This window comes from Grammomys surdaster, unplaced genomic scaffold (genome assembly GCF_004785775.1).
Source record: "Grammomys surdaster isolate TR1022 unplaced genomic scaffold, NIH_TR_1.0 126313, whole genome shotgun sequence".
NCBI classification, from domain to species: domain Eukaryota; kingdom Metazoa; phylum Chordata; class Mammalia; order Rodentia; family Muridae; genus Grammomys; species Grammomys surdaster.
This window is the reverse complement of record NW_021621113.1, coordinates 1,833,738-1,904,457: the sequence shown is the minus strand read 5'-3', so window position 1 is coordinate 1,904,457 and position 70,720 is coordinate 1,833,738. Positions and strand designations below refer to the sequence as shown.

General features: G+C 48.9%; 2 protein-coding genes across 5 annotated transcripts in view; both read right to left on the bottom strand.

Moving 5' to 3' along the window:
- A3galt2 (alpha 1,3-galactosyltransferase 2) overlaps window positions 1–3,474 on the bottom strand; it is an 8,529-nt gene extending 5,055 nt beyond the window's left edge. Inside the window, exon 1 of the mRNA XM_028759889.1 lies at window positions 3,455–3,474. Coding sequence (XP_028615722.1) covers window positions 3,455–3,474 — 20 coding nt within the window. The remainder of the gene's footprint in view (window positions 1–3,454) is intronic.
- Window positions 3,475–11,490: 8,016 nt separating this feature from the next.
- Window positions 11,491–59,262, bottom strand: Phc2 (polyhomeotic homolog 2). 4 transcript variants are annotated; one of them, XM_028759831.1, is made up of 14 exons: window positions 59,077–59,262; window positions 55,944–56,102; window positions 54,998–55,075; window positions 54,361–54,525; window positions 52,744–52,830; window positions 51,535–51,835; window positions 40,391–40,779; window positions 39,976–40,141; window positions 20,882–21,084; window positions 19,330–19,459; window positions 18,565–18,679; window positions 17,254–17,395; window positions 16,178–16,454; window positions 11,491–12,902 (listed from the first exon to the last, which is right to left on the bottom strand). In XM_028759831.1, the coding sequence occupies exons 1-14, from the start codon at window positions 59,245–59,247 to the stop codon at window positions 12,748–12,750; spliced, it is 2,538 nt and encodes an 845-aa protein (XP_028615664.1). In that variant the 5' UTR covers window positions 59,248–59,262; the 3' UTR covers window positions 11,491–12,747. The 4 variants fall into 4 exon arrangements, with proteins under 4 accessions (XP_028615664.1, XP_028615666.1, XP_028615665.1 ...); XM_028759833.1 differs by lacking the exons at window positions 39,976–40,141; window positions 40,391–40,779; window positions 51,535–51,835; ... (3 more) ...; window positions 55,944–56,102; window positions 59,077–59,262 and adding an exon at window positions 35,380–35,511; XM_028759832.1 differs by lacking the exons at window positions 39,976–40,141; window positions 40,391–40,779; window positions 51,535–51,835; ... (3 more) ...; window positions 55,944–56,102; window positions 59,077–59,262 and adding an exon at window positions 26,898–26,989.
- Between the last annotated feature and the right edge of the window lie 11,458 nt (window positions 59,263–70,720).

The following is a 70,720-nucleotide window of genomic DNA, read 5'->3' as shown; positions in this document are numbered from 1 at the left end:
CCCATTAAGGGGAGGTTTTCAGTGTGTGTGGGGTGATGGGGTGGTATTGAGGTCATTTCACTTGGAAAAAAACAAACAGAAGTATTCAGATTGTACTCTGTACCTGGACATGGTGGCTGGGCGGGAGGGGCCAGGGTTGCTGGGCTGTGAGGCAGAGCATTAGTGGCTGTGTCAGGAGGAATTCATGGAGGATTAATAGGCAGGGTGTGGCCACTGAGGGCAGAGGGATCTGGATCTGGAATCTAAGAGTATCTGATCTGAGGGTCAAACTGGATCTTTCTGATTAGGGTAAAGCCTGGAGCTCAACAGAGAGTTCTGAGATTCATCAGGAGCACAAGAGAGTTATGGGAGTGAACACAGAAGTGCAGGAGGCCAGCCCAGGCATTGAGTGCTAGGTATGTGCGTGCCAGGTGAGGGGACAGAAGCTGATGTAGGTGGGAGGTGGTATAATAGGGTGTGGAGGGTTGTCCTTAGCTGGACTGTAAAGAGTAAAGACAGAGGAAGCTGAAGACACCAAAGGTTTGCAGTTGATGGAGACACAGCTTCCTTTGACAGTTGCCCAGAAGGTATTTACAGAGTGGGGTCTCAAGTCTGGAATGGGCCTCGTTTGAGCTGCTCATAGACACCTGGAAAAGGCTCCAGTGTCTAGCCAAAGGGACTGGCTAAATGCACCTGTTGTGAAGACATGGGGAAGCTGCTTTCCACGGGAACCAGAAATGAAAAGGGTAGGATGTAGAAACGACATGCATCATGACCGTTACTGAGCAAGAATAAAAGTACGGCCCAGAAAACGGGGGCAAAAGGAGCCACTTAAGGACATGTTCAAATCATTATAGGAGGGGTTTTCTGCATCTCCTCAGTTGCCTGCAATGGTCTTACATTGTTGCCTATGTTACGTGTACGTGTTCTTGTGTATACAGATTCATGCATGTGGAAATAAGCATGTGTGTATACAGATCAACCAGAGGTCAACCTCAGGCATCCTTCTAAAAATCTGTCTCCCCCCGACCCCCTCTCCTTTTTCAGTGCTGGGAATTGAGCTTAGGGTCTCATGTGTGCGACCTCAGCCACGGTCCCAGCTTCCATTTTGTTTTTAAAGACAGGGTCTTTCTATAGCTGGGAACTTGTCATGTAGGCTAGAACTTGTCATGAGACTGAGCAAAGTCTCAGGGCCACACCTGTCCCCAGCTCTTCCATGCTGGGGTAACAAGTGTGTACCGCAACATTTGGCTTTTTTTTTTTAATGTAGGTTCTGAGATCAAATTCAGATCTTCAGAAGCTGTGTTGATTTTTAAATGAAGGATTTGAGAGTTAGCCCTCTGGGTAATGGCACGGACAGTCTCCGGGGGAGGGGGCTCTTCTAGTATGTCCATGTACTGAGTCACAGCATCCAGAAGAGCTGCATTATCATCTACTGGGGGATGCTAGGACATCGAAGGCCCCTAGGACCAAATGTGATCCGTACACTGAGACGGCACACTTTACAGTAGCCACGTTACAAAAGAGAAGCAAGTGAAAATGATTTTTACCTTTTTACTTATGCCAACATATCTAAAATGTCCTCTGAATATGCAATCACTGTGAAAATTAATACATTTCCTTATCTAGTTTTTCTAAGTCTAAATCCTAAATCTAATTTCTATTTTTGACTTAACACAGCGTGCTTTGTGTGTGTGTGTGGGGGTTCAGCACCCATGTGGTACTACTTGATGTTCTATACAGATTATAGGGGGACCCATGGACTGGTGGCTGTGGTTGTTGGAAAGCTCCAGGGACGGAGGCAGGACCTATAAAAACTGCTTTTGACTCAGTGCCCGATTGTCTTTGTTGATACACAATAAGGCCCTTCCCCTTCTAACTAGTGTATAACTTCTGTACTGTACCTGGGATCCTATAGTTCCAGTTTTCTGGCTGAGGCAAAGGCCGCCAGAATCTTGTATCCTCTAGATTGCTGTGTCTGCCCAGGTGTTGCCCACACACGTTAGACTCACAGCATCTAAACCACCAGTTTGTGTGTCTGTCCCACCCCTTCTCTCCTTTGAGTTCCTGGGATCCCTGAACCATGTTCTCCTGTTAACAACAGCTGTCTCCAGGTTCGCTTGTTTATACAGGAAGCTCCTCTCAGGCTCACCTGCAAATCCTCTCTCTCTGCCTTGCTGTTTTACATCTGGATTTGTGTAACAATCTCCCAGTCAGGCTGCTGGGTTTCTCCCTTCAGCTCCAACAATTAGGTTTCCTGGGTTTGCCAAAACTCCCTGGGATTGTCACTCCTGTCTTTGCCCAAGCACTTCTCCCAGCTTCTGTCACTCATTTCCCAGATCCTTTGACATATGGTCCCCTTTTCTACATCTCTATCTTCACCAAATGTCTCCTTTAGCCCTTGCCTAACCTGTGTCTGTCTGCCCCAGGAGCTCTTCATTATCCTAGTAGACTCGGTAGTCTTGGTTCCAAGTCCCAGAACCTGTTGGTGGCATTAATAAACATTTACCAGAATTGAATGAAGTCATGAATTGTAGATTTAACTTCACACTCTTTCCCTACCCCACTTCAGCGTCTTTGCTTAAAATCCCATTTGCACCGGTAGTTAAGTACCTGGAGAGGAACTTGGATTGCTACCATTCTGTCAGTGAGGAGACTGGGTCTCATGTGCTCAGGGAAGTGGCTGGTATGTGCTGGGACTGAGCCTTGATCTATCCAGTGTGACCCCAGATTCCTCTCACAAAGGTCCCTGTATCCTGAGGTCTCGTGCCTGGCTACTGTGGTTTCTGTGAGAAGCCTGACCCTTCCCACTCTGCCTGAAGCCCACTCTGAACCCTGGTAGCAGGCTAGAGTGGCCCTGCAGCAGGCACAGGGAAGGGCTGGCATGGACTTCTCTTTGTCCCTGGAGAGTGTCACACATTCTTAGCCAGTCCTCTCCCTTGTCCTCTCTCACACCAGAGTAGGGAAACCAATGCTTATCTTGGAAACGGGGCCTTAGTGGGAGCATTCAGGTAGAGCTGGGTTGGAGTGGCCCAAGCTGGATCAAAGGAGGAAAGCTGGGACCCAGATAGGCATGGGGTGACTGTACTGACCTACCACTCTGCTCCTCCAGGGCACCAGTTTAGAGCTTTACTCCAGAAGGATCTGTGTGACCTACTCTTCCACACTTCTTGGTCAGATTTTGCCAAAGGACCTGTGGTCTCCCGCTCATTGTAGAAGATAGCTCAGAGCTCAATAATCCCCATTCCTTTGCCCCTTTCCCTGCTTTCGAGAGCTCTCAGATACAGGGGCACAGCAACCTTGGACCCTGGCTTTCTGCCTCACCCAGGGGACAAAGGAAGAGATCTCCTTAGCTTCCTTCTGCCTTGCTCCCTCTTTCCTCCCCTCCTCTTTTGCTCCTGGAGCTACACTTCCCTCAGGCACTCTACCTCCTGATTGAACCCCTCTTGATTCAATCAGTACCGAACCCACTCACCTGAGTCGCTCGAGAGCCATTGGGAGAAGCCAGTTGTGATAACCTGCCATACAGTTGCATTTTTTTAAAAAAATTTTTCCAGCCCAGGGAGTTGGAAGAAATGACCTACTCATAAAGAAAATTACAAGGTATAGGGGACAAACCAGTTCCTTCTTGCCTCCTGGACTCAGGGACCACACCCTAAGGCAATCTGGGATGGATCACCAATAAACTCAGAAACTGGAGGTGAGGCTTACAGAAAAGAACTAATGGGTGGAGCTGGCAAGACTCTTCCGGCCAATCAGCTACAGAAGAGTGGACAAGAAAGCCTAGACGGACCCACGGGAACCATATGGACTTTTCTTCCTCCTCACTTTGGGTGCTGGCGCTCCTCCTCAGGGCTTGTTTCTAGGAAGGGTTAGGGTCATGGAACTGCATCCCCACCCACAGGCTACTTGTTAGTCTCAGGCTCTGAACCCAGTGACATCACATCTAGACGACACCCACATCGTTGCCAAGGCAACTGCCATACATTCCCAAAATCCACCTGGCTACCACCTCCCACCTTTACCTGGGAAAGGCTATGTCACTGCCCATATAAATAGGCAGAACCCCCTGACCTCTCCTCCTTCTTTCTCTTCTTCTCCCCCCCACCTTTGCCCTATCTCCTGAATAAATCCCATTTGGAACTGTTTGGTCTGGTGTGGTCTATGTGGGGTGCACATGCCTGTCACCAGGTTTCAGTCACATAAGATCATAACTCTGAAGCTCACACTGGTAGTATGTTGGAAAGCTGAATCTTTTTGGAGAGCCCAGAAGTCAGCTTAGTGGTATAATAGGCATTGTTATGTCGGATAGGGAAATGACTGACAGTATTGAAATGCTGTACATAAGGGGGACTATTCACGTGTGTGTGTGTGTGCGTGTGTGTGATTTATGTATGAAGTGTTCTACCTGTATGTATACCTGTATTCCAGAAGAGGGCATATAGATGGTTGTGAGCCACCATGTGGTTGCTGGGAATTGAACTCAGGACCTCTGGAAGATCAGACAGTGCTTTTAATCTCTGAGCCATCTCTCTAGCCTGTCTTTATGTTTAAAATGTGTATATTTATATTTCCAAGGTTGGAAATTTTTAATTAAAATTTTTTTAATTAAAAATTTTTTAATTAAAATTTTTATGAGACAGGGTTTCTCTGTGTAACTACCCTGGCTGTCCTGGAACTCAACTTTGTAGGCCAGGCTGGCCTTCTAACTCAGAGACCTGGTAGCCTCTGCCTCCAAGTGTTGGGATTGAAGGTGTGTGCTGCCATACCTGTTGGTATCCAGAGCCAGCTTGGCAAACCAGCTCCAAACTCAGGAAATGTCACACATAGGTGACATCTGTTGCCATGACAACCCTACATACCTTCTTGGAGACCACTCCTCATACTCACCTGGGAACCACCTATGTCACAGCCTAGATAAAAGGGAACCTTTCCCCACCTTCGACCCTTTTTTCCCTAGTTTCTCTCTCTCCTCTTTGTCCCTGTTCTTCCCTAATAAAACCTCTGCCATGAGGAACTGCTTTGGCCTGCTGTGGTCTATCCAGAGGAGAGCCGCCATTCCAACATAACACTGGTGCGGAAACAGCTGGGAGCAGGCCAAGGGAGACAGTAGCCACATGCTCTACCCTACTGCTGCCCGGACACAGAACCACTGCTACCTGCTGGCTGCTGCAGGATTCACAGCCTTCTAACTAACTAACTTCTAACTGCTGCTGCTGCCACTGTGGGACATACGAACTTCTACCATGTGAGCTGTGCTGCCCCAGTCCACCCTGTGGGGCTAGTTTCTGCCAAGTGGGTTGCTCAGTCGTTCAGGTCCACACCAGACATTCAGTTCCACCTTTTCCTGCTACCAGAACACTAAAATCCTCACACGGACACCAACTTATTGGAAGGTCAGTCAACCGGGAGGACTCTAATTTCCTAGGTACAGCCTGGCCAGCCTTTCTTTTGGAATAAGGGGTTGGTATTTCACAGCCACGGTCCTTATGACTAGCCTCCCAGCTGACATACAGGATAGGACATCGATTCTTAGGTGACCACATACCTCGAAAGCGGCTTTTGCACCCCCCTTCCCCCGAGCTCTTGCAGCTGTTTAAGAAATCCCTAGGTCTAGGGTAGAGAAGCTTTTCTAGCAAGTCCGGGACTTACTGTGTATAGCCTCTAGGCGGCCTTCATGAGGACTTATGCCTCTAGCCTGGCTGGAATTTTTGGTGATTGAATTATTCTACATGTGCTGATATGAATAATCCAGTAACTCCCCAATGGGTGCTTCGATGCCTTCGACTGTATCTCCAGGCACCCCACTGGCATGTCTCCCAGAAAATCTCTAATCTCTGAAGTTACCATCAAAGCTAGTTCACCTTTGTAATAAGGTCTAGATTCAGTGCCCGTTAGATAATGGCCCCAAATACCCACATAATGGCACACTAGATCCAATTATTTTAAGGGATCTTAATACATACTGCCTGCACTCTGCTAAATGGAAAGAGGTTCCATATATTCAAGCATTCATCTACCTTTGCTCTAATCCCTCTGTGTTCCTCTTGTTCCCCAACCCAACTTCTCTTAGCCATAAAACCCACACTGGCATTTTAGCCAGAGATAGACTTATATCCTCTTCCTGGATGGCTTAAGAAAGGCATCCTTAAAGCCAGTAAATTTTGAAAAACTCCAAGAGGTTGTCCAGGACAAACAAGAAAACCCATCTCAGTTTTTAGAACGCCTTACAAAGGCTTTATTACAGTATGCCAAATCTGGACCCTGGAAACCCAGGTGAGCAACTTCTGATGACCTGCTGCTTCTCCCAGAGCTACTCCGACATAAAAGCCAAACTTAGAAGGCTGGAGAGGGGACCCTTAACTCCACAGGCAGAAGTCTTAGCGCTACCTTCAAGGTGTACCATGAGAGAGATGAGAAACACGGAAACAAAAATACATGCTGGCAAAGGCTGTCCAACGAGCCCAAGCCACTGTCCCAGACTCCTGGTCTTGTTTTGCTTTATTTTTTGTTTTTTGAGACAGGGTTTCTCTGTGTAGCCCTAGCTGTCCTGGAACTCACTCTGTAGACCAGGCTGGCCTCAAACTCAGAAATCTGCCTGTTTCTGCCTCCCAAGTACTGGGATTAAAGGCGTGCGCCACCACTGCCTCACATTCCTGGTCTTCTAAGACTCAAGAGACCATCAGGTTCCTGCTACAAATGTGGTCAACAAGGTCATGGGGTGAGAACTTGCCCTAACTTCCACACGCCAAGGGGGCCATGTCCTAGATGCCATCAAGGGGGACACTGGGCTGTCGATTGCCCTCATGTTTACAGAATAGAGGGCCATCGCTCCCAGATAATCCTCCAGCTAATCTCCTAGGCTTGGCTACGGCTGACTGAGGAGGTCCAAGCTCCCTTGACCCGACCACTGCCATCACTAGTAGGGAGCCTGGGGTAGCCATCGTGGTATGTGGGCGGCCCAGTTCCTTCCTCATGGACAATAGGGCCACTTACTCAGTTCTAACAGAGTTTTGGGGACCCACTTCCCACTCTTGTTTTCCTATTCTCGGGGTAGGAGTACAACCTTACCTTCCTCACCAGACCCCACCACTTAATTGCATTTTTAGGGTTGCACCTCTCACCCATTCTTCTTTGGTAGTGCCAACATGTCCTGTCCCCTTATTGGGAAGGGATCTTCTAGCTAGGTTGGGAGCCTCTACTTCCTTTGCTCCCCACATTCACCTAAACCCAAGCTCGCCAGCAGTTCCTCTGCTGCTTCTTCTAGCCAGTCAACCTACTAACACTAACATGTTGTTTCCTTTACCAGTTTCTCAGGTAGACCCCAAGTCTGGGACATCCAGAACCCCTCTGTAGCTCAGCACCATTCTCCTGTTGTCATCCAATGACTGGATTCTACCAGCTACATAACTCAAGCTCAAACCCACCCCACCCCCTTCCAGAGACTCAGGGGACTTAAGCCTATCATTTCTGACCTCTTAAGAAAAAAACTGCTCCGCCCCACCTTTTCCCCCTTTAACACCCCTGTACAAGCAGTTAAGAAACCTAATGGTACCTATCATCTGGTTCAAGACCTCAGATGCATTAATTCTGCAGTGGTCTCCCTCCATCCTGTTGTGGCTAACACAGACTTCTTTCTACTATCCCTTAAGGGACTTCCCATTTTTCAGTCCTAGATCTCAAGGATGCATTTTTCTCTATTCCTCTAGACACCCAGTCACAGGACATATTACCCTTTACCTGGACAGGTCCTGACATCCACTTTTTTACCCAACTTTCCCAGACTGTTCTACCTCAGGGATCCCAGGACAGCCCACACCTATTTGGCCAAACCCTGGCTTCTGACTTAATTTAATCTTAATCTAAGATTATACTTTATGTAGACGATGTCCTTCTCTGTAGCCCTTCTCTAGAAATTAGCCAAGCTGACACCGCTGCTCTTCTAAATTTCCTTTCCAGTCGAGTCTACAGGGTCTCACCTTCTAAAGTTCAACTGTCCATTCCTCAGGTCACCTATTTGGCACTAACATTTACTTCAACCCACAAGGCTATTACCTTAGATAGAATCTGATTCAGCCTCTGTCTCTTCTACAAAGTAAGAGATTTTATCATTCCTAGAAATAGTTTTTTACGTTCCTGGATTCCTTCCTTTTTCCTCCTTTCTCACCCCTTATATGAAGCAGCATTAGGCCCCAGCCATTAACCTCTTCTCAAACCTGTTACGAAGCCCTTTCAAAGGCTCCAACAGGCTCTTCTTATGGCTCCAGCCTTACATATTCCTGACCTGACTCATCCTTTTTCCCTCTACATAACTGAAAAAGAGGGATTTGCCTTTGGAGTCTTAGGTCACCAACTGGGACCATCTTTTGCACCTGTAGCATACTTGTCAAAAAAACTAGATCTAACCATCCAGGGATGGGCACCTTGTATTCATACCTTAGCAGCTGCTGAACTCCTTATTCCAGAGTAAAAAAAAACCCGACCTTTGGGTCGCCTATAACTGTCTTCTCTTCTCATAACTTGTCACAGCTCATAACTTACACAGGCTTACAGACTCTACCTCCCTCCAGGGTTCTTTCTCTTCATGTAGCACTAATAGAAGACCCCACACTCACCTTCCAATGCCCGTCTCTTAATAGTTCCAATATTTGTATCTTTAGTATTCTTTGACCAAATACTAACCACTTCCTATCTCACTCCTGCACTGAAACTTTAGAGTAACTATTACCTCTTTGACATTACCCCTCCTAAATGGCACTAACTTGTCATTTCCCCTTTTGCTTCAGACCTTGACCTCAGGGTACCAACTCCTTAATGTCACCAGAACGGATTGCTTTAAAAATTGCTGGCTATGCCTACCCATTGGAACTAACTCACAAGTGCCGCTTACAGCCTTTCCAGTGATACTGCCAAGTAACCTTACCTCAACTTTTGTCAGCTGCCCTGACTCCAATGTTGCCATGACTCCATACCTTTCCTCTATCCCTCTCTTCGGCATGGCAAACTGTTTTAAGATCTCTGGGACATATTTTGTAGGGATGCTAAGCTCCCTAGAATGCAATAGAACCACAACCCTTGATATATCATCTCTGCCACAATGCCCTGCAGTGAAAACACATCAATTCTTTGTGGCACTCAGGTATATCATGGCCTACCTGCCAGCTGGTCAGGAGTTTGCACGCTAGTACTCCTTTTCCCTCAACTAGGAGTAATCCAGGGAAACGAGCCCCTGCCAATCCCAGTTGTAGAGATGATAGCTGCCCAACGTAACAGGGTAGTTCAGGTTGTGCCACTCTTGGTCGCTGCAGGAATAGCCATAGGTGCTGGTACTGGAATTGCAGGGAAAATGACTTCCATGGCCCAATATGATAAATTCACTTTCGGGTTTAAAGCAATTTTCAAGAAATGTCTGAAACCATGCTTACAACCCAGAAACAGATCGATTCTTTGGCAGCTGTGGTGCTTCAGAGCCGATGGGGGCTAGATGTTCTGACAGCTAAAGATGGCCTTTGCCTGTTCCTTCAAGAGTGCTGTTTCTACATCAACCAATCTGGGATAATGAGAAATAAAATCCACGAGCTACAATCAGACATTCAGAATTTCAGGGAACTTGAGGCCTACAGTTCTGGGATTTTCGAAAACCCCATATGGAAGTGGATATTCCCTTCCATAACGCCTTGCCTAGTTATCGTCCTGGCGTTATTCGCTCCCTGCCTTATTAATCTTGTTTCTATGTTCTTTCAACAACAAATGCAAAAAATTTCTAACCAAACTATTAATCAGTTCCTGTTACAGGATTACCAGCCACTGTCCAGAGGGGACCCCAACAGTGAAAGTCAGCTATACCCCAAAACTGATGACGAACCCAGACAGCAGGAAGCAGTCTAGGAGACAGACACCACTATTCCCTTTTCACCATTGGCTTCCCCCTCCCCTATTTTTTCCCTTCTCTTTATAATAAGAAAAAGGGAAGTATGTTGGTATCTAGAGCCAGCTTGGCAAACCAGCTCCAAACTCAGGAATGTCACACATAGGTGACATCTGTTGCCATGACAACCCTACACACCTTCTTGGAGACCACTCCTCACACTCACCCGGGAACCGCCTATGTCACAGCCTAAATAAAAGGGAACCTTTCCCCACCTTCGACCCTTTTTTCCCTTGTCTTTTCTCTCTCTCCTCTTTGTCCCTGTTCTTCCCTAATAAAACCTCTGCCACCGGGAACTGCTTTGGCCTGCCGCCACTCCAACACAATACCCAGCAAAAACAAAAACAAAAACAAAACAAAAAAACGTAAACTGTGGGCCATAACCAAACATTTGTGACAGTCTACGTAAAGTGTAAATACCAGGAACAGATATATATATATATTTAACAACACAGCCTTCAAAATCACAGTAGCAGCCAGGAGTAGGCTCACACTTGTAATTCTTAGCACCAAGATCAGCTGTGACTACACAAAACCAACCATGTTGGGTGGGCCCTTTCATCTGACATAAATTCACCAGAGTAGCCTTGGCTTCCTCTCCATCACACACTTGAAAGCAAACATGAGTGCGGCCTGTTTTTTTTTTTTTTCCTTCCCCAACAAAGGAAAACAGAGGTCCCGGTGGCAATACTGACCAAAGCCATCTAGGCTGCCTAAGTACAAAGGCCACAGTGAGGTAGGACGCTCTCTTGACTAGGGAGATCTCCTTGGGACCACCCCAGGCTACTTCCAAGTTTCCTTGGCTTTACAGCTTCTAAGACACCAGACTTTTGAGGTCTTGTTCTCACAGGGGGCTACTAAGTATCTCCCCCAGTGTGCAATCCCATTTTATTAGGTCCTAGGGTTAGGAGTGTTGATTCTCAAATTACCATGTCCAACCTCCCTGGTTCTGGTGGGTTCTGAGGCACCTTAAGCCCAGCTGACGGCAGCTTAGTGGCAGGCTGTTCCTTAGGCTATGTAAGCCCTGGGTTGTCATCTTCATTCAAGAGGCAGCCAGCCAGTCCCAGCTACCACCTGGCTGCTTTCAGCTGTCTGTCCAGCTTCAGTCTTATCTGCCCTCACTGTGCCTTTACAGTTTACCACATCTGCCATCTTTCCTCTCTGAAGGGCTTAGGTGTCTCTTCCCCTGTGCATTTCTCTACTGCATGATTAGCATACAATGCTTGGTCAGTGCCCAAGGGAACCAAAGCTGTTCCCAGGTCCCTCTATCTTGTGAACAAGGAGCAGCTCCGTGCAGACACTCCTCCTGGAGGCAGAGGTCTGAGATGCAGCTCAAGTGATCCAGAGAATGTGGCCCTGGTGGGATGGCAAGAGAGGAGGCTCAGAGCTGAAGAGTCCTGCAGTATGACTTTGAGGGATGTTGATTTGGGGTCAGGACAATGAAATGATCCAGTTCTAGCCAGGTGCAAAAAATACACTGGTAAGTTAACACAGCCATCCTTCCCCAACCCAGGGCTCATCTTTTTCCTCACCAGTGAACAAAAATTCAGGCACATCATCCCTGGGAGAAAGCCACAGAAGAGGCAGATTTTACAGATTTATTTTTTAAAAACAAAAGAAATGGTTAAAAAAGTCCTTCATTTCCAACCCTGCCTGGAGGTATGGGGAAGGGGGCATAGTAAGCTGAGAAAGTGCCCTCCCTCTTGGGAGGAGCTGACTTCCCAGAGTTGGTAAGGACAGAGGCAGGCCCTGGCCCTTCCTGCCTTGCCCCTCCTTAGGTAGCTGGTACTGCCATATAAGTTTTACAAGCCAAGTATGGGAGTGGGAAGCTGAAGGCTGCATCTACAGAGCCTCCAGCCAGCCTTCAGTTATACTCCCTCCCATGGGTGTGTGGTAAGGAAGGGTGGGCAGGCAGGTAAGCCACAGGAGGCACAGCCTTTGGGCCACATGGTCTAAGCTCCTGTAGCTTCCTTGTTGATTGCCAACCAGCAGGACACACTGCAAGTCTGTTGTGAGAAGACCTTCCTAGAAACCTGCTATCTGGAGGGGACCTCTAATCTCCAACTCTTGGGGTCTGCCCTTTCTATTCCCCAGCCCCAGGCTGAGCAGAGTCCAGGACAAAGCACTAAGTGGCTGTTTGCTACAAAACACCTGGAGATGCCAGAGGGCACTCATGGCCTGTCAGCCAGTCCAGGCTCCCAGTCACACAGTCATACACACAGCGTTAAGGCGTCTGTGCCAGCAGGCGTGGCCAAACTGGGCCCAGCTTCTCTCTCCACCTGCAGAGGGTACAGGGGCAGAACCCCTGGGTGCTGTGGGAACAGGCTGAAGTGGGAGAAGCTGGCAACGGAAGGTTAACCAGGCCTGGGGAAGGGGAGGGGGGGAGAGGGGAGAGGGGAGAGGGGAGAGGGGAGAGAAGGCAAGGGCTTTCAAGACCTCTGTCCAGGCCTGCTGGCTGCCCTTGGGAGTAACCCAACGGAGGTTGGGGAGCCCTGACCATAAACCCCCTGGAAAATGGGGGATGGAGAAAGGAGAAGAGGCAGGGGCTAGAACATTGGAACTTTGGAGGAAGCCAGTGCTATCAGTATTTACAAGCGCAAAGCCCCATCTTCTGTACCACCTACCTCTACCCCTTCCACAGAAATGGCCCCTGAGAGCCACTGAAGAGGTACTCAGACCTCTTCCCAGCTGCACCCCTAGGAAGAGCCCCTTCCCTCCAAACTGGCCCTTTTCTGGGCTCCTCAGGAATGTCTGTGTGGCTCTGCTCCATCAGGAGGCGGTGCATGCCTGGGGCTAGAACCCTAGCTGCCTGGTGGTGCAGTGGGCAGGCAGCAGCGACTCTAGGAGTCCTTGAGCATGCTGATGCGTGCGTAGATCTTCAGGGCAGGCCCCAGCTTGATGTTCATGGCGCTCATTAGATGGTCCTCCTTGAGCAGCAGTAAGGCTTGCCCGTCAATCTCCTGGGCACGGAACTCCTCTGCGATCTCTTGGCAACCTGAGGACCATGGACAAACACGAGCAATTAGAGACAAGCCCTGGCTCAGAAAGGCCTCAGTATGGTCCTCAGGGCAGTTCTGCTCTTCTTGTCTGGCAGCCTGAGAGGCTAACCACTCAGCCAGGGAGTCGTGATGCAGGCCTTCTTGAGCACACCCTTGTTCAGACCTCCACTAACTGTCCCAGGTGTCGAGTTGCTACAGAGGGCAAGCATGTGGCCCCTTAAGCTTCCAGGGACAACAGCAGCTTGCTTACCCTTTCAGGTAACTTAGGAGCAAACTGACCACCACAGCAGAATGCTCCATCAGCCCCCTAGACAGACACTGGTGGATAGCAAGAGAGGCCTCTTGGACGCCAGCCTTAAAGCCACAGAGGCTGCTGTCCTGGCTGGCTTCCTCAGCTTCCTTCCCTGCTGACCTACAGCAAATGCTGACCCACACAGCTGAGAGAACGAATGGGTCATTACTGCCTAAAGCTAAGGTTTTTTTTTTTTTTTTTTTTGGTTTTTCGAGACAGAGTTTCTCTGTGTAGCCCTGGCTGGCCTGGAACTCACTCTGTAGACCAGGCTGGCCTCGAACTCAGAAATCCTCCTGCCTCTGCCTCCCAAGTGCTGGGATTAAAGGCGTGCACCACCACCGCCCGGCCTAAAGCTAAGTTTTGAAGTGATCTGTGTCACAGAAATATATTAATAATACAGATTCTGTACCTTAGAGAGAAGTGGGACAGTAAAAAAAATTGAATTAGTAGGGATAGCGTTATACTGGGGCCAGGAGTAGCTAGGACAGGCAGAGTAACAATGACTACCTAAGGTGATCTGGGGCCCTGAGTCTCCTAGTCCAGAAGGACATTGTTGGAAAAAGGGGGGTTGCCAGTGATGGAAGGGCTGGGATTCAACTGCATCCTGTCAGGAAGCAGCAGGTGTGGCAGCTCTGAGCTGGGAACCAAAAGTGTAAAGTTCCCAGTGAGCTGAGCGGCCTAAAGACATTTTCAGGCAGAAGGCCAAGGGTGTTGCCTGGCTTCTAGTTGGAGGGAAGAGGAAGGGAAGAGGAAAGAGAGTGGTTCTGGACATCATGACCAGTATTTGCTGATTCAGGATGCCCTTGGCCCTTCAGATGGCCAATGGAGCTGGGTATTAGAAAACAGTCTCCAGTGTGGTGGTGCACGCCTTTAAACCCAGCTCTTGAGGCTGAGGCTGAGGCTGAGGCAGAGGCAGGTGGATCTCTGTGAGTCTGAGGCCAGCCTGGTCTACAGAGAGAGTTCCACAACAGTCAGGGTTACAGAGTGAGACCCTGTATCAAAATACCAACCAACCAATCAACAAACTAACAGAAAAACCGTAAAGCAGTTTCTAGGCTAGGAGAAGGCTGGAGGCTGATGGTGTAACTTATGTTTCCTTTAAGCCTTTGCTGTGGTGGCTCTCTCCTGAAATACAAACACTCGGTGACTCAGGCAGGAGGCTCTGAGGAATTCAAGCCTAGCCTGAGCTACATAAAAGATCTTGTCTTAAATAACCTCAGTCTTCTGAAGACCCTGGAGGAAAAGGCTCCCCACGGTGTTCATAGGCCAGCCTCATAGATTCTGATCAATTGTAGAACTCCCAAGAATCCTAAGAGCTCCAGAGTAAGTCCAGCATTATAGAAAGGCTTCTCTGAAAGATAATTTGGGGTGTATCTTTTGTTTGATGGAGTAAACCCCAACAAGACTCAGACTATAAAGCTCTTAAGAAAATTATATTGTCAGAAATACTTCCAGGTGGGACTGAAAAGCTCAGAGGTAACACAAAATGAAAGCAAAAGTCACAATAAGCACTGTAATTGAAGTTGCACTGAACATTCAGGCTGCCGTTCACAGAAATGGCAGGTTACTCTGAGCACAAGCACAAATGGGTAACACTAGATCCAGGCTTTGAATTCTCAGAAAGAAATGGCAAAAAGGGCTACCCAGGGCGGGTGTAGGTCAGAGCTGCTTCAATGCCCCTTTCTTCCCTCAGTTACCTATAAGACACTGGGGGTGTGGTGGGGAGGAAACAAACTGTCTTAGTTCTCAGATCTCTAGAGTAGGGAACCACACCTGTGCAGTAGGGCCAGAGCTCTTTATGCCTAGACTTGACTCAAGGAAATGCCTCCTGAAGGGTATTTTCTTGGTTAGTGACTGATGGTGGGTGGGGTTACCCCGGGCTGGTGATCCTGGGTTCTGTAAAAAATCTGGTTGAGCAAGCTATGAGGAGCAAGGCAGCGAACAGCACCCCTCCATGGCCTCTACGTAAGCTCCTGTGTCCAGGTTTCTGCCCTGTTTGAGTTTCTGTGCTGACTTTCTTCAGTGATGGATTACATGTGGAAATGTAAGCTAAACAAACTCTTCCTTCCCCCTCCCCCACCCATCTTGCTTTTGGTCTTAGTGTCATATCACAGCAACAGAAACCTTAACTAAGACAGCCTAGGGGTTCCCCCAAAGGACAGAGCTTATTTTTGTGACCAATGAGACATTGTAGGAATGGCAGAATGTGGTTTCTGAGGCTAGGCCCAAGAGGGCATAATGGCCTTTTCTGATTCTCTTTAGCTGTGGGGAAAACCTGCTGTCGTGCTTGCTACACAAGGCTCAGACAGGGGCCTCCGGCCAGGCTGCCTCAGCCGCGGCTGACACAAAGTTGCCTCTCATAAGGGACCCTGAGGCAGGGCTGCAGAGGCTTCCTCAGTCTCTACCACAAGTAACAGAGCTGTGATGCGTGTGGAGTCCAGGGATGGACAAGACACACTAGGCTACGTCAGAGTGCGAGACCTGGACCCAGTGCTGTCTGACCTCCAAGTCTATGCTCCTAACTTCTGTACCACACTCTGCCCTGCGACAGGTTTGTAGCCACCGTCACTGCTGACCTGGCAGTGGATGCATGAGGCTGGCAGAAAGGTAAGAAGCTTCAGGGTTCCCCTGGAAGAGTCTGCAGTGCTAGATCATTTGCCTTTCCAAGTGTGAGTCTTGATAGCAGCCTCAGAACTATCTGCCCTCCACACCCCAAGGGCACACAGTGCCCCTGTGCCACACATTTTTGTCCTCGCTCTTGCTCAAGCTGCTCCCTCCCACAGGCTGTCCCTCAATCTGCCAAAGCCTGCTTCAGTTCTGCCCTTAATGTCTGTGCTAGGCTAGAACAGATGCTTTCACATGCAGGAGCCTTACAGCTCTACTGCTATACCCTGGGTCCTGCTTCCTCCTGGAGGGAGGCGAGGTCTCCCACTCCCTCTCCATTAGCCCATCAGGGAAAAGAGTTTCCAGGGAACTTACCTGGCAGAGAGCGGATGAACTCGTAGACATCTTCCACATTCCATTTTGTGGGCTCATTTGGTAGATAGTGGTGTCCCATGCCCACCAGGTCCCTCATGTGCATGTCAGGGAGATCCAGATCCCTCTGGCCTTGTCGCCGTCGGGAGGTGGACGAGCTGGCTGAGATGGGTGACAAGGGTTCCTCATAGCTTGAGTTATCTGAGCACCGGCTGGAGTCTTCCTGACTGTGTGCCAGCTGCAAGGCAGCAGTAACTGAAAGGGGTACAGTGCCTGAGGGCTGCGAGCAGAGAGAAACACCGTTCTTCAGGATTGGGGCACAGAGCACTCTGGTGTCAAGGGGCAGAGGCAGGCAGAGCTCCCTCTCCTGCTTGGTTCACTATTCCTGGAGGGGCGGCTTCTGTGCTTCCTGCTCAGAACCCTCAGTCCTTCAGCACTGTTCTATGTACTGTACTGTACCACAGTGGTCTGCTTTACGTCTGCTCTCTATGTGGTGTTCAATGTTACTTGGACTAGCAAAAGGGACTTCTTGGCATGCGTATATTCTGAACTGCAGCTTTTAGAAGATTCTTAACAAGGTGCAAGACAAAAGTTATTGCCACCCATGGCACGGCAAGACAGACATCAGGATGAAGACTGCTAAGCTAGGGTGTGGGCTCTTTTAAGACCGTGTCCTTGGATCATTAGTGCCTAACAGAGTGCCTGGCATGGAACCACTGGGAAAATATTTAAAAGCTGAATACCCATGGTCCTGAGAGAGACCTCCAGTTTTCACAGGGGCAAAAAGGTAATGAGGGAAACAGTAGAGGCTGCTGCCATCTTTCCCAGCCCAACATGGAGGTAACAGAATAGCCTGTCTTCACAGGGCCAGCAGGATGAGACCCAAGAAGATTGGATGGGAACCCCAAGAGGGGGTAGTTCTAGGAAAAGACTACTGGACAGGGTAAGGTCTAAAGGAGGGAGCCTGCTCAGGGCCCAGGAGGCTGGCTGTGAGACCTGTAAGGTGAGAGCAGAACGCTAGAAGGAGCATCTGGCTGACACTGGGAGCATCTGTGAAAACAGGCTCTGCGGTGTTTTACCTGCTTCTTGGTGTCCTTGCTAAGTGTGGGCAGACTGGCCTTGCTGGCCCGGCGGCGGCTGTGGGTTGTGGTCCCTGCCTTCTGCAGCTTGCTTCGGTCTGAGTGAAAGAGTCCCACTCGTTTGGTGCATCCCACATTGTACCTGTCAGACAGGAGGGAGTCAGAGCAGGGGCCCTTGGTGGCATAAACAGCCACTATCTAGTCTGTCTACTGGTACAAATCCTGACTCTAGGACACTGCTGATAGGACTCTGATGGGCAGGCACTTGAGCTCTGAGCCCTTCCTGAGAGGCAGGGTGTGACAGCAGCTGCCTTCTAAAACTAAGTCTCATGAGGACATAAAGGACTCCCAGTGACATGCTAATTCAACTCCCCAGAGCAGGGATGCCCTGTGGATGCCACACACTATGATGCTAGGAAACTAATGTTTTCTGCCCTGCTGTAGCTCAGCCTGATAAGGTCCCCTCAGCACAGCCTGAGCACCATGGCCGAGGACGGGAACTCTGGCGGATCACACACAACACCCCTGCATGAAACCTACAGAGTTCATTTCAGGTTCTGGGCTTTCAAGGTGGAGCTGTTCTTACAAAGAGCGCAGGGCACGTGTGAGCCTAAACCCCCTAGGACTGACTTATCAGCTTAGGTCACCTGAGTTGTGCACAAGCACTCCTATATGCCTCAGTTTCCCAGCCTGTAGAGAGGACACAATAATAGACAACGCTGATGGCAGTGATGGCTGTTAACAGAGATGCTTTGAGATAGTCAACTGACTAGCAGGGCCCTGGCACAAAGTCTCTCTGTCTGTCTGTCTGCCTGCCTGTTCCTTGTTTTGAGTTGAGACAAAGTCTCCTCAGGTAGCCCCTACTATATAGTGGAGGCTAACCTCATTCTTAAATCAATCCTGCCTCAGTATTTCCAGTTCTGGGATTATAGATCTACAGCATTGTGCCCACCCTTGGAGTAGCTTCTCAATAAACGATAGTGGTTTTTATCATCATCAATTTTCCAGGCTGGATAAAAGCTTCCCATGGCTCTGGGCTACACTGTATCTGTGGATGGCTTTATCCTAAGGGCATGGCAGCCCTTGGGGCACACAGCTAAGGGGCTGCTGCTTCCTGTGCTTCCTCTCATAACACTCCATTCTCCACCTAGTGCACCTGAACACGGTGCCTTAACTAGGCAGGCCAGGGAAGGGAGGATGGATGAGCTTTACCTACAGCACCCAAGGTAGACGATTATGGAAGGAGGACACTAGGTACAACCTCAGGGACAGGACAGGGACGGGGCACGGCAGTGGGGCTCAGCCACTCACCTCTTCGCACAAGCCATGGAACAGAAGCGCTTGGAACGCTTGAACTTGTAGGCAAAGTCCACCCGTCCACAGAGCTCACACTTGAGTTTGAGGGGAGCACCCTCCTCTTTGGATTCTGTAAAGTATGGAAATGGCTGAGTGTGGGGGACACTGAGACAGGCTCTAGACAGGCACAGGTACTCCCTATCCTGCCTTCACGTCTGGGATGTGGCACCCAGTGGCATCCACTCAAAAAATGACAGACTTTGCCTCTACTTTTACAAGGCTAGATCTTCCACTGGAGTTGTCCAGTGTGTTTGTTTGATGATGGATCCTGCACATTGAGCCAGGGCACAGGAGACATAGGCAGAGTCAGCATCCTTCTCTATGGCCACGAAAGAAGCAGAAAGCTCACACAAGCTAAATGTAGTTCTTGCTTGACCATGGCCTTAGATTCATCCCACCTCAGAGTCAGGCTCTTGAGCCAGCAATGGAGTGGGGGTACCCCTGACTGGTGCTACCTTACTCTCACTTCTAGAACCTGGCAATGGCCACTATAGGGAGTCAAACTCTGAAGCAATGCAGTTGCCAGAGAGGGAGGGAATGAAGACTCTCATTTCTCCTGTTCCTGGTTCTAAAGGGACAGAGGTTGAAGAGGTGCTGGTGAAATGTCCAGTGGGAAGGAATATGCTGGTCAGGCTTCTTCCAGATACTGAGAAAGGGGAAGTGTAAGGCCTGGGCTTGTGCCTGTCCCGGGAGAGCCGATCCCCTGCCTGTGGCTTGTACCTTGTAGGTAGGGCTCCTCCATCTCTGAGTCGGTGGTGGTGGTGTGGTCCTGCTGTGGGAGCTTCTCAGGCAGAAACCCCTGTGCATACTTCTTCTTGAGATTCCCCACCAGCAGGGACGAACGTCCCACCTAGAGGACAGGTGACATGGAGGCCGCCAGGGTTAGATCCTAGACTCCTTGCTTTCTATGCAGTCTCATTATATTACAGGTACAAAGTAGCTAGGCAGATTATCAGCCCCAGCCCTCCAAGCCTCCTGCATGCCACCATCCGAGGATGCTCCACTCAAGGCTCTGTTCTACTGTTTGGTTCCCAAAGCAAGACACAGTGGGCACCAGAGTACAGAGACAGCTCGAGAAGTCAGAGGTATTCTCTGCCCCGGTGTGTCCCAGGGTAGAGGTCAGACTTCCCTCATCAGGAGCCAAGGTCTGTATTCTGAGGTCACCGGGAGGGCAGAGCTGAGTGTGTAAGAGACTCAGCACTGTTGTGATTTCCTACTGTTCTCTCCCTGACCACAGCCAAGCCAGAGGAACAGGCAGCCACATGGGCGAGCAGGACACACTGACCCCAGCCACGGACGACATGTCCTGTGGCCGGCAACACCCAAGGCTGGCTTTGCCTTTTTGGCCAGCTCACAGGGTAGAGGTATGGCTCTAGGATAGTGTGAGCTACAGTTCTATCTGTCTTCACTCTGCAGGCTCAGAGGTTTCCAGTGTTTCTCCACAAGTAGGAAAAGGACCAGACTGGAGTGGAGAGGGGGCAGGGACCAGAGCTAGCTCCTTATACAGTAAGCTGCTCCTGGGAGATCATCCATTGGCCTGAGCCAACCTCCAGAAAGAGAGGTCCCAAATGGGCCTGTCCATTGGTGGTTCAGAAAGAGGCTCATCCACTGCAGGAATCAAACTCAGTCTTCTGGTGACTTACAAAATCTCCCATGACTCTAAAGCATGCACAATAGGCAGATGGTCCCACAGGAGGATGGTGGTTTCAATACACACAATCCTCCTGCGCTGAGCCCTGTCTGAAGGTCCCTCCATCTCACTCACTACCTTTTTAAGGCTCTGCTCCCAGAAAGCACATCTCAGACTGCACTCCCATGCCACCATCTTGATTTCTAACACATCAGATCTCTGTACCAACAGGTTCCTTTTGCTAACTGGCCAAAATTTTGCTGTTCATGTTTTGGCATTAAAAACTCAATAAAGTATAATTGTCCAAAGCCCACTGTCTTTCATCAAATATCCCTAGAGGAACTAAGTCCCTCTACGTAAGAGGTCACAGGTCACCAGTCAGGGGTACAGCTGAACCTGTGTGCATAAACTTGTAGCCAAGGGGGCTTGTCAATTAGCCTTGATCACCAAGTCATTTCAGACTCTGAAGAAACTCAATCCTAGAGAGAAATTATTCCAACATTTGGAGGATGGGGGAATTAACAGGGGAAGAACAAACTTCACATTTTCAGAAATTTTACATGGAATTGTAAAAATATTCTAGTAAACATCCAAAATATATTTTAAAAAAAAAACAAAGAGGGGAAAAGAAGTAGTCCGTACCGGGAAAGGCTCCGCCCCCTCCTGGATCACAAACCCTTCGATAACATGCGTCAGGATTTGGGGTTTCACAATGGCCTGTGGTGGTTTATTCTCACCATTCTGGGGGGCAGTGCCGGCGATGCTGGAGGCAGAGTTTCCGTTCCCTGAGGTCATGCCGGGGCTGCTGAGGTCGGTCAGTGCATGAACAATGCCCTGCCCTGTCTCTGTGAGAGAGAGAGAGAGAGAGAGAGAGAGAGAGAGAGAGAGAGAGATTGAGATTGAGAGAGATTGAGATTGATTTCAATCAGAACAGAGGCCAGCTTGGAGATAGACAACCAGTATCCACAGTGCACATCTAAGCCACAGTGCCAACCAGGCAGTCCTTACCTCTGACAACCTACTTACAAGTGTTACAGTGCTAATGGTTACACTGCCCAGTGTGAATACTATCAGTTTTGCAATAATTTGGCTCTGCACCCAGCAGCACTTCTTAAATATTCTATTTAAGACAGATCTAACCAGGCTGAAGAGGCCAGAATTCTGCCCCTGAGGAGGTAAAATTTCAGCCAGTACTGGGTTAGACAGAACAACACTTAAGTTTACAGAGAATGTCAAATAGTGACCAAGATATTTAAAGCTAAACCAAGAAGCTCCACTAAACATAGGCATGGTATAACAGAGCAGCTTGGTAGACAGAGGTTAAAGGAACCTTCTGAGATTCCTTGGAGGGTCAGATTTTAACAGCATTCTGAAACTGATGCCGAGGAGGCTGAAACCCCAGCGACGTTATCCTTTGTAGGCTACTGCACTGAGTTACAGGGTTATTTTCGTTCTCCAATGCTGATGCTGTTGGCACTGCCACCATTTCTCTCTGCTGACCCCTGCTTTTAATCATACGTCCTGATCAGAGTGTAGTATACACTCCATCCTGCCTTCAGCAAACCCCACCCCCTCCATCTCTCTGTGGACAGCCTTCCTAACTTCTCCTCTGGAAAACTCAACACAATGCCCCCGAGAGTGGGACAGGGCACTGCCCATGCCCATCAGGTCCCCTTCTGCCAGCATCTGAAGCGGTGCTGCTTCAAAGGTGCAAGGCTTCACCGCCCCATTTTTAGAGCCCTCTCCCCAGTCCCTTTCCCAAGGCTATTTACTGTCACCACCACGTGCTCAGTGAGCTGAGGTGCCTTTAACCTGGAACTTCCTAAAAGAGAAAAGTGGAAAAGCCATTTCTTTACTGCAATAAGCCGATTAATATTAAGCATAAGCCAGTGGTGTAAAATAGTAAAAGTAACTGCAGTTAACTGTTGTTACTTAGGTAATTTTTGTATACTTCATATGAAGATGCTATTTCATAATAAGAACCCAAAACATTCCCAGGAAATGGAGAATCAAGCACAGAAGGAAATAAAAACAGAAGCATTTTAGTAATGATTTCTAACTGGGCTCCAGCTTCACTTTCTTTCAGCACTCCTGATTCAAATCACCAGGACCAACCTTTCTAAATGACAGAGGCTAGGCTAAGGCATGCCTTTGGTCCCCGTTCCTACAGACCGCATAGCTGAGCAGAAGCTGCCCAGGAGAGGTGACTGGTAAAGGGTTTTTAAAAACCAATTCCTGGGACTGGTGAGACAGCTCTGTGGATATCAGTGTCTTACAGCCTTATGACTCGAGTCTGATGCCTAGATCCTACTGTGGAAAGAGAACACAACCCTGAAAGTTGTCCTCTGACCTCCACACCAGTACTTTAATGTGTTTATGTGCGTGCACACACACACAAATAATTTTTTTAAGTCTTAAATTAGTGTTTGACCTAAAGCCACATCAGCAAGTTAAAAAACACTCTTTCAGTGTTTGTGTTAATGTGAAATACATTTTATTAGGTTTGGCTTTTCTTTAGAAAACTAGAGACAGCTCCATTTTTCTTTCCTTTTTCTTTTCTTTTTTGTTTTAGATTTTTGAGATAAAGTTTTCATAGTCAGCTCTGACTGTCCTTGAACTCACTCTACAGACCAGGCTGGCCTCAAACTGTGGATTCTCTACTTCCTGAGTGCTCGGATTAAAGGTGCGCACTACCACCTCCAAATGGAAATTCTCTTGTTTAGAATTTAGTCTTTTTAATCAGTAAAAGTATTTAGAAATGGGAAAAAAACCCAAAATTTTATGTTGTAGCAAATCTCCAACCCCAATAAGCCCATGCAAAGAACACACAACTCAGTTATAATATTTATAAGCTGCACCCCTAGACTGGCAAATAGACCACTACACTACTCTATTTCCCAGCTATGAGATCTCTTGTTACTTGCGTCTCCTCCAGGCCGTCTGGTTCTGCTCCATCTTCTGTCCACCTTCTCCTTCTCCTTCTTCTCCGTCTTCCTCTGTCTCTTCCATCTCCTCATCTCTCCCTTCTCCTTCCTCTCTTCCCCCTCTCTAAAACCTCCAGGCCCCACCTTTCCCTTCCCCTGCCCAATCACAGGCTCTAGCCTTTATCTGACCAGTTAAAATGGGGAGAAGGTTCACATGAAATCACCTGAGCACATGATCCACTCCTCCCTCTTACGGAAGCAGAATTAGCACCAAAATACAAACAGCAGCAGGGCAGTCCACAACATCTCCCCTATTGTCTGATTAAAAGGCTCTTTCTCTCAGATATAGATTGAGCACAACCATCACAATTATGCACTTTATAGAGTATACAATACACTTAACGCCCAGTCCATCCATTCTGTCCATTAGATAAAGCACTCTACCATCTATCCTAACTTAAAAGGCTTACAGTTCTACACCTGAGTTATGTTCTGGTTTTAGAATGTATGCCATCTGAAAACCATCCTCTCAAATCTCTATCATCTCTCTTAATGCTAAACAGCTTGGGTTGGCTATGAGACTACAACCAGTTTTCAACCCCGTCAGAAATCTGAAAATGACTTAAATATTACCTGAGAATATAGGAAGCACAAAACATAGCTTCCAAAACTTAACCAATTTGTAGAGATAGCTGACTACCCGAACAGTTTTTCATTCCTCAGAACATTAGAGCATCAGCCTTCTGGCCCAGGATCATCTGACAGGTCTTTGTACCACAGAATTCTGAAGGATGGCTTACCCTGTCTTGGCAGAGCTATCAGTCAACTATTCCACATAGTGTGCCTTTTCCTGGACAGTATTTTGTCTGCAGATGAACTGAGGCAATTCTTGCCTAGTGGCTGTCTTGCCACAACTGGAGCAACGCCACTGATACTCAATTTCTTCTTTGAATCCAAAAAAGGGGTGCTGTCTGGAGCAAACATGTCTCTAGTCAAATGATCTTTAATAATGAAATGGCCTAAATGTCATATTCTGTGGACTTCTGAGACCTTTGAAGACTATGCATTTCTGAACTGTTTAAGCCTTGACTACACTCAGCCACTTCTAATTGAAATATCTTGAACACAGCCTTTTATAATTAACTCAGAACCATGAGTTTGCTATCTGGCCCTTAACTTGTATTGCTTAATCATCTAAAGACAGTTTGTAATAGCAGTTATAGAAGGACTGGGTCTAAGCTTTGTATAAATGTGTTATGTAAGTACAATGACTGTCTAAAACAATATTAATCTCAATCTCTGTATCAATATAAGAAACTCATACCAATGAAAACCTTAAATCTGTATCAAAACAAACTCTGTACCAATGTAAGAAATTATAACTAACTCTGCATCAATTATAAAGATGTCTACCAATGTAAGAATTTACAACCTAGAAATAGCTAGGATGGAGCTAATCACATTCAATCAAACTAAATTTTTCTTTTAAATTTTAAAGTCTGTGTTTATTCAATTTTTCCCTGCTTTTATGTTCTAACATTTTAAATATACAAAGAAATATAGATTTTACTTAAAATGATGGACAAACATTGTTCAAATGTAAGAGCTGAACGCTCCATTTAATGATGGCTGTCTCCTCCTAATCACAGTCCAGTGGGACAGTTCCTGTGGATTTGAACACCCTGTGGACCACAAAAAGCACAGGAGCAGCTCCCATCTCTTCCAACACTAAAACAACATTCTCCACAGTGCTCCCTGTCCAGTGACTTTTACCATTTGTCTGTCTGAATGCTTCCAGCAACAGGAGAACTAACTCTAAGGCAGTCTGCTGCTGCCTTGAGGAGTACAAATTCTTCCAAATCTGTGTTTCTGTTAATTTTTGCCCAGTAACCCTGGCTATGTTCCTTAAGTTCAGAGACAGAATCTAATATGACGTGTACACTGAACAGACACAGGCTTAGACAGGGTTTAGGGACTGTCTCCATCAGTGAGTGGATTATGTCATGCCCTGGCCCTCTCAGCCTGTTCCATGGGCTATAAAATAAAAATGTTAGGACCTACCTTAATATGTGTGCATCTCAGAGAGCTCACTCATAAGCTATTTTGGTTCATTATTTGTCTCCCCATCTAGAGAAAAAGGTCTCCCGGAGTTGCTCAGGCCAGCCTTAAACTTGAGATCCTTCTGTCTTGGCTCTGCTGGCCTCGTTCCCAGTCTCTCAGTGTTGGGATCACAGCTGTGCACCTGGTTACTGTTTGCTTCTGAACAGCCACTTTCTGGCCTGAGAGCACAGGCTGAAGGAACAGAGTGGTTTACAAGCTGCTGCTGCTGCTTGTCACAGGATTAAACCTGAAGGAACATGCTTTACTTGCCACTCTACCTAGCAGCCATCACTGACACTCACCCCCAAACTGCTCCTGATACCCTGCCCCTTTTTGTGGGCTCTTCCTAAAGCCCCTTTTTGTGGGCTCTTTTTGTGCCCCTTTTTGTGGGCTCTTCCTTCCAACCTCTTCCTTACAGTCTTAGAGCCTGTGAGACAGAGGAGTGCAGTCTTCCGGGCATTTACCTGCTGAGGTTACAAATCAATGCTCACAGATGGGAAGCAACGACTCTCGAATCTCCAGTCTTTTTTTTTTTTTTTTAAAAGATCTTATAACAAGAAGATAAACTCCTTCATGCTGACATCAGAAGTTCTAGTCTCGAAGTCTCCATCATAACCCTGGGACGGATTACAGGAAGGAGAATCCCAGGGGCAGAGAAGGGGGCTCTGTGAATGGTAAAGGTTCACAGCTGTCTGGCTTTGCCACCATCAGGAAGGCCTATAGTTCATCACCTGCTTTAGTAACAAAGAGTTTGGGCTATTTCTGGAATGGCCAAACAGTCTCACCCCTGCCTTGCTCAGCACACTGAGATTAATTTAATCTGCTTCCCACTCTCAGACTGCTTTGCAGCCTGTTTGGGGGGTGGGGGAGACCTGCTTTGACAGTGAAACTTGCAGAAACCCGCCCTGCTGGCCTGAGGCAAAGAAAAGAGACAAAGGAACTCTGTCTTTGGAATTCAGTTCTTCAGTACACTCCACCAATGCCCTGGGCTGAAGGCTCTGCCAGGGTGATTCCCACAGGTCTCAGATGCCTTCCTACAGTGAGCACCTCAACAGTGGGCACTCCTCTAGCTCCAGGGCTGGAGAAGAACTAGGCCAAGCCCCACTGGGAAGAGCCAGGCTGGAACTGCCATTGAGTTGACCACACCGGACTACTAGAATGTGTCATGTCAGTCTTAGTAAGCCAGCAACCAACAGCTAGGCTGCTACTCACTGCCGACCTCATTCACAGGCTCCGGCAGAAACAGCTTTCGCAATGAACAACAGGGAAGCCTACCTAGTGGCCCTGTCTATGCTACTGTTCTGAACCCATTCTCTTTGGGACTGGTCACTTCTGCTAATAAAGGCAGGGGCTGTGACCCAGTTACCTCTGGTCCCAGAGACTAACCCAATATCCAATATACTACACATGCTTAAGGCCTGTTCTAATATAAAATAATAAAAATGAATAATAATAAAGTCAGTCTTCATCACCATAAAGAATATAGGTCTCCTTGATACTACAAAGAGATCTGTCATAGGTGAGATTCAAAAACTACTCTCTGAAGCTGTGACACTGAGTAGCTTAGTGTCTATTGTAGAAGTGGCATTTCTGCAGACCTGCCTATGTTAGCTACTATTCTTTAGTCCACTTGCCTGTCACTGTGGAGGAGTTCCTCAGCACAGGAGAGTCAGAGCACCAACTTAGATCCAGAAACTTGTCAGGTAGGATGATCTCTAGATGCAGAGGCAAGAAGGCACCTAGAAAGACACTGTCCAGCCAGCTGGAGAGTTTACAGGCTGGTTCAAGCCTTGAAAGGCCAGGTCAGTTCAGAACAAGGTTTTTCCTATATACAGAAGACACATTCAGACACATAAACTATCTGTTCTGTCAGAATGCTAAGGGTTTTTTCTGTGTGTGTATGTAAGTGTAGAAGCCTGAGGTTGACAAGGGATGTCTTGGCTGGCTACAGCATGAGAACAAGCTAATGTTTAAGAAGACAGTAACTGGTAACCTGGCTCAACAAACAAGCCACTCTGGCAGCCTTGCTCCAGGCTCAGCACTGCCATCAAGCTCCCTGCTTCCATTCACTCAGCCTGTAGAGACTATAAGTGAAGCACCTGCGAAATGCTGCCTGCTGAGCCGGTATCCAGGAGACAGCAGGAGGCCACAGCTGCTGCCAGCAGCAGGTCACCTTACAGAGAGGAAAGCTGAAGAAAGAGTGGCTAGGCCTGTGGAAAAGTCTGGGGCCAACTTTCTTTAGTTATGGTCAAATCACCAAAGAAATTAGTGGCACTGTGACATTGAGAGAGGTGTCCCTTACCAGGAGAGAGTAAAAGCAGGGCATGGCAGAGGTAGAGTGGGGCTGGAGTTCAATCTAGGCACTACACAAAGAGATTTACAGGACGAACACTTTAAAAAAAGCAAGTGTGGTTCCAGCCATCCAGATCTTGCTGTGAGTTAGTTGCTTTGGTCAGGTAAGCAGACCCTTTCTAGCCCTCTCTGATCCTGCTTATGGACCCAGGTACGGTGGGAGGTGAGAACAAACCCAGTTGAAAGGGCTAAGTCTAAGGCCTTTCAGATGAGGCAACTAGTCTTCAGGATTGAGGGGATTTAGAGTCATGTATGAACTAAACTTTGGGCTTGTTTGTGAGCATGTTTCCAGAGAGGTGGGAAGACCCACCTGAATACAGGTTGTCACCATTCCAACGTGACCAGTGGCTCCCAGCTCCCAGCACCGTGCCTACTGTCATGTGAGCTGGAACGTACCCTCTTCCCTTAGGTTGCTCTCATTGCCTGTTTTGCCACAGCAACAAAAACACTGAAGATCATGAAAGACCTGAGCAGAGCATGGCGGTTCATTTCCCTGTAGTGGGCTCTGAGTGAAGCAGCCAGGGAGGGGAGGGCTGTGCTTGACTGGCTGGGACCACATGTAAGCTCATTGGGGACAATGAGGCTGACACATCACGTGTGGTCTGGGACATTAGGGTTGAGAACTGGCAATCTAGGTGAGTGATTCCCAGGTGGGAGCCTTGGACTAATAAGAAAAGGAGCATGGTTAATCAGGACCCAGGCGCTACACTTGACATTCCAAAATGTCAGGAGGGAAGTGGCACGTGATCTTTCAATAGGCCTAGCACACCATTATTTAATGTCATGCTTCCCACACCTACAATTCAGGATGAGTCATTTCTCCCACCAATGTTTACACTAAATTTAGATGATGTCCACACATCTCCCATGCAGACGGCACAAGTTACAGGTGTGTGCTTTAGAATCCAAGCAAGAGTGGATGTCATTTAGAAGGTGGGATCTTCTAGGACATATACCAAAGGAGCTCTTAGGGATTAGGAAATTGCAGGCTCCTTCCCACACTAGGCCTGAGTCCTAGAGGAGCCAATGCCTGTAACCTTTTCAATTCTTCTGAGGATAGAGCTGTGAGACAGAAGACCTGTTGCCTGGAGACCACAAGCCACGGCTGTGGCCTCAGCCTGCCCTCAGAGCACCTTCCTCAGCTGGGCCAACTGTAGCTGTTCTTAAGAACCTCTCCAGAGAAGGGAAGAAACAGCGGTGCCTGCACAGCAGGGAGATTTACAGGCACAGAAGCAAGATCCAAACCCAGGTCTCCATGGAGGAGGGAGCTGGCCAGCAGAATGGGAAAGTAGCTGAGCCAGATGACCTCAAGCCAGCCTGAGTGTCACTTCAGGATGACCTCACTGAGACGAGGTTAGCAGGCCAGGAGGGCAGAGGAGCTTCTCAGTATTTTGGGTAAGAGCTGAATGTCTCTATCTACAGTCTTGGCTAGAGGACCAAACCCTCCCTCCTGGCAGCCATTACTGTACAGCTGACTTTCATGCCATCTCTCAGGACATAGGCAGAGAGGGCCCGTGCAACTCACCCCAAATCACAGGCTAGAGTGTGCAGAAGCTGAATTGTACACAGCTGGATGTCTTCCAAGCTGTCACCCAGAGCTAGGAGGGATGCAATCAAAGCAGGCAGCGGCCACCCTCCCCCATGCTGCTGAGGACAAGGGAGCAGTGGGCGAGCTCCACCCAGAGCCCTGATCTGCTCCCTAGCTCTCGGGCTGAGTGCCATCAGATGAAGAAGGTGCTGTGCTGGTGGAATTAGCTTCTGTGGGACCACAAAGTGACTTCCAACAGGCTATGCTGGCTTCCAGTACCAGAAATGCTAACTAGTCCTGGTTGCAGAGGCTAGGCAAAGTCTTGTCTGTTTTGCTTGACAACAGAGGTCCATCATGGACTAGCCCCTGATGCCCAGCTCAGGGTCTCCCAGCTTGTCTCCATCACAGTGTTCTAGCAGATAGTAAGACTCCATACGGCATCTGGGACCAAGGGAGAGGCTCTACAGAGATATCTCAAGTCCAGGAGGAAGAGATCAAGAGTGGCAGGGCAGGAGGAACTCTGACTCTGGGTCAGGTCTAGGCTCATTCTGGCTCCACCTGTGATAGCCTTAGGCACACAGTCCTCACTGTGTCTAGTCAGTTTAAGTTTATGGGAAATCCTGGTTGTGAGTAGAGAAGCAGAAGACACTGGGTTTAAATCTTAGCCTGTGGTGTCATCAAGCTACTGTCAGCCTCAGTGTCCTCAACTATGACACGTATGCTCATACTTGTTGGACCTGCAGAGAGGAAATTAAGTAAAAGCACAAAGCACAACACTGAGAAGTGGCCCTGACCTCACTCTCACTAAGGCTGACATCACTCTGTCCCAAAAGGCTCGTTCCTGTTCCTCAGTGCTTTGTCTACCAAGGGTTTACCATGTGCCTTGTCTTGACACACTTGAGGTCAGTCTTCAGGAAGTGTCATTATTTATCTCTGCTTTGACAGGACTGTAACATAACAGAAGCACTCTCCTCTTCAGGGAAAGCCAAGTCAATACACCAAGACTATTAACCCCAAGGCCAGGAAGACAAACACCAGATTTCCTTTCTATGTCATCTTTTATAAAGAGCCTAAAAATCATCAGTAAACAATGCAGAAGAAATCCAGAAACCAAAGAAAGGTTTTCTAAGTCAAGTCAAAGGAAGAACCCCTACCTAGGAATATAAGGGTTAGGGTGGAACTCAGAAAGCCTGTGAAAGAAAATCAGTTTAAAATGCTAAAGATAAATCATGGAAGAAAGATTTTAAAAATTCCATTTATAAAAGAAATCTAGAAATCTTTAGTAAATGTTCTAATCATAAGGAAAGGCGGTCATGGCCCCTAATATGCCAACTTCATTATTTCTGGTTACTAACAGTAGGGTCACCAAGGGTGACAAACGGCAGGCAAGGTCAGAGTGCAGGAGGTGGCACCCAGCCTTAGCCATCCTGCCAACATCACAGTCCAGATGACTTTTACAAGTCAATTCTGAGGCTGGGCAGTGGTGGTGCACGCCTTTAATCCCAGCACTTGAGAGGCAGAGGCAGGCGGATTTCTGAGTTCGAGGCCAGCCAGGTCTACAGAGTGAGTTCCAGGACAGCCAGGGCTACATAGAGAAACCCTGTCTCAAACAACAACAACAACAACAACAACAACAACAACAACAAAAAACACAAGTTAATTCTGATGGCTTCTCTCAGAAAGCAATACTTTTCTAGTGTTTAGTTGTGTGACGGGGGTATGCACATGGATACGAGAGTCTGTATGTTTCTGTATGGGACAGACATCGGGCTTGGCAGAACAACTTGCATTTTTAAAAAAAGTCTTATTATTTATTTTTGCTATCATTTAAGTTTTCAATCATCTTATTTACTGAGTACTGATAATGGGATGTCTGGAAAAATGGAACAAACCCACTTTTTAAAAACATGTGTTTGTTTCACATTAATTTTAGAGTGCCCTTTGCTTGGCTTGTTCCATATGTCAATACAGCTGTGGAGCTCTGGGAGACATAAGGATGGGTTAAAATATTCTGAAGACATCAGTAACTAGGAATAATATTTAGTATCTGAGGCCCAAGAACAGTGCAGTTAGGGCTTTGAAAATAACTCTCAGTAGTCATGAATTTTTGTTTTCTTGCCAAGGGTTCCAACACAGCATCAGGCCTGGTCCAACCTGATCTACTGGAGAGGACATGGTTATGACATGGCATTGAACAGTAGTCATCTTTCCTTAACAGAGAGATGAGAACACATTTATTGGTAAGTACACTTTACATAAAGTGGGAATAGAGAAATGAGCCTCTCTAACATCTGGATTCCTCTCAGAACACTGGCCAGTTACATCAAACAGCAACCACTTCTTGAGCAAAAGTACAAACAGTCTTTGACACTGACATGAGTCTTTGGTCTCATCTGAACTAAAATGCTCGGAAAGTGAAAGACAGGGAAAGCATGTCCCCTTTCACTAAACATAATGGGGTCTGGGGGTAACGTTTATGAAGGGGCCTGTGTAGTGTTATAATGAACCCCAGAGTGAGAATTTACTATTTAAATTATGTTGCCTCTGACTACACTGCTATTTTCAAGAGCTAATAATTCTGGGGAGATGGCTCAGTCTGTAAAGTGCTTGTTTCAGGAGTTCAGATTCCCAGCACATGTAAAAAAGTCAGGCATGGGGGTACACGCCTGTCATCCCAGTCGTAGGGGGTAGGGGCAGGAGGAGGATCGTCAGGGCTTCCTAGCCAACTAATCCCAGCAATCAGTGATCTTCAGGTTCAGTGAGAGACTGTAAAATATGAGGAGTGTAATAAAAGTAGATACCCACATACATGGACACACATGAACATGAACACATACACACACATACATGAACATGTACAGATACCTCCCTACTAATTTTATATTCCACAACTCTTGGTTAACTGTAAAAAACATTTTGGGGTTGGAGAGTTGGGTCACTGGCTAAGAGCACGTGTGGCTCCTGCAGAGGACCCAGGCTGGCCCCAGCACCCACACGGCAACTTAAGTGGTCTGTAACTCCAGTTCCAAGGGACCTGGGACAGCCCTCTTCTGGCTTCCCATGAGCACCAGGCATATATACAGTACACATGTAGGCAAAACACATACACAGAAAATTAAATAAATCTAAAAATTTTTTACAGATAGATCATTTCTTGGTCATGTTGGTTAGATTCCATTTTGTTACTAATAGAGAAAAATCTAAAATTAATAAGACTATTATCTTAGGCAAATGACTATTTTCATAACAATTCTTCAAGTATCTATGATATGAGATAGAATTAAAGATACTTTGCCTCTGAATATCTTTACAAATACCAAACCAGTAATCTGATGTAGCTAGGAACTCAAAATAAAAAATTTAAATGTCAATTCTTAAAATGAAACCTACATCTATTTAATGTGTAGATTATATTCATTTTAAGTGGCATGTGTTTTTAACACCAAAAAACCATGCTCCCTGACTCTCAGAAGCCATGCTTAAGACTTTCAGACGGTGATGTGTACAAAAGCTTGTGACACACCATGTCACCTGCTAAATCCTAACTCTGTGCACTCTCGGGCCTCTACCTTGAAGGGAGGCCAGCTCTGAACCACTAAATCATTGGTGAGAGGTTTCTGTCACTAACACAAAGGCCCAATCACAGTGCTCAAAGCACCTTGCCACCCCACAGGGGTAGCAAGTCCTTGCTTCAAGATGGTCTCCAAAGGGGTACCAAAGAGCACAACATTTTTGAGATTTTTTTCCCCAACTACTGCAAACCATCACCTTCATCATCCCATTGCCAAGAGGCACAAGACAAAGAAATCACCACTTAAGATGGCACCTTACTGTCATTCATAAAAGAATTCTTTCTGTGCATGGGACCAAATGCCTGGAGATTAAATACTGAATGGCTGGAAGAACTTCAATACAAACTGGACTCACTCAGGAGAAAAGTCTGTGCTACTTTTATACTAACATGCAATAGGTCCAGACTCACCACCCTGTTCCCTAGGTTTTAGCTTTCATTTTGGCGTGCTGGAAGGACTGACAGGAGACAGGTGGGGCTTATAGGGTAAGAACACAGATCTAAAATGCAGTCAAGTCACCTCTCTCTATGTTAACAACAGGAAAGAAAAAAGAGAGAGCTAGAGAAGTTACTCCCCTGTAGCATTCTCTACCACAGAGGTAAAAACTCCCAATTCTTAGCCAGTAACTGTTTTATCTGTGTGTGTTTCCCTAAAAGAGACAACCTCAGGAACAGACGAGCAAGAAAGAACATGTAAGCTACCCATAAGGAGGATTCAAATTTTAAGCTCATCTCTCTCCTCTATCCCTCTCCAATTTATTCCCTCTGCCTCCAAAGAATCAGAACTAGAAGATCCAAAACATGTGAGACAGGAAATGAGTAAGGCAGGAAAGAGGATGTGGTCTGAAAAAGAGTGGATTCTGGGGCTGAGCCAGAGCAAACAGGCAGCACAGGTCAGAGCTGGGGGAAGGGGTCTCTTGGCTGAAAAGGCAATCTCAGGGTCAATCGGCTTAGATTAAAGTCAGTGGCAGACCTGGAACAAAACATCTTCCTAAAATGTTGTCCTCCAAAGGAGGGTGTGGAACACACAGAGACTGCGTAAAGACCTGCAGCCAGAAAACTGTTTCTGCCACACAAGGAAGGGGCTGGAGTTTTCCTCTTCACTGTTAGGGAAGGAAACAGTGTGTATGAAGCCCACTTGGCAGAGCTAAACGGACAAAGCAAGCACAGGAGAAAGTGGAAAGGGCCTAGGGCCATGGGTTCCACTCCCAGGGCCATAAACAAACACCCCAGAAAAGTGCAAAGGGTCAGAAGGCAGCCACTCGATGAAACGTCCACATTCAACAATGCCCAAGCCACATGAGCACAGAACAATTACAGGAGAGGAGGAGGGAGTGAAACCAGAGGTACTCCCAAACAGGAGTCCACAGCACAGTGAACTAAGAAACTACCCACTTTCTCAAGTTTAAAGTTTTAAGGGGGTTAAAAAAAAAGACATCTGTTCTCTGTGGTATATAAAGACAAGCCTGGAAACATCTTGGGTGAGCAGGGGAGTGGAACTCATATGACAGTGCCAGGAGAGAGCAGGTGCTAAGAGAGCACCACTCCCCATCTGCCGGACCCGTGGAGGAACATGCCACCCTTGTGAAGAAGCCAAATCTCCACCTCACCCGTGCTGCCACTCAGCAACAGAAACGAACTGTGGGCAATAGTTTGTGGACAAAAGTCTGAAGGTTTCCAAACAATCTGCGGGGCCCAACAATGTTTTACATAAAGCTGGAGCCTGATAAAATGTGCAAAATAGAACGGAACAAGGCCAGAGCTGCTCGGCTGTGCGAAGATCCAAGAGAAAAATCTCTTACCCTAATGACTATTATGTTAATAAACTACTTTCTATTTTCCAGGCAAAACGATGGGACTTTCTACATCCCTGGTGACCCAAATCTAAATGCTAGCCAACAGGCAGTGCCACAGGTTAGCATCTCTGTGTGGAAATAAAAGCTGGGGAGAATGGGAAGTGTGTGTGTGTGTGTGTGTGTGTGTGCGCACGCGTGTGTGCATGTGTGTATGCAGAAATACAAGAACAAGAAACAATTCCCTTGCTTCATTAGCCTGTAATGTTCACACTGACCTAGAAATCCTAGCAGTTCTAACATTTGGGTTGACTCAGGAGGGGTTAGAAAAATCCCAGGTGAATGATAATTGGATTATCCAGTAATGCCCCAGGGCCAAATGGCTGAAAAAGGCGAGGACAGTGGGGGTGAACATTACACTGGTCACAGTGAAAGTGACATTACTTTCTAAACATGAAATTGAAAGCTCAAGGCAGGCAATGAGACGGAATAGTTTAAAGTGGGGCCATCCTAGGAAAATTGCGGACAGGCAGAGAGGATTTGGGTCGAAAGTTCACTTCCCAAGAGATCCTCTGGGCCTAATATGCTAATGGAGGGATTAAGGATCAAGGATGGGAAAAGTCGGAGGGTAAAGCTGTCACTAATTTGTAAAACAGGAATAAGAGTGAGCTCAGCGGACAAGCTGAAAGGTAGGCAGACGTCTGGCCAGGGAAGGAAAGTTGATGGGAACTGTTAGTATTAAGCTAGAGAAATCTTCAGCAGCTAAGGTGTGGGAGGGTCTCACTGGTACAAACTGGCACCCGAAGCGGGAATTAGGGCTTAGGCGCTCTGGCGACAACTTCACGGGTTCGCATTCTGGCCATGCACATTACCTGCCTCTCTGGACGTCAAATTAAACAGACGCTCACAGATTCCGGATTTAACGTAAAGAGCTCGCAGATGCAGCATACCTTCGCTTGGCACGGGAGGGCGAGAAAACGCTCTCCTAAAATGGAAGAGGACAGGCACAAAACAACTTGTCCTTTCCCATCAATACAAGTTCCCCCCGGGGCCATGGGGTCCAGAGGCCCCGAGCGGGAGCGGAGGCGGCTTGGGCCCTCCCCAGAGGCCGAGCGCGGCGGCGCGGCCCACAGGCCTCCGCGAGGCCCAGGGCGGCGCCCGTTCCTGGCACGGCACGATCCCTCCCCGCGGTAGCACTGACCTGTCCGGGGCCCGGCCGGGCCTGACCGGGCGGGGCCTACGCAGCCCCTCGGCCCGGCGCCGCCTGGAGCGGGGGCCCGGGCGGGCCGCGTCCTCCGCGCCGGGAGCCTCCGAGCCGGGGCCCGGGGCTTCCGCGGCGCATCCGACCGCAGGGCCCGGCGGCCTGGACAAAAGGCGCAAGGCGCGGGACGCGGGGCCGGGAGGGCGACAGGCGACGGCCGGGCTGCGGCGAGAGCTCAAGAGCTGCGGCGCCGCGGAAACAATGCGGCGCGTCCGGGCCGGCTCCCGGGCCGCCTCCGCCGGGGCGGGGCGAGGGCGGGGCTAGGCGGCGCGGGGCGGAGCGGGGCGGAGCGGCTGCCTACGAGGCCCGCGCGCTTCCTTTGTGCGCCCGAGCCCCGCCCCACGTCCTCCGGAAGGCTCCTAGGCGTCCGGCTTGGGGGGGCCCCCCGGGGACCCGTGGCCTGTGACCCCCGCCCCGGTGGCTCACTGTGGGGTCTCGGAGGCGAGTCTTAATGATTGAGGGTTAGTGCGTGTCAGGGCGAAGTGCACGCACCCTCTCCCTTATTGTCCACAATAACCCTCCAAGTGGTCATTATCCTCCCCACTGGGAGCGAGGATCAGAGGTGAAGTAATGACCAAAGGGACCCAGTCCTACCTCCATAAAAGGCGTAATCCCTACCGCCAGGTTTAATGTGAGGGTTAACTGATTTACAAATTGCCTGCAGTGCCTGGTGCACAGTGGGAGCCTAATAAATGTTAGTTTTCTTTCCCAAACACACTGCTGTAGCTTGAACTGTCCTGGCGAAGTACCTTCACAGAGTAAGCAGGCTAGGAGCGCCGGGGGTACACGGCCATGAGAGTAGCACCATCCTCAAACAGTAGCTGCTGGCTGGACACATCCCTCCCATCCCTCAATTCCTGACTGCTCTCTAGTCTCAGTGTTTTCCCATCCATTAATTTTCTTGCTTCATACCGTCGTCGTCTACTTCCCTCAACTGTGCTTGTCCACGTTTTCTATTTCCTGAAGGCTTCTCTCCCTTTCCTGCTCTCCATTCCTCCTCTTTCTCCTTTACTGTCCAAACTTTCATACCTTTGCGGTAGAATTCACATTGCTCTTTCTCACACACTCACATTTGGTTTTAAAAACGAGATGACAAGGGACTGAATACTCACCTTCTGTCTGGCACCTGCCGGCTCTTCTGCCCTCCACCTTAACTTCCATTGTCCTGCCAGGAAGGCTCTGTCCCTGACTTTACAAGCCCAAGTCTTATCCATCCTCAGAGACCAGCGAATGGCAAACTTCTTCAGAAAGGGACCACAGAGGAAGAAAATAGCACATGCTGTATGCTGTGTGTCCCAGCTATTCCAGGGTACTGTTGCTGAATCTGAGAGCTGCCATAATGGATAGTGAGTGTGGCTGTGTTCCCACAGAGCTTCACTGTGAATGCTGACATCTGAATCGCATATATTTTCACACATCATGATATAGTATTATTTTGATCATGACATTTTTACGTACAAACACTGGCAAGGTGATAGATGTACCCTGGGGGCTATGGTTTGCCAACCCCTGCTTTCTAGCAATGCCACTTCCGCTCTGAAATTCAGCCTGCTAATCTTCACTTGGCAGTAACATTCCCCTCTGTAACCTGGAAAGCACTTGTCTAGGAACCTCTGTGGCACTTATCAGATTATTGATTTCATTGTAATTTCCCATGTGCTCATCTTTCCCAGCAGACTCTAAGCTCCATGATGGTAGGGACCAGTCCTTATTCCTCAGGGCCTTACCATCCATCCTACAGTGCTTTGCTCCAGAGTGGGCATTCAAACATGCATAATCCATGCAGCTGTCTAAGGCTTGGGTGGTCGGCAATTGCCTCCACTGTACAAAGCTGAATTCTCTTGGAATATAGGGCCTTCAAGAGCAGGATGCTTATATTATTCTTACTGTCTTGCCTGGATTTCAGAAAAATTGAGAGCCTTATGGACCAATTAGAAAAAGGAAGGCAAATCCCAGCTGATTTAGGGGATTTTGGGTAACTATCCTTGAACAAAGAGTGTTGAAGCACACTAGAGACCCTGCATGGATCCTCAGACATCTCCTACCCATCCCCAAGTTGGTAAAAGAACAAATTCTGGATGGAACTGGGCTGCTGCTCTTTCCTGAGTTTTGTTTCCCGCTTTGAGAATAAAGAGCAGGTAACGCTTATTCCTGTAACTCACCCACAGCCACACTGTGCAGTGGAGTTCACATAATGAATGACAGAACTCAGAACAAGAGACTCCTGCTCCGCCACTGACTCTGCAACTTAGTTTTCTCATCTTTAAGAGGAGGATAATAAAATTCCGACCCCTGAGGGCTATTACTGGGATTCAGGGAGGAGATCTATGTAAAGCCTGGCAGAGAAAGTTCAAGGGTAGCTTTATGAACGATTATTCTTCTCTGGAACTAAGGGCTAAATTCACACAAAATTACTGGACAGACAGAAGTAATTGTACTTTGGTTTGAAATATATATAGCACAGGTTGGAGGCCAAGGAGACCTAGAGGGATCGCAATTTCTGTCAAAGAAACAGCCACAGCAAAACATCCCAGTTTCCAGTTGGCACAATCCGGTAATCCAAGAGCTGTTGCTGCTGGATTGAGGAGAAAATGTGACCCCTGAGTGTAGAAGGCCCAATAAAGATGGTGAGGGAGCTGCCCTCTCATGGCTCCATAGCCAGGAGCTGCTCCTTCTTGGTTTTTGTTCCCACTGTAGAATAAGGAGGAGGAGGATGCTTACCTCCAGGGGAGGGGGCATGGGTGAGTTACGGACTTAAGAACGGTTCTCAGCACATAGTGTCTGTTTTTTCTGACTATCCCAGATGTACCTAGGGGACAGTCCTACCTCTTCATAAGTCCTGACTTACAGAGACAGTAGCTTTTGGTATTTGGAATTAATGAGTTTAGCTGGGGGAGTTCCATTTTAAGAGAATCAATGCAAAGTTAGAACGCAGAGAAGCATGGCCAGAAATGTGGGGATGAGGACTTGATGTGTCACAGAAGGAAAGAAAAAAAAATCTAAGGAATTTCAGTTCCTTAGACCCATCTCTGCCCAAGTCAGGAGAGATTTCTAGAAGCCCTATGAAATGGACTCTTAAATTTGTAAGACAAGGTCACAACCAATGATGGCCAAACTCCAGAACAGCAGGTTCTGCTATAAATAGTAGATGACTTTCTTGATAATTAGAGTGTATTCTATAAGGGGATGCGTTGCTCCCCTCCCCCACCTCCCTTTCCTCAGGGTTGGGGACAGAACCCAGGGTCTTACACATGCCTAGCAAATGTTCTGCCACCCAGCCATGGCCCAGCCTCAGGCCTACTTTTCAGTACTCTTCCTCCTTGCAAGCCTGCACAGGGAGTGGATGGCCTCTTCTCTTTTCCTTTCCTAGTGTCCTTTCTCTAGTATCTTTTCCTTTCTTTTTCCTCGATCCCACTCCTTCTAAGACTGTTTGACTTCTCCTACCTTGCCTTTTGCTTTTGCATCCCTAAGAACTTCTCCCTTCAGATCTCCTGTGGTTTCTGAGCTTCTTTCCTCCTGCCTCTCCCACCCCCTATTCTCGGCACATGCTTAGCAGTATGCCTGGAGCTGTCAGCAGCCCGGTGGCTCAGGTCGATCTGAGATCTAGGCCAAGATCGCTGTGCAGACTGGCTGAGAGGAAGGCCAGCAAGTGGATCATGACAGAAGGTGGAGGTACCACTATGCCCCCTCCACCCCACCCCAGGTGGAGTTCTCCAGCAGAGTGTTCTGAAGCCCAGGTCGTGGGAAGTCCACTTGCCACTCAGATAGACAGATGGAGGCCCCAGAGATGAGCACAGTGCCCTCAAAGATGCTTTTGGCAAGTAGAGCTCATTCTGAGTCCCCTTCTGGCTCTCCTCTGAGGCATTTCCCTTCTCTTGGAGACTCTGCGGTCCTCTGGCCATAATTAATCTCAGTCCCTAGGACATCTCCGCTATCAGCTTGGCCCACATATATGCATCATTCAAAACCAACAGCAAAAGAGCTGCAGGGTCCGCTCTTCTTTTCCCTCTGATCCTCCTGCTTTTCTAGCTCCCAGGTCACTTTGTCCTTGGCCCATGTCCTCACTTCCCGCTCTGTTTCCAGCTACCCAGCTGCTGTGTTGCTTCATTAGGTTTATGGCAGTTTGCCTCTCCTCCTAGATACCAAGAAAAAGGCGCAAGGAAGTGGCAGGCAAAGCCAACTTCCTCCCTTCCCCAACACTTCATACCGTGAGCTGGGCACTGCTGGATGTTGGGACTCTTGGGTCCAGACAGGCCACCAGGTATGGCAGTGATGATGGCTTGCTGGTGTGGGGACGGGCCTGGTCGAGTCACAGGCACACTCTTCTCTGCTGGCACCACTTCCTTCCAGTCATCAGGAGCACACTGCTGGGGCTGTCATGGAACAGGACAGAGATGGCTCATGAATCACCTCTGCGTTCTCGGACACTACTTTGGTTCTGTGGAGCTTGGGCAAAGAGTAAGTCATCTCTAAGCCAGGGAGAGCCCTCTCTTCTTCTTGGAGATATTCAGAGACAATCTCAGCTTTTAGCCTACACTGATGTACCCGGAGTCAGGAGTGCAGGACCACCTGAGCCATGGCCCTCCCTACTGTTCCCAGTGCCTTGATACCAGACTGCTTACCACTGGAGAAGCAGGCTGCAACTGTAAGATCACAGCTGAGGTGTGCTGGAACCTTCGCTGGGGGGCATGGGACACACCTTCAGGATGTCCATTCTGAGACCCGGTGTCTGGTGTGGGAAGGTGGCACTGCTGGCTGCTCCCTGGTTTGTGGAGATGGGCCGTAGAGCACTGGAGAGGCAGGGCCTGTGTCACTGGGCCTAGAGGCATGGCATGGTCTTCTGGACTGGACTGGAGGGCCAGGCTTGGGGAGACTGGGGCAAGCTGGGGTTGGGACTGGGCTTGGGGTGCAGGCCGTGGTGGCTGTGGTTGCTGCTGGGCCACAAACTGGGGCTGTGGGTGCTTCGATGGCGGCTGTGGGAGAAGCTGGTGTGGCTGCAGTTGAGTGTAAGCTGCAGAGAGAAGAGCCAGATTAGACAGCACGGTCAACCTCCCCTGCCCTGTCCCTTTCACACACAAAGGCAGTTTCCCAGGGTCTCCAGTTTTCCTCCCTGTTATCTTTCGCATGGAGACTGGCCTGCCAGTGCCAGAGCCGGGAAGCCTCTCTTGTGTTAGATCTTCCTTTCCAGATGGGGAACCTTACCTTAGCAACTGCCATGTCTCCTTTACCCAGAACACAATCTAGTACCTAACAGGACATGTTATAAACATATCAGGTTATTGTTCTGACCCAGAGTTCCCATATGTTGCCGGTTTTCTTTCCATTTAACAAGGTTGGCTCTCTGAGCTGAGGATCTGGTGTGTGTGTTGGGGGGTAATGTGCACATGTACATGTTTGTCTGCATGTGTGATGAGGCAGAAGTCTTAGCCAAGTGTCTTCCTCCATAACTCTCCACTTTGTTTTGAGACATGGTGCCTCACTGATACTGGAGTGAGTTTGGCTACGCTGGCAGGCCAGTGAGCTCCAGGGATCTGTCCATCTCTGTTTCCTCAGGGCTGGGGGTATGGATCCAAACTCCAGCATGTTTTTTGTTTTGTTTTTGTTTGTTTGTTTGTTTGTTTGTAAATGGATGCTGGGAATGCAAAATCAGGCCCTCATGTTTGCATAGCTGGCACTTTACTGACAGAGCCATCTACCCCCCACCCCCACCCCTCGGATTCTTACATCTTTTAGTAGTCCCTGTTGTGATTTTAGCTTTTACCTTATACGTACTAATGACCCAGGGAATCCAGTTCAGAGTGCAAATCCTCTGCCTGGAGAGCATCCAGGCCAGCATAGAATGCCAACAGGTCAGCTGAATATGTCCTATTGAGATGCCCCCTTCCATAGTGACTCTCACAGCTAGCAAGCTGAGTGAATGGGTATGCCAGCCAGACATAGAGGGCCAGAGTTGCAGTCACACCAGATCTGTACAACCACATAAAGACAGACTAACTTACCCAGAACCCGAGTCTGCAACCACAGAGGCTTCTAACTGAGTTAGTGTGTCCTTCCTTCAGTCTCACCTCTTTATGTGTAAGTTTCTAGCTGTCACAGCCCCACATGGAACTCCAAGCAGGTTGCCAAAAGGCATAGAGACGGAGCAGAAACAAAAGGTATCAGGAAGCAAGAGCAGTGGAGGGCCATCCCCCATGGAGATGGGGTGCACAAGGCCAGCGCAGCAGGGTCATGCGAGGACAATGAGTGATGAACCAAAAAACTTGGGGATCGCTGTGAATTTAAGCAGATGTGCTGGTCTTGAGTGGAAGAAGGAGCCTCTATAGACACTGACAGCAGGATTTGGGGATTATAAACTGTACAGTGGCTACAGCCTAAACCCTGTCTCCTAATCCCTCTTTGGATAGCTAGAGTTTAACAACCAAACAAAGCAAAACAAAACCAAAACCAAAACTGTTCATCAGGCATAAAGATAACTCTTGGTAAGACACCTGGGAGGTGCTGAGGGGTCCTGCGGGGGCCACCAGGCTCCAGTGACCAGAATAACCAGTAGAGGAGATGCCAGAGTCGTTCCAGAAGCTGCCCTCTGAGGGAGAGCTGGAGATGAGCCAGGTCTGGGGAGCGAAGGGTATCAGTGGATGACGCTCCAGCAGCTGCTGCTGTGAGACCCCAGACAAGGGGTGCTTCCCTTCAGGGCTTCGGTGCAGCAGAGATCCCATCTCGGAGATCCCACATGTCCTCTAGCTCCACATCTTGGTGGAAATCATTAGAAAAATGGTTTTTAAAACTCAGGGTGTCTTGTAGTTGGGAAGCCAGCCTAATGGGGGGAATTGCTTGCTTTGTAAATATGAGAATCAGAGTTTGGATCCCTTGTGCTCACATGATGCCGGGGTGGGTGGCGTTGGCAGCTCATCTATAATCCCAGCACTTGGGAGGTAGAGACGGGGGTCCTGGAACGAGCTGGCTAGAGAATTAGTCAAACTTGTGAACTTGGAGTTCACATGAGAGATTTTCGTCTCAATATATAAGGTGAAGAGTGATTGAGGGAGACGCCTAATATCAACCTTTGGCCTGTGCATGCACGCGCGTGCACATACACACACACACACACACATGCACACACACACGCACACACACCTGTGAACATGCACAACATATTTCAGGATTTATGAGGTTGGAAAAACAAGGTTGAAGAGGAAAAAAGGTTCTAATGCTAAAAGACATAAAGGGTATAGTTAGGAGGCAAAGAAACACACAAATCTCCTGGCCATGAGGGGTGTGGTTTTCCTTTTGCCTTGGGCTCCCACCAGGATGTGTTCCCTAAAGCAGCAACAATGGAGGAGAAGCTACAAAGATGTGAGCTGAGGTACCGTCTCTCTCAGTCAGCTGATGACGGCAGCAATGTGGTATAGAGCTAACACACCAAGAGATCTGGGAAGGAGACTGCTGGCTTCCTGGCCCCTGGCCCGTGAGTCACCGCCTACGCTTGCTCCAAACTGTGGCACTTCTGTGAAACCACAATTGTTACAGGACAAATGATGCCATATCTGCCCAAGCCAGGGAAAAGCTCCTAAGGGTGAGAGAGCCCATAGATCAAAGCAGGAAAGGCATTTTGGGGAAGTGTTTGTCATTAATCTTTTGAGGTTAATAAAAAGCGAAGACCACGGTTTAACTGCAGTATTATCCTGGGTCAGAAATCCTTTTGTTCAGCATATTGCAGTAGCTTTCTACTTAGTCTTCCTGATTCTGGTTTCTTCCTGCTGTAATCCATCTTATGGACAGAGTTCTAATGAATCGCCCCAGTGCACAGATACAACCCCTGACTAAGAAGCAGCAAGGGCTCCCCTTTGTCCAGTTGTCCAAAGCCCTGCCATTCAATATCTCTTCATAGCATAAACTAATGTTTTATTTTTAATTATTTATCTGGCCAAGTAAGCTTTGCTGTTTCCTTTACAGCACTGCTGCCCTTGGGTCCAGGTCACGGACTGAATGCTGGTCCTCTGGGTTGCACCATTGCCAGGATCCTTCCTTTCTCTGAACTGCCACTGAGCATGCTCTGTAGTCTCCAAGAAGCAGTATGTTGATTGTTGGGGGATGGGGTGGATCTGAGTGCCAGCTCTGCCACTTAGCAGCTGTGTGACACTGGTTAGCTCTGGATCTCTGGGCCTCCATCTATAGGCATGATGCCCATGCCATAGTTATTTCAGTAAACCACTAATCTCCTTGGTGGGCAGAATTTATGCCACCCACTTGTTTCCTCTAAAACTACTTGAATATAGTAGATGCTCAATTAGTAATGATCACTGACTGGATGACAATGTACCTCATTGGGCTCCATTTCTGGGATCTGTTTCTCACACAAAACTTCTTCTCTCTAGGCCCAAATGTGGCTGACAGGTATGACCTTTCAGACTAGTTTGCTCTGTCCTGGAAGCCCTGTCCCATCCTTGCCCTTTACCTTCTTAGACTAGCCTTCAGCAACCTTAATTGACTTTACATGTGCCATGAAGTGGTATGTCGTGTGTGCCTTTGGGGCTGGAATGTGCTCCTTCTGGTCCAGTGGCCTCTGGTTTCAGGGTTTGGGATCAGGCTTTCATTCTGTTTTCTCCATTTGTCAGAACCCATAGTTACTGGTGTTTTCTTAGTTGCTTCTGTCATATCCACTGTGAGGTAACAGTGGCTTGCTTAAATATGCATGCCATTGATCTGTAAACATTGATCGTCTTCCTCCACATCAGCATCTTCTAATTAGGATGCACCTCGATGCGGTATCAGTTGACTGACAGTGTTTCTTTCTCAGAGTCAATGAAGGTGCAGCTTACAAACACAGGGGTCTTCAGTGAAATCGAATTTTGGGAAATACTTTTCTATACACATGCCCTCATCTTTCTAGCCAGAGGAAATGTTTTTTTGAGTTGAAGGCATACATTACTATTAACTGAAAAGACATGCATCTGTTTAATTTAAAAGATGAGTTTCTTTGTCCTTCTGAACAGTCCGACAGAATACTCTCCTCCTTTACAGGTTCTCAGAGACTGCCAACCAAAGCAAGATCAGTTTACTCTCGCTCTTTAAGATTCTCCCAAGACAATAGGGAGGCACCGAAGAGGGCTTTTACCACTGAAGCCATGACACCAGAAGAAACCATGCCCTATTCCCTACAGCCAGGATGGGGCTCACTTGTGAACTACAAAGCCCAGAAATCTCTGAATCTGTCTTATTTCTTCCTAAGGACCGTCTGGAAATCCACTGCTTGTGAGAAACTCAGTGCACTGGCTCCACAAGACATCAATCAGAGCTCTGCAAGGTCTCACCAACACTTCCCATTATGGTGTGGGGTGGTGGTGCAGGTGATTGAGAAGGACACACAACCAAGGAGCAGTAAGAGGCACTGAGGCTTACAAACAGGCTTGCCACCTAACTGACACTTTTTGGTGAGCCCCATGAGTCATAGTGTTTTGTGAACAACCATCTGACAAGACCAGCAAACGCTCTTTACTGGACTCCATTTTGGGGACCACATACTTATCTATAGTAGGTGTTCAGGAAATGCCTGCTCAGTGAATAGATGTCGGAAGTTTATGCTATCTTTCTAAATCTTGAAATGCAGTGGTTACTAAAGAGAAATATTGTTTCTCCCCTATGAGCATCCTACCTTGATCATGTGATTTCATAATCTAGTTTTGGACACCTAGAAAAGCATGGGCAGATGCCAGCCTGCAGGCTGGAGTGGGAAACTTCTTGAACAGTGAACTGTCTCTTGCATATTTGCAGCCTTGAGATCAACAGACACCTATTATTGACAAATCTTAGCAAGAGATACAACCAGGGACGAGTGGACATGCCAGTGACCCCTCGCAGGTAGCCCTTCTGCTTAGGAGACCGTACTCCCCTTGGCACTACCAACACACTGCTTTGGGAGCGGTGAATTGGCCTTCTTGGAGTCCAAGGAGGCAATGCAAGGTTAGGGGAAAGGCCAGGAAGCTGAACATTGCCAGGATCTGATCATCAGAGGTCCTACCCGCTTGTGGAGCAGAACTCTCTGAAGCCAGATCAGATGGCCGACAGAGGCTCTCGTGTGGTTTAGTGAGCGTGAATATGAAGAACACACGCATGAGGACTCAACTTTGGAGGGACACTTCCAAAGGCGGCTTCCCCAAAGATAGGTTTAGCCCAGTCAGCCTTCAAAAGTCAATGGCAAGAGGATTAGCATTGGGAAGCAGGGTGGCATCAGGCACACACTTGGGGACTGCCAGGTGCTCACTCTGCACTGCTGAAGCCCAGGGTGTCTGTGGGAAGAGGCCTAGGAAGAGAAGATGCTCTCAGCATGGGTCTAATCAGGACAGCACTTCCCAGGGATTGGTCCTCTCTTGAGATGCCTGTGTGACTCAGCTTTCAGGGAATGGCTGGGACTGAAGCCCTTCTCTGCATGAGTAGACAGGAACAGTCTTTTTAGATGGACTTTAAGCAATCCATGAATTTCCAATGATGAGTTCCCTCCAGGCTTGGGTAGCAGCAGCTTTTGAAGAAAGGAGAATGAAGAAAAATTCCCCACAAGAAGTAACTGGGTATAAAAACAGGGTGGCCACAAAGGGATACTTCTTTTGGTGGGCCTCATGTCCTTAGGCCTCTTTGGCAGTCATAAGGTAAGACCACCAAATGTCCTGTGTACAAGTCTCCTTGCTAAACAGCTTGGAGCCTTAGAGGAAAACTAGCATTTTTGTCTTACCCTACCCTTGGCAGAAGCTACACTGGTTTGGTGTAGTGGCGGGCACAAGATATGTGTCAAATGAATATTTCTTGAACTGAATGGAACAGTTGAAGACATGGAGAAAATGATTGGGAATGGCAGTTGATTGTTCACTGGATACCACGAGGTCTTCTTTTGTGAGGTGGGATACCCACAGGTGAAAGGAGATACGCACCACAACTGGTTTTCTCTCTTTCTTGGCACAAACATACGGATGTCCACACATATGCAGGCACTGAAGGATCCTGGGTAAATACCCCCCCCCCACTCCACTAATAACTGATGTGTTCTGAGTTTTCTCTGAGCCCAAGAGTCTTCATAATCTAAATCTGGTCCTACAGTAGATAGCTGAAATAACTTTCAAGGCTGGTTCTTTATGATTTTAACATCAAAATCGCTGGCAATTTCGATCTGCAGCTGGATAGCAGGTTCACCTGCATTCTTAGCTGTTTATTGTCGTTTTTCCCCTGGTGAAATTGTGAGCCATTAATTTAGCAGCTGCTTTGGGAGGAAGACACACAGTACTCAAGAATCCTTGAACCTGAAAGCATCACTAAGCCCAGCCTATGACAGATGGAACTCTCTGCACTCTGACACAAATCCACTCTGTGATAAAATAGCTCCAAGGCAGGCCTGCCCATCAGAAGATTCCCCCTCAGAGCCAAGACTTGAGGCGGTTGAGAAAACTGAACAAAGACCTGGCATCTGGAGGTACATCTGAATGAAAGGGGCCAGGATCTTCAGAGACTCTACAACTCCCTTTTACAACAGCTCACTCTTCTTGGTCAGCACCTGCCTCCTCACCATTAGGCCTGAGTGTTACCCAGAGCCCAGACTTTATCACCCAGACTGATAAGTCAAAGGACCAAGCCTCCTAGCTGGAGCCATGGTCAGGTTGCCTTAGGTCTTGGCTGCCCTAGAGGCCAGGCCCCAAGAGACCCTTCTGTCTGTCCCTTCTGCCTTCCATGCTCCAATTCCCTTTGCCCTAAAAAAGGGCAAGGCCAGACCCTTTGCCTTCTCTTCCAGGGCCCAACATCTTAGGCTCTGCTCTCCTGCCCTGCCTCCCCTCCCCCCATCCACACTCTCTCAGGGCATAAGGGACCTTTTCTATTTGCACAGCCTAAAGAAGCTGGTTGCCAAGGTGACAGGAGCAGGAACAGCAGGGAGCTTGCCATGGGGGAGGGGCTTTGCCCCCAAACAGCTGTCAGTGGGAGCGGTCCCAGCTGGGGCAGGAGGGCTTGCCTCTCTGGAGGAAACACCCCCAGGGAAGACACATTCCTCTTTGCTACTCAGACTCTGCCCCCCCACAAGTCTCAACTGCCTACCTTCCTTCTGTGGCAGCCAGCCAGCTTTAAAAAATGCTCCAGTAACAAAACAGACTCTCCTCCAGTGCACAGGGCTCTCTCACAAGCACAAGCATGCCTGCTCGGCTCTCCCGCCGCCTTCGCCCCTTCCTCATTGACACACAGTGGGTTGGCTGGGCAGAAGGCCAGCCGGCACCTCTGCGCCCGAGGAACTGTGCAGTCTGACAGGTGCTGCTTTGCTCTATCCCCCACCCCCCATCAGGTTGAAAGAATTATTTCAGTCTTTTTGTTCCACAGGCCCAGAGAGGCCCAGTGGCTCCTAAGCCTCCCCCAGCTGCCTTCCTTTTGGGAGGTGGGAGTCAGGAGTGGAGAGGCTTATGGAGGGGTGGGAGTGGGAGAGAAAGGAAGAATGGGCCAGACAGTGGGAGGCAGGAACAATGCCAAGCCCACTGATCTGTGTCTCTGGGGAGAGGGTCTTTGTATTCCTCAGCACACAGCTGCTCCACGGAAAGTTCTGTGGGGCCACCGGTCATCCGCATCACACTCACACTGTCAGGCTCAGATCACACCTAGGCCCGGCCCTCAAGCCTGCCACTCACTGCTGTTGACCTTTGGGGCGAGGGGGCAGGCGGGTCAAGAGCAGAGAGTGGTAGCCATTTGGATCTGCAAATCAACAAACAGCCTTAGTTAGAACCCCCAGGCTCTTTGAGCTTTCGGTTGGGAAGAGGAGAGGCTCCAAGTCACAGTAAGAACTGGGAGTGGCTCTTGGACTGACTGAGGGTGCAGAGCTGAGGAAATGAGGTGTGGAGCTGAATCCAGCCCCTCACTGACTCCCTGTGACTCTCACGGCTGCATGATGTCAGTACTTGGGGAGATCTCCCAATTGTCAAACAGAGAAAGGGCTCTCTCAGAGAAAGACGTGGCATGCACAGACCGCACTCTCTCCAGCGGACAGACTGGCCGTGGGTATCTTTCCTCTCTCTGTCTAGCTTCTTGGAGCTCACAGAGATGCCAGCAGCCTCGGGAGCCACGCAAGACCTGCTTTGTTTTGTTTCAAAATCCTTAGAATTTGGGGCTGGTTTTGATCTAGAGAGAAGCTACACTTTGGTCTGGGCAGGAATGGGATTCCCAAGGTCCTGGGTTCTGAAATTGCTCCAGCTATGGAACCTAGAAATGGGGCTTTCAACCTTCACCTCAAGGCCTGGGGACCCTTTGTGGAAAAGGAGTTAGAAAGACTGTTAGAGCCAGAGGTGATACATAACGCCAAGGAAACAGTGTTTTCCAGACACAACAGGGCTGATGCATATATGAACACAGAGACTGTGGCAGCACACACAAGGCCTGTTAGTGATGAGAGGGGCAAGCAGACACAGGTTCCCAGCCCTAACCAAGATGCTATGAGCAACTGATACCCACTGGCAAAGGAAACACCAGTTTTCTCCAATGGTGTCTCACTGGTATATCAACCACACTTTAGGATAGGTCCCATACCCAAGAGTAACTGGCCAACACAAAACAAAGGCAATGTTAGTTTTGTAGAAATTTTATCTGGTTTTGTTTGTTTGGGCATTTTTGTCTTATTGGTTTTGGCTTATATGATTTCCATTTTTGATGTGTATTTCTTGGTTTTTGTTCTTGTTTGCTTGTGTGTGTGTTTTGTGTGGTTTTTTTTTTTTTAAGAGGGAGAAGTTTGGGTGGTTGAGGATGGGGAAGGTCTGTCTGTTAGGAATTGGGGGAGGGGAAAGATAATCAATATATTTTATGATTTTTTTCAGCAAAAAACTTTAAATGTTATTGAATCAAAAGAAGAGGAGGAGAAGGAAAAGGGAGGAGGAAGAGGAGGAGGGGGGAAGAGAAAGAAAAGGAGGAAGAAGAGGAGGTGGGGGAAGGAGGAGGAAGAAAAGAAGGAGGAAGGAGAAAGGAGGAAGAGGAGGAGGAAGAGGAGGAGGAGGAAGAAGAGGAAGAGGAGGAAGAGGAAGAGGAGGAGGAGGAAGAGGAGGAAGAAGAAGAGGAAGAGGAGGAGGAGGAGGAAGAGGAAGAGGAGAAGGAGGAAGAGGAAGAGGAGAAGGAGGAAGAGGAGGAGGAGGAAGAAGAGGAGCTTTGGAGCCACAGTTCCAGCCTAATGTTCTCATCGCTTGTGACTCCCCTAAGTCTGGCTGTCCAGTCTCAGTTTCTTTTTCCACCAAAGAACACAGCTGGAGCAGTCTCTAAAAATAGCAATGCTAGGCAGGTGGAAGACTGGGAACCTTGGACCCCTGCAGGGGGGTTCCCTCCTCAGCTCAGGTAGGACCTATGCAAGGCGGTTAACCTGTCATTTGTCCTGGGTGATTTCCGAAGTCTCCAAAAGGTAAAGAAATGACTTGTATTCATGTGCCTGACCCGTGCTTCCTTGCGCCTACCTGGGGTGGCCATCCCTACTTGGTCTGACGGGCTACTACTGCTCATTCTTCAAGACTCAGGTACCAGCTGCGTGCGTTGGCACATACCTGTACCCCAGTATTCATGAAGCTGATACAAGAAGATGAGGAGTTCCAGGCTGGCCTGGGCTACATAAAAAGACTCAGGTGCTGCATCCTCTGAGAGACAGCACCGCAGAACCAGCTGCCTGGCACTGAGTTGGCCATCTGTGCCTGCCACACCTACAACGGATTTTATTTTAACTGTATACTCTCTTAGGTTAGAAATCCATACTTTGACTTTTTTTTTTTTTAAAAACCTTTTGGTGACAGTGGGCATCAAAACCAGGGCTTCACATATTCTAGGTAAGTATTATATCACCATGTTACGCCCCAGCCCGACCACCTTGGTTTTGATCTAGTGACAGATTCTGAAGAAAACTTCAAAGACCATGTGGAGTCTATTTGATTCTAGTGGTGTGGGTGAAGACGAGGGTTAGTGGCTTTCTCAAGGGGTTGGCCGCAGGGACTGTCTTTAGTCCAAGCAGGCCAATCCCTGCTATATTTATTTCTGTTGTTGAATTGCTCACTCTTGTCCCTTCGACTAGAAAGTCTGCTTCCAGAGCTCTTGGCAGATTTTCTTACTGACAGCTAGTGCTGAGAGGTTCAGTGGGCAGGGCTGGGGGCTGGTCAGAGCCCTGTTTCAACCCTGTTTGCAGAATGTGCCCTGCAAACAATCGGCTATCCCCCCCACCCAATCTTCTATATTTACTCTCAAGAGTGAAAATCCCTGGCAAGCCGTTCCGGGCTCCTGTCCTCCAGGTAAGGTGGTCCTTCCACTCTCCTGAGGGGCTCAGAGCTTGGACACAGAACAGGCCACCCTCCCTGACCTCCCTGGCCTCTGTGTACTCAGAGGAGGCAGAAAGCCTTGCCCACATTAGTTAGCTGAGGTCCGCTGAAGGATGAGAGTCAGCTTCCTGCCCCTCCTCTGCCTGTGGCTCTCACAGGCTCTGGCTGGCCACATCCCTTTCACTAACTTTGGGAATCCCCAAAATAGTCCAACTACCAGTCTCCACCCGTTCAGGGCTGAGGCTGTGGCAGGCTCCCAGAGCTGGGGCTGTGTCAGTAAAAAGGCTTATCCGTGAGGATGTGGTTTCCTTCCTTAAAGTCAGACTAAGTATGAACAGGAGCCTGGAGTTGGCAAACACCCCAGGATTGGGAGAGGACAGGGAGACGCCGGTGTCCTAATGCACACACGGGAAGGAAGGTTTGGAAGGTTCTCTTTCCACAACCCAGATTTCACCGTGTTGGGACCTTACCTGGTGCAATGAGTGGGTGAGTAGCCACAGCAGGAACTGCTCGGCCAGGCCCGGGCCGGCCCTCCACGTTGCTGTTGCCGTCTCCTGTCTTGAGTGGCTCTGGTACATTGTCAGTCACGCTAGGCTTGGCACCCGCAGGGGAACCCTGAGCCATGGTCCTGCCCTGTGGTGGGGCAGGCAGAGGCTGGCTACTGCTGGGTGTGGATTTCAGGGCCAAGCTGGGCAGGACAGGCTGGGTGGGGGGAGGGCCCGAGGCTGCTGCTGCTGGTGTCTGCTGTGTTCGAAGTGTCAGGTTCTGTACCTGAAAAAGAGGGGCCTGTGAGAATCCAGAGAATGCAGGCCGGAGCAGCAGCAACATACACCTGAGAGGAAGTTAGGGCAGATCCAGGACTACAGACATGAAATGGGTTCTAAAGGGAGAGAGCGAGAGAAAGAGACAGAGAGAGAAAAGAGATGGCAGAAAGAGAGACACATGGGGTGAGTAGTTAGGGGCTGAGAGAGAAGCCAGGAGTGGGCGGAGGTTGTAAAGAACACAGGAAGTATGGTTAGTGATCAGAACTGAATTCTGGGGCTGCCCTGCTGGGGCAGACAGGGGCAGGGAAGCCAGCGCCTTTCTTTCCTTACTCCCACCCCTTTGACACTATCTGGATTCACACATACCGCTAAGGCAAGGCACGGTTTGGAAAAATCCAGGGTAAGAATGACAGGCAAGCATAATAAGATCAGCTTGTCCTGACAATCAGGTTAACACCAGGCATTTCCAAGACAGCGACATGTCTATTCAGCCTGGTTCCTGCTGCTCTCTGCTGGACAAAGGGAGGCAGTGCAGGACTCATAACCTAGTTTCTCCATCCTTGAGCTTGGGTCCCCCTTCTGGAGATGAGGTGGGACGACAAAGAGGTCTGTAATCAGGTTCCCCCAGACTTCTCACACAGAATAGCACCTACATGCTGTAGCAGAAGGCAGGAGTCCAGGACCCAACCTGTTCCTTCTCTCAGTATGCCCCTGCCTCTACTCCCCACCCTTCAGTGCTGGCTCATGGTGCCCTCTACTGCCTACCTATCTTCAGAGGGGCTAAGATAGAGCCAAGAGGTGCTGAGGACAGCTGGATGGGAATTAATGAGCGAGTCCATTTTCTTCCCCGCCAGCATCCCTGCCCCTCTAAGAGCTGCCCACCCCCTTGCCCACCCCCAAGCCCGGGATCCTCACCTGGGCAGGGGTAGGGGGCCGAGCGGGGGAGCCAGTGCCGAGCTCAGGCTGTACAGTAGCGACGGTGGCCGTGGGCGTGAAGATGAGCTGAGGGGACAAAGGAACAGTGCGGCCTAGGCTCCTAGCTACCTGCACCAAGTTACCTGGCTAGGCCTGGAATTGCAGGGAACGAGGTGCCTTTTACCTGCCCAGTGTAGGCTCAGCCACAGGGTAGAGCAGTCTAACCAGGGAATGGATGTGAAGGCAGCTAGGCAAGCAGGACACAAAGCCAAGAAGGCAGGAAGCCCAGGGACACTGAACAGACGTCTTAAAAGGCTTGGGGGTGTGATGAGCCAAGCCAGATAGTTAGGGGATAGCCCTCTGTGAGAGGCTTGTTCTGAGGGACTCTGTCTCCTCAGAATCAGTCACTGTCTCCTCAATCCTGGCGAGGAGGAACCTTGGGCAGCTGGCACGGGCCCATCTTCCAGGTCTGAGATATCTCTGCCCCCAGGGCTAGATCAGAATAAGATTATCTTTCAAAGAGGATTAAATCAGGTATGCACAATGGTCACCTTCTGGTCAAGCTCTGATTCAGCAGGGGTGGGGAGGGGACTCTGGAAGCAGCAATAGCAGAGGAAGGAGATGGCCTGGAGCTACAGAGACTGCATCTCATCTGGAGGGGTGCAGGTAGTGAGCTGGCTGACACCTTGACCTCTGTGTGGCTCTGTCTCCGCAGGCATGTGGATAAGCTGGTGTCTGGGCAGGGAGCCTTCATTTCAGTGCTGGGGCTTCCTGGATCACGCCCTCTGTGTACATTCAGCTCTTAGGGAGCAGCAGATGGGTATCAGGACCCCAGTGGGGGCATAAAGTGAAGTGTGGCTGCCAGTTGGCTTGGGACATGGAAGTCTGTCATATGCTGTCTGAGGCATTGCCTGGGAAGGGGAAAGTACCTGCAGTGACAAGCTCGGAACCAGTAAGAAAAATTAGGGAAGAAGACCAGAACGGCCCTGAGTGTGATGCTCTGGCCATAACAGCAGAGGCAGGGAGGGACTACACTGTCTTCAGAATGGTGTCTTCATGGGTAAAAGAGAAAACTAGCTCTTCAGTATGAGACACATGAGCGAGGACTTGTCAACAGGAGCCCACCACGGTTATGTGGTTGCTTCCCAGTCTGCTGTTCCCAGACCTAAGGACCCCTTAAGGACAGACACAAAGGAGAGATTCCAGGCATGCCAGTGCCAGCTCGGGTATGTTCTGCATGAACGAGCTCACCTGGCCCAGAGTAGAACAGGTCAAGCTGAGAGGACTGTCACGGGAGCCAGCTCATCTCTGTGGAGCAGCTAGCATCCGTCTGCTCACCTCTGAGTTCTAGGTACCATCTGGGCATGCATCCTGCCCTGTCTACCTAATTAACTCTGAGTTGGGGAGGGAAGGGAGGCACTGTGGGTGACTTTCCCTGACTCCATCTTGGACCTGACCCTTCCTGAACCCTACGGCCTCCCACTCAGCCTCTGATCTTCTTCCATCCCCTTCCTCCTGCATCTGGTTCCTAGTGTCCCCTGCTCCTCTCTCCAATCTCCCATCTTTCCTGATTGTGTCCCCGCAGTCCAGGGACACGCCCAGGATGCACATACTCACCATCTGTGCCCTGAGGTACATCTGTGCTTGGCTGGCAGTCAGGGCAGGAGAGGACGAGTTGCCCAAGAGCACGGCCTGCTGGGCAAGGCCCGAGGCAGTGGCTGAATTGACACTCTGTGCCCGGTTGATAAGCTGGGCTGTTGCCGGGGAGGCTGCCAGATTGAGCTGATGAGAGAGACGTGCACATTAGAAAACAGGAGGCTGGTATGAGCAGTGACCCCTGAGGCCGGGGTGAGCAGAGCCCTAGGAGGCTGATGCAAAAGGTGTCCCCTCTATTTTTCCTCCCTCTTCTGTTCTGTGGCCTATGTGGTGTCCCTTAGGTCCATCTCCTGATCTTGGTTCTAGGTGGTTCCTCTAGCTCTACCCCATTGTTGGCTTGGACACACAGCTGCAGGCTGGACCCTATGGTGCAAGCACAGTTAGCAACCGAGCCTCGACGCCAGGAAGATGATGAGGTATTAATATCAAAGCTAGAAAGAGCACGCCCATTTTTTTTTCCTGGCAGGAGCAACTGATTCCAGCTATGACCCTACATGGCTAAGGCTTCCCCTCAGCTGGATCCAGGAATTAGGGAGCATTGTAGGCAAGAGCGGTCCGTGGATATGGACTCCGCCTGCCATTCCCATACCATACTCACTGAAGAAGATTGGGTGGAGGCCTGTGAGGACACACTGCTACCGGAAGTACTTCCTTGTCTGTTGGCCACCAGGCTCGCCTGGAAAAGAACAAACTCTGGTCATTAGTGTCTTCCATCTCAGTGTTTCACAGACCACATTTTTTCCAGGAAGTGCTCTGAACAGTGATCAGGAGAGCAGTCCCTAGGGCCTAATCCCATTTTCCTTTTCCACATGGGCCTGGCCTCCTGCCTCATAGTGGACCAGTAATAACTGAATCTATGCAGGAACCATTGAGAGCCCTGGTACCCTGACAGTTGGCCATCACCACTGCCCAGCAAACAAATCCAGCTCTCTCCAGACCTCTACCCCATCAACTCCACCCATGAGGTCACTGGCACCACATGAGAGCTTTGCACACTGGAATGTCCAACCTGCCCTTCTCCTCTGGCCACTCAGTGTTACTCTGGCAGAGAGAGCTTCCCTGACCACCTGATGTAAGGGCAGCCTCCTGTGGTCCAGCTGGAGCAGTCTGTTTTTTTTTTTCTAGTGAGAATCACAGCATTGATAAAGGGCTTGTTACTTGCTCCAGGGAGGCAGAGTCCACGGTGCATGCTATGCCTGACATCAGCTTCACCCACAGAAGGTGCATAAAACATTGCATCGGGTGAAGGAATGGAATCCATCAGTGAGCGTATGTCTCTCTCGGTGGAAAGAGAGAACATCACCAGTCAGTCTCTAAATGGGCTCGCCCAGCACTTGCTGGGCCAGCAGGTGAGAACCCTGGATATTCCACTCATGAGCAATAGGCCTTGGTATCTGCCTTTCACCTGCTTCTTGGGGGCTTTGTGGGGACCCTGAGCGGAACTGGGGAGGCAAAGGGATAGGACTTGTTTCCTCTCGTATCACTCCCGTATTACAGCATAGATTCAGAAAGAGCCTGGGCGCCAGGGTTAGGCCATCCCTCACCTGCTGCACTGCTGCCAGGCTCTGGAGCTGTGCGCTGCTGAGGTGCTGCTGCTGCAAGGCCGCTGTCTGCAGCATGAGGTGCTGCTGCTGGGCCGCGTACATCTGCTGCAGGTACTGCGCCGCCGTGCTGGGCTGCCTGTGCAGGGCCTGCTGGATCACCTGAGGAGCGTGGGAGAGGGAGCAGGAGTATCGACTGACCACACAATATGTCCTCTGCATCCATGCCTCCTCCACACCAGCTGCCCAGAGAAGGACCCCACGCCACTCCCCAGGCGGCACAGAGAGCCCTCGGCAGAGTTTTATGCCTGCCTGTCTTAATCTGTCAGATGCCTGTCTTCAGCTCCTGCCTAACAGGGTGCTCTGCCTCAGCTGCCTGTACCCCACTCCTCAGCCCACAACTTGGGAAACACAGCCTGTCATGCTAGGCTTGGTAGACACTCCCCCTTACTCTGTACCCTCATATTCAAAGTCACAAGCAGAAGGGGCAGGGAAGAAAAGGTGACTCAGAAGGGTCATTGGGAGCCAGGAAAGTTGACTAACATCAAAGTATCTGCTTCCCTAGAAGGTCAACCTGGAGCTCCCTGAGTCCTGTCATTCCCTTAAGAAGGTCTTTGTGGCCTCTGGGGGGGGCATGGCCATACCACAGAGGAAACATACTGGGTTTAACTCTCCTTTCTCTCATTTCTTTTCTCCTTCTCTTCCTTTTTGTAGGGGCTGTCTCCAAGCAGCCGTCTGTAAACGCTAGTTTTTGTTCCTTGCTCACCATCAGCACAAAAGAGCCAGAAACCTCTTCCCTCCCTTCTTGGGCACCCCTTCCACGTGATGCACAGGCCCTAGCCCTGCTCCCCGATCCCAGTGCAGCCTCTGGTCCCAGGGTTGTCACTGACCAGCAGTGACTGGCAGAGAGTCTCTGGTGAGGATCTCTTCTAAGTGGCTCTAGGGCTCTTGGCTGGGATTTAGGGGTTCAGTTCTAGCAGGTTGATGTCACAGACCTTCCAAGGGCTCTGGTGTCCCCCAGAACCCCATCTCCTATGAGTGCATTTCTGATCCCTCTCTGCTTCAGTGCGTTCTACTCTGAGATCCTGCATAAAAGAATCACATATTTTTCTCTCTCACTGCCTCCTGTTCCACGTGTACTGACTCCCATACTAGGTTCATCTCCTTCAGATTCCTGACAGTGACACCCCAGCAGCCCAGCCAGCAGTGGCAGGGATTCTGTGACTCCTCCACACCAGGGGTGACTTTCTCTGGAGTTGAGAGGAAGCCAGTGGTTCTGTCTGGGTCCTGAATGCAGAGACCCACCAGAGCAGCAACCCTGACAGCCTTTTGAGTGTCAGGGGATGGACACATTCAACTGTGACACTGAAAATCGGAGGTAAAGACTTCAGTGTGAAAGGGCAGCGGAAGAGCCTGCGGTGGGACAGGAAACGCAACTTGATGAAGTGTGAACAGAGATAAATGGAGAGCGACAGGCCAGAGTTTCTGGCCTGGTCTTCAGCAGAGTTTCCCAGGCTTCCCACTCTCTGCGGAGGCCTCTCTCCCCATTCCCTTTTCTGGGCCTAAGACCAATGCAGGATGAGGTCACTTGCCCGGTTTATCCAAACTGTAACAGTTACTTAAAGTAAACATTTCTCAGTAGTGGTTTCTCTCACCTGCCCCATTTACAAGGATGCTCCAATGGATAATAATAACAAATGGTAAGTGCCATCTGCTCGAGGAGAGTCAGGTTCTTCTCTCCCTCTTTACACTGGTAAGCCATTACCTCATCGGAGACTTTGTTTTGTCACATGTGGGCCTGTGCCTAGTGATAGCCACTCTCATCACTGAAGAAGACATACGTGGTTAGCCATGGTGGTTTGTGCCTGTAAGCCTAGCATTGAGAGGTTGAGGCAGGAGGATTGCCATGGATGCCTGGCCAGCCTGTGCTGAACAGTGAGTTCCAGGCCAGTCTGGGATAGAGTGAGATCCTGTCTCACGGTAACAACAGAGATTGCAATGTAAACTGCTTAGCACACTGCCAAGCACACACCATGACAGGTGGCAGCCACATACGGGGACTGTGTCTAACTCCCTGGAGGACCTGACAACCATGACTGGTGGCAGCCATGTACTGGGACTGTGTCTAACTCCCTGGAGGACTTGACAAATAGCAAACTTTAGAGAAGTGATAAAGCTTCAATGACAAAAACTGTCTGGGGCCACTTGTCTTCGAAAGCCTTAAAATTATTTTTACGTGTGCATGTGTATGTATGCACGTACATGTGTATGTGTGAATGTATATGTGTGCACGTGTGTGTGCTTGTCTGCATGTGTATATATGCATGTGCATGTGTGTATATTGTGTACGTGTGCATTTGTGTGTATATGTGTATGAATATTGTTTGTGTATGTATATTATATATGTGTGCATGTATATATTGTGTATGTGTAAGTGTATGTGTGTTATGTATGCGTGCATGTACATGTGTGTATGTGTGCATATTTGTATATATGTGTGCATGTATTGTGTACTATGTATGTGTGCATGTAACGTGTATTGTTTGTATGTGTATTATATATGTGTACATATATGTATTGCGTATGTGTGCGTTTATGTGTGTCGTGTATGTGTGCGCGTACATGTGTGTATGTGTGCATATTTGTATGTGTGTACATGTATTGTACATGTGTGTGTATTGTGTATATGTGTGTGCATGTGCATGTATAGACCAGAGGTCAACGTCAGATGCCATTCTTGATCACTGTTAACCATTCTTTTCTTTTGAGACAGGGTCTCTCACTTCTGGAGCTCATTGACTAGGCTATGTGGCTGAACAATGAGTTCTAAGGATCCACCTGTCTCCACCCTAAAAGCACTGGTGCTACAGGATTTTCTCTGCAGACAGCATCCTCACCATCTATCCCTCAAGGGAGCCAGGGCTTTTCCCATCTAACTTCTGTCTCAGCGTCCTGTGTTGGACCCGTCTGGTACCACTTCCCCTCTTTTAATCACACACAAGTATATACTCACTGGCCCACACTCCCTTTTGCCCATTCTGGAGCTATCCTGTCTATCTCACCAGACCATACCAACACTCCTTCTGGGCAGCCCTGTCAATGCAGGGATAGAATACCAGGCTGATTAGGATCTTACCTGCACAGTCTGCCGGTCAGGAATACCACTGTATACAGAAATCTGGGGTGCAGTGGGGCGGCCACTGCCACCACCGCTGCTGCTGCAGCCACTGCTACTATTAGTCCCGCTGGTGTTCGTGGTGACGCTGGCCCGGCTGGACGTGTGGGGGACTGGCAGTTCATTCTCCATGGCCTATGGAGTGGCACAGTCAGGGCGCTCAGGTGGCAGAAGAGCAGGTAGATGCTAGGAAAGAAGAGAAAAGAAATGAAAAGCTTAGCAAATGTTTGTTATGCGGGCATGAACACTTGGCCCGCCATGTCCCAGCCTTCCGATTCTGTGAATTCTGTCATCTAGGATGGAAAACACTTGGAAAAATTGCGTCAGAAGTAAGCGTATACCCTTGTTGTTGTTGCTGTTGTTTCCCAAATAATCCCATACAAGCTACTTAGCACTCTACCTTGTAGGCTGTAGAAGACACGCCGAGCTGATTGGGAGCACATGGGATGATGGAGGCAGGTTACACACATTTGCATAAGGGACTTAGGCAGCTGCAGAGCGGAGGGTCTGGCTGGGCAGTCTGAGAACTGTTCTGTGGATCAGCCAGTGAGACTGGGCAGGCACATGCCAGCTTTCCAAGCAGGCTGCCATGGGGCCACTTATGAACTCTGGCTTTTGTGGTACTTTGATGCAGTTTTTACAGACAGGCTCTGTCTATGTGGCCTTTCTGTTGGCCTCAAACTCACTATCCTCCTATCTCAGTCTTCTCAGTGCCCAGAGCTCGATACCCAGCTCTCAACAGAGGCTTTGAGTCACTAGACCCCAGAATAATATGGTCAGGATGGGTTCTTTAGGAGACTTTTGAAATCAGGTGTATCTGCTCTATAGTCTAAGTCTTCTGCCAGAAGTAGTGGAGGAGAAGTAACAGAGAAGGGTTTCTGGAATGTTCTCCTGGTAGGGACTACCTTAGAGCCCTCCAACCTCTTTATCTTTGGGATGGAGAAAATGAACGCCTGAAATTATACCAGCTCTACCCAGCCCAGGGGGTGAAAGAAGTGAGATTTAAAACATCTCCGTCGCAACTAGGGGTTGTGAGCCCTTTGTGGGGGGCAAATGACCCTCCCTCTGGTGTCTCTAAGACCATAAAAAACAGTAAAAAAAATTACAGTTATGAAGTAGCAACAAAAATAATGTTATGGTTGGGGGTCACCACAACGTGAGGAACGGTATCAAAGGGCCACAGCATTGGGAAGGTTGAGAGCCGCTGCTCTGGAGAACAGACTGGGAAAAAGAGGCAAATCAAGAAATGACAGAAATAGTTGTTTTGTTTTGTAAGAGCTTCAGGGGTTTGCAGATTCTACTTTAAGGCGTCCCCCATGCCCTAGGGACTCAGAATGGAGCAGGCTCTACTTTGGGGAGCTAACTAAAATCTCCTGCCTTGACAGTTTGATGGACTAGGGTCTGAATCTTGGTTTAGCCAGTTTCTAGTTGGGGATCATACACAGCACCCTGTTTTTCAATCTGTCAAATGTGACAGTCCACAAAGAACAAAGCAAAAGGCCATGCCAAGTGCCAGCAGGCTACTTGGTGCCTACTCTGTGACCCCCTGCCTCCACTGATGCCATGGTTATAATACTGTCCCCTGTCTGGTTCCCACTGTCTATCTCTAATAAATCATGCTTCTCCCAAGACAGACTTAATGCAGTCTCTAGGAATCTGATGTCCTAGCCAGGAGGGAGCATCAGAAAACCCTTCTGAGGCCATTTGGTGGTTCAGATGTGTGTCCTCATCATGCAGCCTCGCAGGCCCAGGGCCTCAATGGAGAGAGCTTGGGAAAGAAGGGAAGAGCTGAGGGAGAGGCCTGTTGGGCCTGAGTTCGAATTCTGCTTTTATTGTTTCATGCTCTTCCTAAACCTTTCCTCTTCCTATTCTTTCCTGTTTGTACATGTGCATGTGCGTGCACGTGCACACACACACACACACACACACACACACACACACGAGTACCAATATCTATCTATCTATCTATCTATCTATCTATCTATCTCTATCTCTCTACATATCTGTATATCTATCTATCTATCATCTATCATCCATCCATCCACCTATCTAGATATCCATCTTGTTTATGTATTACATTCTGTAGATATTAAACCCTCTCCTTGTAGATGACACCAAATTCATAAAGGACAATATATTTTTCATATTAATGAAAACACTGATTTGTGTAAAGAACTGAAACAGATGTTAATGTCTTCTCTCAATTTGAGGTTGACATTCCTCAAGCCACTTTCTTCAGACAGTAGGCTTCACCGTGAGATCAAAAGGAAAAATGTATAGGAAGGCAGCTGCAGAGATGGCTTGATGGGGAGCTGGCTGGGTGAGCATGAGGAGCAGAGTTTATATCCAGCACCCACATAAATGCCAGATGGATGTGATGGCCCGTAATCCCAGAGCTTGAGAGGCAGAGACAGAGTATCCCTACAGCAAGCTGGACAGCTAGACTAGGTAAACCTGAGCTCTGTCCAGCGAGAGGCCCTGCCCTAGACATAAGGTAGATGGAGTGACTGGCACCTAATGTCAACCTTTGGACCCCACACGCATGGGTATGCTTTTAGTTTTCATGCTCTTCCTAGATCTTTCCTCTCCCTAGTCTTTCCTATTTGTACACACACACACACACACACACACACACACACACACACACACGTCAAATGGCAGATGTGTTGGGGGTTGGGAATCTGGAGCCACTTCCAGGTGGCAAGTGGATGCTTTGTCAAATACCTATCTCCCTATGACCCGGATCACCAAGCAGATTCTTCCTAAGGCCTGTCTGCTTTTACTGTCACAGAGGTCCTTGTCCATGCATCCTTCGGCCCTGACCTGCATTGGAACCAGGCTTCATGATGGCCGGTCATGTGTTAAGGATGCCTGTGGATGAGATGTGTGGGCCAATGGTATTAGCTGAGACATCATGGATTTCCTGTGCCTGGCTCTGTCAAGATCTGCCATATCTATGTTCCAGGAACAGGAGTCTAGGCTGATGAATAGCCCTGCAAGACATCATTCCTGGCCTTGTAGAAACTGAAAAGCTAGCTATCAAGTGAAATTTAAAAATATATAAAAAAATTGTTTTGTAGATTATCTATGTGGCGGGCCTAAATGCATGTTTGTGCTCCAGCAATGTGGGGGTCCAGGGTGATGTTGGGCACCTTCTTCATTTCTCCTCACTTTATTGAGGTGAGGGCTCTCACTGTTCTGGCTAGTTTGGTTAGCTAGATTCCTCCAGGGGTTCCTTGTCTTCCATTCCCATGTGCCAAGTTACGGGCAGACCTTTACGCAGGTGCCAGGATCTGAGTTCAAGTCCTTGTACCTGTGCAGTATCCGCTGCAGCTGCTGTCTCATCTGCCCAGCCCACAACTGTGACCTTAGCTAACCAGGTCATGGTGGCAATCTCCACACATGGGCTGCTGAGAAAGATCTTTATCTCCCTTTTCCTAAATGTTGACCAAAACTTGGGTTCAGCTCACGCTCTAAGACATCTCAGCTGAACTTGGAAGAAGTCAGACAGGAAGCAGGCAGCCACAACAACCGAGGCAGAGGATGTCCAGGTCCTGGGTAACTGAGTTTGGCTTGTAGTCTTTGCTTTTGCTGAACAGGTACTGTAGAGTGTGGACTCAGGCCCTGTTGACAAACACTGGCGGCATTCCTCTGTGGAAACTCTGCCAAGTAAGAACAGCTCCCGTGCAAGATTGACACTTCGCTTAGTCACCGGGGACACAGTCGTCTCCTTCCATTGCTGACCAGTGTCCATCCTTCTTTGCCTTCCTTGCCCATGGCTTCTTACCTCCAGCTCCTCTCATTGAGGGGCTCTTTTGGTTTTGCTCCCTTGACCCTGGTCCCTACTCTCTGTGACACCTGTGCTCACACTCACCCTCCATTACCCACGCATCTATGGCTGCACCCTGCCCTGTGTTCTCCTGGTGCACATGCTCCTCCCACTGTGCTCTCTGGAAATAAAGAGTGCTCCTTCATTCCTGCTTTCCCCCTGTGTGATGGATCCTGCCCAGCTTCCAGCCCACTACTAGGGCCCCTCCTCCCAGCCTTGATCGCTCTGTCTTCCCTCCCCTTCACCCCTGACTGACCTGTCTGTGGTTCTCTGTGACAGTTAACTGCTCAGCCTCCTCTCCCCTCTCAGGCTCTCTCACACAGGCTGAATCAAGCACACTTCTCCCACACGCACACACTTGCTCACTCCCGCTACAGCGCATGCTCACTGGTGACACGCTGTCTCTCTGGTGCCCTCTGTCTGAGCTCCTGCTTTTAGTAGCTACAGCTGTCTTCCCAGGGTGCACCCTCTTAGGGTCTCTGTGGACCACTCAAGCACAGGCCAGGGAAATGAAGGCCAGACTGGTTTGCACACCAGCTTTTCAAAGTGTGCACAAACACTGACTACACTCAGAATGCGTTCACCACCACCACCACCACCACCAATTTCTAGAACTTCTATGACCATTAAGCAACAATTCCTTCCCCACTGTGCAGCCACGGAGCCCCTGGTGGTCTGAGATCTGTTTCTACGAATCTGCCTTTTCTAGCATCTTAGCTGAGTGGAGCCACACCACCTGTCCTCCTCACAACGTTTTAAAGATTTATTCACATTGTATCATATGCAACAATTGTATTCCTCTTTGGGGTTAAATAATACTCCTCTCTATATGTGTGCATATCTGTGTGTGTATGTATATGTGTGTGCATATATTTGCATGTGTACGTATGTATGTATATGTGTGTGCATATATTTGCATATGTGTGTCTCTGTGTGTGTACCACACACCTAGGTTGTTTCTATCATTGGCAACGGCCACTGTGAACAATGATCTGATTCCCTAGTATCTAAGTGGTACCTAAGTATTAGTACATAAGTAAGAATCATGGGGCAACTCCATGGAAGGACATGTGGATATCCAGATGTTCCTGCACCATTTGTTGAATTACCACCATGTTTCCGGGGCTCACAGAGGTTCCCTCAAGCTACCTGGTGTGTGTCAAGCGCCTATGTTGATTCTACCTGTCTTTCCCACTTCCTATATGCTGCCAACCCCTCAGGCTCAGGATCTTTATGACTGACCTGAAAAGTCTTGGTCACCTGGCAACTTCTCACCCCTGGGCTTACTGCCATGGCTACTGACACTGTCCCTGTGCCCCAAAATGCCTTCCTTCCAGTTTTCATTACTAGACTATTCAGGTCAGCAGTATAGTGTGAGTTTTGGGGAACAGCACAGAATTCGAAGTCTTCCTACCCACTTCATAGTCAACCACAATGTTGCTTAAGCTATCCAACGGGAAGGCTGTTTGCACATTTGATGATTGTCTGTCTCACACTCACAGTGGACTACTACTGCAAGGAAGTCATTTTCTTGGTGTCTGCCTTCTGTACCCATGTGTCAAATGTGCCCATGTGTGCCTGGGGCTTCGGGCTGGGGTCCTTCTGCCCACTGAAAGCTTAGTTTAGTTTCTGCCTCATCTGCAGAATTCTCCCAGCTAGTTTAGAACATAAACTACCCGTGATTTAATCATACCTTCTACCCGTGGTCTCTATACTGTCTGTAGAGATGGCTCAGTGCTCCTGTCTGCTGAGCTCTGCAGCAGGTGCTTCAAGTATACTTGTGACCACCACAGAGAGCAGCTAGTAATGTCCCAATTTTGTCAATAAGAAATTATCTAAGCCAAGTGTGCTGAGGCAGAAGGATTTCCGTGAGTCTAAGGTCAGTCTGTGTTAAATGGTAAATTTGGGTTAGCTTGGACTATAGAGGAAGATTCTGTCTCAAAATATAGACACAGACACAGACAAATGGGGAGGAGATGTCTAATTTATCTAAGGTCATCACAAAACTGGCAGTCCAAAACCAGGTGTGATTTCAAAGCCGTTACCTCCAACTTCAGGGAATCTGACCTGGCCTACTGTTCTGTTGACATTGGTCCCAGTCCCCGTCAGAACACACCAGAGCGAAGTAATGGAGGCTGAGTCCTCTAATTACTGTTTATCAAGTATTTATATAAAATCATCCCTCTATATCATTTATACATGCGTGAGATTATACATGTGTACCCATCAGCCAGTTCAAGAAACCAGACATCACAAATTCCCTTGTTTTTCCTAAGCAAAAACCAAGGCCTAGTTTCTGAGGAAGAGAATGACGACGAAGTCAAAGTGACATGGCTTTGACTCTCTTCTAGGACCATGGGAGGAATCCCCAGCGGCCAGGGTTAGTTAACTGGACTCTCCCAGCCAGAGGGCTGGGACTCATCCTGAGGGAAACCAAAGCGGGTTGGTCTCCTCACGCAAGGAGTGTGGAACAGTACGGCAGCTTCTGCTTCTACGGTTTGTGTGGCAAAGCTTCCATCTCTCTCTCCTCACAGGTTCCTTCTGCCTCAGAGCTTCGGGTGGCTGGGCAGCAGAGGAGGCCTCCTGGCGTTTTAGCTAGGGTGACTGATGCGTCTGTCTGCACACTCTCATTAGGGCCTGCCTACCACAGGAGAAATAGGAATCTGTAAATTTCACAGTGCCCATGCTTTAAACATTTATCCACTCCTACTCAATTTCCTCCTACTTCTAGTCTCGTTCCCCTTCTCTTCCTTCTAATGACTTCCTTATTCCTTCCCAAGGCCACCCACCCCTGTGGACTCCCACTGTGAACCACAGCCAAGTCTCACTAATGGCTGACAGCCAGAACTAGAAATCTGTTTTTCTCTGGTTCCAACTCACTGTGTGGTTCTGTGTGGGGCTGAGCTCCAAAGCCGCCGTTCCTGTTTCAGTCAGGCCTCCCTCCCAACCACAAGGGACCACTTTGAACGATGTGCTGACTGGAACTGGCTTGGATAGTGATCTTATTACAGGTCTCTGAGGCCTACAGGGCTTGAGACCCGGCAGCTGGAGAAATGCTGATGGTTCTGTCCTTTCAGGAGCCGCCAAGTCTAGGAAACACTAGGCCTTTGTCCCCAGGGTCAGGGAAATCCATTTTCTGTGGATTATGGCTGTGATATCGTTCCAGGGAGGCAGAGGGGAAGATACTGAAAACAGCTCTTCAACCCTCACCAGAGCCATGGGTCTAGCGGGATGAGGCTTTCTAATGGGATCAGGGCTTGAAAGGAAGTGAAAGGTCTAGTGAGCCCCACAATGGCTGCTCCTGGTGCCAGCATATCGGCCTCTGTGTTGAGTCTGAAAAGGCAGCGTGAAGGGTTCATCTTGGATGCCTCGCTCTCTGAGGGAGGAGACAATAATCAAGAATTCAGCTCTCTGGTCTGAGGGAGCTAGAGGAGATGCCCTTCTACCTCCAGGTTGCAGGGTGAACACCTGCAGCCTCATCCTGTGCAGAGTTCCAGCAGCAGTGAAGGCACGGAGACCCTGGGCAGCTCAAACCTCCCTCAGGTTCCCCAGTCCTCTGTGCCTGCTGTGTCCCTTACAAACCGAGGTAAAGAGAACTGGGAGATGTCAGTGGATGAAGTGCTTGCCCTGCAAGCACAAGGGCCTGAACTTGATCCCTCAGGACCTAAAGAGCTGGGTGTATCAGTATGCACCTGGTACCCCAGCACGAGGTGGCAGGGTACAGAGAGAGCAGGATCCCCCGGGCTTGCTGGCCAGCTAGTCTAGTCAAACCAGCAAGTTCCAGGTTCAGCATGAGACCATGTCTTAATAAATAAAGTGGAGATGGCTCAGCAGTTAAGAGCACTGACTACTCTTCCAGAGGTCCTGAGTTCAATTCCCAGCAACCACATGGTGGCTCACAACCATTTGTAATGAGATCTGAAGCACTCTTCTGGTGTGTCTGAAGACAGCTACAGTGTACTCATATAAATAAAAATAAATAAGTAAATAATATTTAACAAATAAAGTGGATAAGCAATAGAGGAAGACACCTGACAGCGACCTCTGGATTCCATACACACGCATGTGCCTGTACACATACATGCCTCATTCCCACATACACACAGGAGCACATACACACATGGCAGGGGGAGGCAGGTAATCACTGAAAGTAAACCAAGTAAGTTAACGAAAGGCAGCAAAGGCATGTTGGAGGCACAGCTAGAGTGGACTACTGCTCTAGTCATCCCGACAGTGATCTGATAGCAAAACACACAGAGGGCGTTCACACGAGCAGTCTTTTCCAGCCGAGGCCTGGGATTTCTTGGTACCATATAAAGGGCAGATTCTATCGAGCTTTATACTCCAACCTGGCGCTGATTTGTTGACAAGCATTTGCAGAAGAAAGAGAAAGATTTGATCTTACTTGTAGACACATTTGGCAAAGGCCCCGCTCTGGCCCTGCCTGGGGAGAGTAAGGTGTGAGGGTGGGTTTATCTCAGCTCAGGAAGCTTTAATCTCACGGTTCTGAGGCGGTCCAGTCTCCCTCAGGTCTTTAGATGACATGAGGAGTGAAAAGAGGCAAGGACTGGCAAACATTGCTGTGAGCCAAGCAACAAACCTGGGAGAGGCCAGAAGGACTCAGAGGGCACTGCCAGGGACCCTTCCACTCAGACTTCTGGTCTCCAGAGCTGAGAGAACACAGTTCTCTTCAGTTTCAGACAACCTTGTTGGTCATGGCATCCCTGGAAAGTACTAAAATGTACTGCCTACATCTAACCCTCATGAGCCAACAAGGTCAGGTGAAACTTGTAGGAAAATTGCAGAGACATAACCCAGTCTCGCCAACATAAGGGCCCTGAGTGTTCACATCAGGAGGTCTCAACATATGGCCTCAGCAAATTCCCCAAGAATATCAGCTCTCGAGCCCCACTTCAGACCCAGAGAAGCAGAGATTCCAAGATGGGTTCAACAACTGTGTCATGACCAGCCACTCAGGGTTCCTGATGCACCGAAGGCTGAGAGCCACTGCCAGAAGGCTACTGTCAGACCTCTGAGAGACAAGAGACGAAAAAGGAATGGCCATGTGCCTGAGACGGTCCACACAAAGTTCCTCAAAAGTGCTGGGCCTCAAAAGTGCTAAATTAGGGGAATGAGAAGAGAGACTTAACAAATGGAGTCTCCCTGACGGAAATCAAGGTACAGCTGTGGAAAGGGGCACAGCACTGGCTGCTCTGAGACCTTCCCAAGGTGTCTGCCTCCTTGCCTCTCCTGTGCCCCCATGCCACACATTAGAGCATTCTGTCTCCACTAGCCTTCACTGAGGCCTCTCCCTATGTCCCACCTCCCTGGCAGAATCGGATTTCCTGTGCCAGCCAGTCAACATGTCTGTTCTTCCTAGAGCCCAGCCTTGCTTGGTGTCTTCATCCAGCCTTTGTCACATTTACTGAGGTGTGTGTGTGTGTGTGTGTGTGTGTGCGCACTGTGGAGTCAGAGGACAACTTGTTGGAGTTGGTTTTCTCTTTCTATTATGTGGGTTTGGGAACTGTCATCAAGCTTGGTGGCAAGTACTCTTACCTGTTAAGCTGTCTCATTAGTCCTCCATATCTTTGATCTGCCAATAGGCCAGCTAACTTTCCCAGCAGGTGGTGACTGGTATTTTCATTTACACTGGACACTGTGAATGGCCAGCAACAGTGATGTTGGCTGTGTGAAGAATAGACCCGAATCCCTGCTGATACATCTCACTCCTAAGGAGAGCTCTCAAAAAGAGATACCAAAGCACCTGTGACACTATTGTGTGATCATGACACCTCTGAAACCTCAGTCAGCATGGACACATTTCCTCACGTTGGTGGTCCTGATTCAGGCTCAATGAACAGGGCCATTACATGTAAAGGTTGACTTGGGGAAGGAGTAAGATGAAAAGCAGGAATGAGGTGTTGACCTGATGGTTGTGAAGACCCAGTTACTGTGAAAGGCACACATGGGAGATCCTGATCAAGCAACCTGGGCTCCACCTGAGGCTGCACTACCGATTAGCTGAGCTTGAAGCATCAGCACTGGCAGAGATGATAACATCCTACCTCCTACCTCACACGGACTCTGCAAAAATGAACCAAAATGCATAGGCCCAAGGCAACATTTTAAAACAAAAGCGACATGAATTCAGTACGGTATGAGTTCAGAAAGGGGGAGGGTTGAGAGCATGGAAGTGAACGTGAAAAGGGCAGAGTGCACACACACGAGCCCATGCCAACCCACCCTCCTTCTAACTTCCCAGTTTTGCAAAACAGATAGGGTAGCAGCACAGACATCACATTTGCTTTAAAGAGTACATATGCTCTGAGACAAGGTCTCGTTATATAGCCCAGGTTGGCCTGGGACTTGCTTTCTAGATAAAGCTGGTCTTAAACTCAGAGAGAGACACACTTGCCTCTCCTCTCCTCAGTGGTGTGAATGCACCACTGCACCCACAAGACTATAAGGTTTGGAGATCGGTAAAAGCAGCCAGGCCTGGCACTGTGTCCTCAGCCGTGCACAGGTCAGGCTGATGCTGGACCACTGAGCTCTGCTCCCAGCCCTACCTTGGCTTTTTGGGACAGTCTTCCCAGGCTGGCCTTATGCTTACTCTGTAGCTCCAGCAGGCCTTGAGCTTACAACCATCCTCCCCAGTCTCTGGAATGGCTGCAATAACAAATCTGTGCACCACCATGTCTGGCTAGAGCCAATTAAAACCATGAATATGGATGTTTTGTCTACATGTATATTTACACACACCCTCCGTGCTTGGTACCCACAGAGGCCAGCAGAAGGCATAAGAGCCCTAGAACAAGACTGTTGGTAACCACCGCACGGATGCTGGGAATCTTCTTCTGGAAGAGCAGTCAGTGCTCTCAACTGCTAAGCTACCTCTCCAGCCCCAGTTAATTCTCTCTTCTTAAGTAGTCGTAGTAGAGTTATACATTTTTGGAACATAGAAATCTTAGTAGCTAAGGCTATAAAAGACCACTCTCTCTGTACTGAGTATCCCTATAAAGTATGCAAACATCTGTACACATATGTACATACATGTGCACGCATGTGCTCTTGGTGGCTAACAAGTTTGCTGACTCTCAGAAGGCAAACACCAGGGATATGTTGGGTACCCTGCTGTCCTACGGCCACTGGGGTGCTACCTCAGATCTTGTAAGAGTGTGAAGCTTAAAGTTTCCTTTTCTGTCACTAGGAGGAGATGACGGCATCAGGGCTGTAAACAGATACTGTGAACAGGCAGACCACAAAGATAAATGGGCACCTCTGAAGACATGCATGCAGCAGAAGGGAATTCTCCTGGGTAGGAGGCCATCATTCTGGGGCTGGCATAGTGAGGGAAACAGCTCTTGCCACTTGCTTAGAGACTGGATCTTGTGACATGCACGGTCCCATTTAGTCCTCCTGACCCAACACAGGGGTCACTCTTTCACTGTTCTCACAATTAAACAGAGGTTGACTTCCCAGGGGCCACAGAGCTAGCAAATGGCACGGTTGTACTCAAACTTAGTTCACATACCAGATGCAGGCTCTCCTATGCTTACTTCAGCATGGGCCAGCTGGTGCTTATGAACTCGGCTCGTACAGCCTTCTGTCCAATAGCAGCAGTCTGCAGAGAATCATCCCAGCGAGGTCAGTCCAGGCCTAGTCAGTGCCAGCTCTCCCAGTTGCTGCCTGCTCTCTCCCAGCCCCAAACCACACTTGGAGAAATAGCAGGGAGCATGTGATAGCTGCTGGCTCTTTCTGTTCCTAAGTATTCTCACA

Bases quoted from the DNA above. Each gene is read 5' to 3' on its own strand.
- Phc2 (XM_028759831.1), bottom strand. From the start codon at position 59,247: ATGGAGAATGAACTGCCAGTCCCCCACACGTCCAGCCGGGCCAGCGTC. The intron at 55,076-55,943 runs GTGAGGGATGGC...GTTCTTTTCCAG, and splicing joins GCCTGGCAGCAGTGCAGCAG to GCGAGCCTGGTGGCCAACAG. The intron at 17,396-18,564 runs GTGAGTGGCTGA...CCTGTCTGACAG, and splicing joins TCCATGGCTTGTGCGAAGAG to GTACAATGTGGGATGCACCA.